Genomic DNA, 72089 nt, shown 5'->3' with positions numbered 1-72089 from the left:
GTAGCCCATTGATTGCAATGGCCACTATCACCGATTGAGGCAAGGTGGAGTGCAACGTGGATGATTGCACCCTGGTGATGAAATCTTCTACCTTTTCGTGCTCTTTCTGTGCCATGTGTAGAAGGCCCATGTCAAAGGCCGAGGATCGTCGGAAACGTTGATGGAAGGCTGCCTTCAACGACTGCATGTCCAGTTGTGTGGTTTCAGGTAGGTCTTGAAACCACACCTTTGCAACCCCGTCCAAGTAGAAGGGCAGAATTCTACAGGATCTGTAGTCAGAGTGTCCATGGAGGATGTTGAAGTTGGCAAAATCTGCCCACCAACTTTCAGCATCCTGCTGTCAATTGTACTTAGGGAGGTGTACTTGAGCCATTGCTGTGGGATGTTGCCGGGAGTTATCAGACGAGCTGGCGAAGGACTGTGATGTGATGTCTGACCTTGTCTCGTACGTTGATAAAGGGGGGTGATGGTGTCGTCAGGCGTGATGTTGTGTCGAACTGTGGAGGGGGGTGTTGCTAGAGGGGACTCAGGTGTGCGGAAGCCTCTCAGTCTCCTCTTGTAGTTTTCAGGGTTGGCTCCAGGCATCGAGGATCGAACGTCTCCACCAATTAAGACAGCTTTTCTTTTTGTGTCCGTTAGGAAGACCTTTAACGTTAGGTGTGCTAAAGGTGCTGTCAGGCCTCGATTTGGGGAATTAGCTATAGGGAGCAAACCTTGAAACCTTGAAACAAGAAAGGAGGCAGAGCTGTGAGATCCAGGGTTTATTCAAGCAAGTGTCTTGCATGACATTCAAAATACATCAGTTCATACATAATAATGACATACAATAATAGAAATAGAAATCAATGATATCCTAATACAGTTTATATCTAAGTCCGGTAATATAAGCAATGTGTGGTACAACAGGGTATGTACGGTAACTGCTTACAGAAACATAATACAAATAATACAACATTTTCTTGAGTAACTACGGTACTGATAAATAACATAACGTGACGGATAAATTAATCATCAACAACAATTGCAAAGAACAAGTGCTGAGTGGAGCGCCCAACAGTTTAATTACAGCATGTAGTGCCTAGTCCATTAACTGTTGTGCGGATTTATGACTATTATGTTATGTCGCGCCTAATGCGTTAACTACGGTACCGATTTATGACAATTACGGTATGTAGTGCCTATGGCGTTAACTACGGTAGGAATTTATGACTATTACGGTATGTTGCGCTTAGTGTATTGACTACGGCAGGAATTTACTGTTATTACGGTATGTCACGCTTAATGCATCAGCTACGGTAACGATTTATGACTTGTGTAAGTAATTTCCGTTATCAACATACATGCCTTGAGCAAACACGGTAAACGGCGCGAAGTGCTCAGATTTGACATATACCATTTAATTTATTGACTGTACGCATTCTAACTGTAATGTTAACATTTATTTTCTCAATACAATAATTTCGGTAGATACGATAAGTGGAACTAGAAAGTGATGTAAATATGTGAGACAGAAGGCCTAGTTTTAGTTAGAGTACTACTACTTTGTCCCATCCTGAATTATATGGGTGACTACGGTAAATGTATTTCGACGGTGATGTTGCTATTGGCAACGTGTAATTTCGACATATACGGAGTTAAGCCATGACATAGAATATATGTAATGCTGTAGTGCTACATTTTTGTGCTTTACAAAACAAGACAGTAACTTAGTTAAATGAATATGTAATAATGTACCAGGATGGCGCTGTTGTTATTGGCTACGCGTATTTCTTAAATTACGGAGCTAAACCAATACGGAACGAAGACTGTAATTGCAAACTACACGGATTCGAATGTATATTTTCTGGTAATATGAAGAGTAGACAATACCATTTTCTACTGATTACGGTAATGTGATTCGCGTATAAACTGTTCTGTACGGTATACAACTGCACGCGGAACGGAACGTTTAATACATCATTATTCAAATTCTTATAGTGTTGGTAAAATATCAAAACACAAGTGTTGGCTGTTATACCTATCATGTGAGCGCGTATCTGAGGTAAATCTACACGACTATCATTTGATCGGCGGACTACAGTAAAATACATAAAACTTCGTCTTTGCTGGAAATGATTGTATAAACTCTCGGAACTGTTTTTGTGACTAAGCTACTAGAATCTAGGCTACTGAACGGGAATCTAACCTGCATCTAACACGCAAATGAATAAAACAAGACAAAGACTAGGAATACACACATATGTGTCGAAACATAGAAAAGAAATATTCGTTTGTACATGAAAAACATAAACTTGTGGAGCCCACGACGCAATGTGCATAAATAAATATCGCTGGATAGTGCCTAATAATTAATCGGTTATCTAGAACTAGCATTTGCAATGAACAAGTGCTTCAATGTTGTAGGAATGTTTCTAACCTAACTCGAACATTTTCTAGATGATAATTACAAAGAAATAACAAGTTAAACATAAACAATAATAAAGTTTAAATGTTTCTTACCTTGAAACAAGAAAGGAGGCAGAGCTGTGAGATCCTGGGTTTATTCAAGCAAGTGTGCCTGAGATGGAAGAACCCAGGATTTTATACCCCACAGCTCTACTCGTTTGTCATTATCAAGTTTCTATAAAGTTGAAGTTTCCATATGCGTTATCTACCCTATGCTGACAAGGTTTACTACACGAGGTAGGTGGTAAGAAGATGATTACCTAACAAGGTTTGATTTTCTTTATGGTGTAGCCACGGTCAGCTTGCGCCAGCTGCTTAACAAAATATCTGTCAGCGCTTGACCATGGCATTTACGACAGGACAAAGAGGATGGCATGATGGTAATCTCGATCTTGTTCAACAAAAGTTGATTTTCGATTACGACTTAGTTGGTGGTAGACATGCTCCTGCTGGGATGGAACTACTTATCTGTGCTAGACCAAGGGATGTACATGAGAAAAAAGGCCGGAGCCGACATCTTTGTTTAATTAGTTTAAGGTTGGCGTGGACGCGTTTGCTAATTGCCTACTACTGCGCTTGACATGCGGGGCTATAAACAAGACACACTATGCACTGCGACTTGCACGTATACGAATTTTCTTTGTTAGGAATAATTTGTGAAAAATATAAAAATGTATGAAGAAATATATGCACTGTAATAGTTGTGATCAATACCTATACTTTATTTTTATCCGTCATGAAATGATACCTTGGCTGTTAAGCAAATTTCCATGTGAAGAGAAAAGCTGTGTGAATTGGTATATGTGACCGCTGTTAGCTTAAACAACGAGGAGAGTTCTATGGATATACAACTTCTTTAATATAAAGTGAGCGACGTTTCGGTGTAGCTACTAACACCGTTATCAAGCAAATGATGTACAATACTAGAGGCAAGGTATCCGCTGTTAGCTTGTTGTATGAGGCGACGAAGGAGTGGCCTAATTTGTGAAAAATATAAAAATGTATGAAGAAATATATGCACTGTAATAATACCCCTATGCGTCGTGGAGCTTTTGTCCTGAAAAGCTTTTACAAAAACAGGAAAGGGTTACAAATACCGAGGTGTACAATGAGAATCAAAGAGGTGCGCATGATAGCGTTTGACAAACGTATACACAATGATCAAAACAAAAAATAGGATGGACATAGGGTTGGTACGTTTAAAAAAATTATGGTACAAGGATTGAAATACAATTATTTGACCTGAAATACAAATACACACTGCAGTAGAAGAAATCAGGGACAATTTAAAAAGATGGACAAGTCAAAAGGAACCTGAAAAAGGTGAAAAGATACATAGTATATAATTGAGACAGATTGAATGATGAGGGAGTTTTTAGCGTTCCCTAACAATTTGCCCTTTAAAAGACCTTTAAAAGACCATGCCAGTTGGTTCCAAAACTTGAAAATACCCATGGTGGACTAGTAAAATATATGCGGTAAACGGTTGCTGAAAGAGTTTGCGTAATTTGCGGGAAGTGAAATAGGAGACCGAGATTGATCTGGGGATGTTGAGTGAACGGTCGGTAAGTTTATTGGTGACATTTAAATCAGGAGTGGAGTGTGAGAGTGGGAAAGAGATATCATGAGAGATGAACCTTTTCTTTGAACATAAGGCGGTTGGATGTGCAAGTAGGAAAGACACGGTGTGAGCGAAAAGAAATAGGCAATAGTGACACACTCAGGACCAGAAGTGAGTTCGAGGAGTAGACAGTTGTTATGTTGAGAATGTTGTGTGTAAAAGTCAAAGATGAGAATTGCTGGCAAAGGGACAGTCGAGACAGGAAGCACAGATATCAGCAGTAACGAAAGGATGGTGACTCCCCATGAGGGACCTAAGACAAAACAAGAAACCAAGGGGCAAGTCAGATGGGATGACCATAATGCAGGAAAGTTGTGGCCGCAACATTTCACAGCGTAGCACTTATAAATCACAAGGTCATATGATTACCTGTAAGGGTTGGCCAGAGCTCATCTACCTTGACCGAAGATGACATGTTGTCAGGAGGAATACCATGGAAGGTCATGACCTGTGATTTTGCAAAATATCTGGGTTTCCGTTTTCGTCTGTGACCTGATCGGGTTCTGTAAGTGTGGTAATCACTTATCATTTCAGGACTAAGGTTAGAGGCTGGTTCCCAGGTACGCTGTGGGTAACCTTCCCATTCAATTAAGTAATGGGTTTCTCCTGATCGCTTTTTGGCTTTGTGAATGCGTTTTACTGCATACAGTTGATCATCTTGTTGGGAAGATGATGGGTGTGTGTTGTCTGGTTAATTATCTGGTTCTTTGCCTGACATGTGCTGTGTTGTGATAGGATTGTCTTGCTGTGAGGATGTTGACGGAGTTGGAGTAGCTGTTTGTGAGCCTTGTCTATGTGCATTGTCAGGCTGAGAGGATGTTGACTGAGTAGGTGTTGCCAGATGCTGGGTGGGTTGTGACACTTGCATACCAGGAGTGGGAGGTGTATAAGGCTTGAGTCTGTTGGCATGTATGAATGATTTATGTTCCTTGTTTGTGCTTGCATTCATGAGTTTGTATGTGTGGTTTAGACCAATGCGAATGATTCTGTAAGGCCCTATCCATTTCTTTGATAGTTTGGGTGAAAGGCCGGTTTTGACTGTGGGATCAGTCATTAGAACCTGATCGCCAACAGAGTAGGAAGGTTCCTTGGCTCTGATATCCTGAAGACCCTTGCTTTTGTCCTGTGCAGCAGACATGTTGTCCTTTGCAAGTGATTTAGCCACACTGAGGTTTGTTAAGAGATCTTGCAGATGACCCTGTGCATCCTTGCCAAGAGTAGATTTGGGCAGCAAGGTAGTGTCAAAAGGGAGATTCATTTCCTTCCCAAACAGAAGGTAGTGTGGCGAATACCCAGTAGATTGACAAGGTACATTGCGCATGGCCATCATTACACATGGAATGAGTTTGGCCCAGTTGGTTTGGTCAGGGTCAGCATATGTTCGGAGAGCCTGTTCTATTACACTATTCCTCCGCTCACACATGCCATTGGTTTGGGGGTGATAGGATGACGTGTAATAGTGTTTGATATCCAAGAGTTCACAGAGGGCATTTACCAACATGGACGTGAACTGCCTACCTCAGTCAGTAAGAAGTGTACGAGGAGCACCAAATCGTGAAAACACCTCATTAAACAGGATTGATGCAACCTCAGTTGCTTCTTGAGTGCGCATTGGGAAACCTTCAGTCCAGCGAGAGAAGGAATCAACGGCAAGGAAAACATATTTGTAGCCTTCTTTAGTCTCAGGTAGTGGACCGAGGATGTCAACATGGACACGAGAGAATGTGTCCTCAATAGACATAGGCACCATTGGTGCTGGCTTGGCATTTGTCCTTCTTTTGGAGCGTTGACAGTCATCACAGGACTTGATATAATTCTCAATATCCTGGTATAGGCCTGGCCAATAATACTTAGTGAGTATTGTTTGACGTGTGGCGTCTCGTCCAAAGTGGCAACCACCAGCTTTGGAATCATGGTAAGCAAAAAGAAGCTCTTTGCGACAGCAAATGGGGACAGCTAGCTGTGTGACCATGGGAGGGCGGTTGTTTTTCTGACCTCTATGCTTGGCATGATAGAAATGGTACAAAATACCGTCACGAATGTCATACTCCTGGGAAAGGCCTGCAAGACCCTTTACTTGAGCATCTGTATAGGTGGAAGGAATTTCACCTTTCTCAATGAAGTCAATGATTGGACGAAGGTCCGATGACTTACGCTGATTTTCTGCCAAGCCTTCATCGTCTAGATCACTGCCTATAGTGAAAACCATAGGACCAGGGGGGGTAGGACCTGATTTGTAGACAAAGTCTACAGATATAGAGGATGACACGTCATCTATGCAGGTGCCTTCTGTAGAAACATTGTGTGAATGAAGTCGTGGATTGTCAGTATTTGAATGTGAAGTAGTTTTGGACTTGGCATGATGAGTGTCCTGTAGAATGGTCTCTTGAGAGGAAAGAGATGATTTGTCTGAACATGTAGACACTAGTTGACTGGAGGGACGAGACAAGAATTGTCGACCCTGTTGATGTTTGTGGAATAAGGCTATCGAGGGTGTAGACCTTACGTTGCCTGGTTGTGAATGAGCATGTGGATGAGAGGGGGCATTTGAGCGTGTAGAGCTCGTGTTGCCCGCGGTAGAATGTGCATATAGGCGCGTGGAGGCAGTAGAGGGTCGTAGGCCTCATATTGCCTGCATTGGAATTGGTAGAATGGTGGGTGGAGGCAGTCGAGGATGAAGACCTCATGTTGCCTGCATTGAAATGGGAAGAATTGCGAGTGGTGGTGGTCGAGGGTGTAGATCTCATGTTGCCTGCATTGAAATTGGTAGAATGACGAATGGAGGCAGTCGAGGGTGTAGACCTCATGTTGCCTGCATTTAAATTGGTAGAATGGCGAGTGGAGGCAGTCGAGGGTGTAGACCTCATGTTGCCTGCATTGAAATGGGAAGAATTGCGATTGGAAGCAGTCGAGGGTGTAGACCTCATTATGCCTGCATTGAAATGGGAAGAATTGCGAGTGGAGGCAGTCGAGGGTGTAGACCTCATGTTGCCTGCATTGAAAGTTGTAGAATTGCGAGTGGAGGCAGTCGAGGGTGTAGGCCTCATGTTGCCTGCATTTAAATTGATAGAATGGCGAGTGGAGGCAGTCAAGGGTGTAAACCTCATGTTGCCTGCATTGGAATTGGTAGAATGGTGAGTGGAGGCAGTCGAGGGTGTAGACCTCATGTTGCCTGCATTGGAATGAGCATAACGTTGAGAAGGGGCAGTCGAGGTTGTAGACCTAGACCTCATGTTGCTCTCGGGGTTTGGAAATGACACTTGCTTGATGGGGTTGCTTGACTGGGGTGTGGTATGTGAAGTTGGAGTGGGTAAGAGTGGGGAGGAAGCAGTGGCAGCTACCTGTGCATATTGGCATGGTGAAGAGATTGGTTTTGTTGAAATGGGTGGGGAAGGTATGTCTTCAGTGTTGGGTTCATGTACCTGTTCTGCATGTGCAATGCGAGATAGGGCATCTGCATTTGTGTTAGATTTGCCTGGTCTGTGTATAATCTCAAAATCATATTCTTGCAGCATCAGGGACCATCTACTAAGCCGACCAGAGTCATGTTTCGTTTTCTTTAGCCAAGTAAGAGCCTTGTGGTCTGTGTAGACAGAGAATGAGCCATTGGCAAGATTCACCCTGAAATTTTTGATACCCTCTAGGACGGCTAGACATTCTAAATGTGTGATTCCCCAATTTTTTTCAGTAGTGTGGAGAGAGCGACCGCCATAACAGATTACTCGTTCTCTGCCCTGTGAATCAAGTTGGCCTAAAATGTACCCTATTGCAGTTTGTGATGCATCAGTTGTGAGTATGAAGGGCTTTGTTTGGTCAGGGTATGCAAGGATAGGTGCAGTTGTAAGAGCATGTTTCAGCTTTTCAAATGCCTGCTGACAATAGTCAGACCATTCAAATGACACACCTTTTTCAGAAGGTTAAACAGTGGGGAGGCTATACCAGAAAAGTTGGCCACAAATTTTGCGATAATATGATGCCAAGCCCAGGAAATGGCGCACACCATGGACATTTTTAGGAGGTGGGATGTGTGTGACCGAATCTGTTTTTGAAGGATCAACATGGATGCCATCTTTGCTGAAGATATGACCTAAATAGGTGACTTGTTTTGTGGCGAATTTACACTTGCTGGGTTTTAGAGTGAGGCCTGCTTCTCTGATCTTTTGAAATACTGCCTTGAGGTGACTCAGATGTTCCGAAAAGGTTTTGGAAAATATTATGATGTCATCAACATATATCAATATGTAACGCCAATTCATTTCTTTTAGTGCCTCTGAAATTGTTTGCTGAAAAGCCATTGGGGCATTTTTGAGACCAAAGGGGAGGCGATTCCATTCAAACACACCATCAGGTGTAATGAATGCTGATTTGTGTTTTGTTTTGGGGTGAAGTGGTATTTGCCAAAAGCCACTAGCACAGTCAAGGACACTAAAAATTTTGGCATGGCTATCGCCTACAGCATCAACGACATCTTCAAAACGTGGTAGAGGAAAAAATATGGGCTTGGTAACTGCATTGAGGCGTCTATAATCTACGGCAAAACGGTAAGAAGAGTCACGTTTTTTAACCATGACAACAGGAGACTGCCACTCAGAAGAACTAGGCTGAATGATATTAGCTTCTAACATTTCTTGTACTTGTCTAGAGCATTCTTTCCTAATGGCTGCATTTTGTCTGTAAAAAGGGAGTCTAATGGGTCTGGCATCACCTGTATCTATTTTGTGATGATGTAAGTGAGTGTGTCCTAAATCTGACAAATATGTGGCAAAAACAGACCTTTGTGATTGTAGAAATGCATGTAAATGTTTTCGTTGTTCCTGTGTGAGATCAGCATCGCTGAGATCAAACTCAATGTCTTGTGAATGTGTTGTGTTAGCACTTGTAGAAGGAGAGTCAGAATCAGACGTGTCAGGGAGGTCAAGGACAGATGTAGGGTCAATCTCTGAGGCAACAGCAATGACAGTTTTAGAAAACAGTGTGACATGGCTGTCACTTGCATTAAGTAATCTCATGCAAACTGATTTGGGATGGTTTGTAATGAGACATTTGGCACCTTGGAGCTGCATGTCATTTAGTGTTGGGACAGGTTCCAAGAGAAAAACCTGACCTTGTTGACAATGAGAAATTTTGATGGGAATATCAGCTTGAGAGTGTGGAGGAATAATAACAGATTTGTATGGCCTTACATAACCTACATTGATTGATGCCAGAGAGACAGACACAAGACCTTCGTGTACGTGTAAGCACTTTGAGGGCAGGTCTATGGTGACTTTGTTGGACTCAAGGAAGTCAATGCCTAAGATGAGTGAGTGATGTAGGTTATGGAAGACATGAAAGGTTTGAGAGAGATAGATGTGACCTATGTTGATGTCAAGAGAGATAGAACCTAGCACCGAGTGTTTTTCACCTCCTACACCAATGATTTCAGTGAGGTGAGGTGGGCCTAAATGAAAGGGTTTAATACCTATCTTGCGTAAGTAACCCATGCTGACACAGCTAACTGAGGCACCTGTGTCAACAAGAGCTAATGTTCTGACTTGTTTCACCTTGACATGAACAGTGTTCTTTGTCAAGGGTGCCACAAGAGATACAAAATCAGACTCTTGCCTGACCCCAGAATGCTGAGAATCAGGCGCGAGTCCCTATTGCGACTGCCTACCTTGAGCAGAGTATGCACGCAGACAAACTTTAGCATGGTGACGTGTTAAACCGCAGTAACTGCATATTGTGTTTCTGTGAGGGCAATTGTGAGGGAACCGAAAAAAACTCACCACATCCACGACATCTGCCTCGAAGGTTCTGTGGTGTTGACAGTCGTCTGTTGCTGGAGCCAGGCTGGTAAGGGAAGGGTTGTGGGTGTTGCTGGGCTGTGCTGTATGGCTGTAGAGGGGGAGCTGAAGCTGGATACTGCTGTGGCGCTGGGTGGTACTGCTGTGGTGGCAGTGGTGGTGGTTGGTACTGCTGTGGAGGTGGTGGTTGGTACTGCTGCTGTGGTTGTGGTGACAGTGGTGGTGGTTGTTGGTATGGGTGTTGTTGCTGTTGGTGGTGGTCCCGGGGCTCTTGCTGCTGTGGGCTGGTTGAAGGGATTGCTGACTGTACAGCGCAGGCCTTATTTGTTGTAATCAGCGTGGCCACCAAGTTCGTTAGTTGTTCAACTTGTTGGACCAAGACGACCTCTGCTGTGCTGGGGGCCTGTGACTGTACGGCCAGCTGTGCCTGGTGACGAACCTCGTCCAGGGTTGCAGGCTCCTTCGTGTACACCCACTGCTTAATCTGTGGGAGTAGCCCATTGATTGCAATGGCCACTATCACCGATTGAGGCAAGGTGGAGTGCAACGTGGATGATTGCACCCTGGTGATGAAATCTTCTACTTTTTCGTGCCCTTTACGTTGATAAAGGGGGTGATGGTGTCGTCAGGCGTGATGTTGTGTCGAAACTGTGGATGTGGTGTTGCTAGAGGGAACTCAGGTGTACGGAAGCCTCTCAGTCTCCTCTTGTAGTTTTCAGGGTTGGCTCCAGGCATCGAGGATCGAACGTCTCCACCAATTAAGACAGCTTTTCTTTTTGTGTCCGTTAGGAAGACCTTTAGCGCTTTGTGTGCTAAAGGTGCTGTCAGGCCTCGATTTGGGGAATTAGCTATAGGGAGCAAACCTTGAAACCTTGAAACAAGAAAGGAGGCAGAGCTGTGAGATCCAGGGTTTTTTCAAGCAAGTGTCCTTGCATGACATTCAAAATACATCAATTCATACATAATAATGACATACAATAATAGAAATAGTAATTAATGATATCCTAATACAGTTTATATCTAAGTCCGGTAATATAAGCACTGTGTGGTACAACAGGGTATGTACGGTAACTGCTTACAGAAACATAATACAAATAATACAACATTTTCTTGAGTAACTACGGTACTGATAAATAACATAACCTGACAGATAAATTAATCATCAACAACAATTGCAAAGAACAAGCACTTAGTCGAGCGCCCAACAGTTTAATTACAGCATGTAATTATTTTGGTGACTACGGTAAATGTATTTCGACGGTGATGTTGCTATTGGCAACGTGTAATTTCGACATATACGGAGTTAAGCCATGACATAAAATATATGTAATGCTGTAGTGCTACATTTTTGTGCTTTACAAAACAAGACAGTAACTTAGTTAAATGAATATGTAATAATGTACCAGGACGGCGCTGTTGTTATTGGCTACGCGTATTTCTTAAATTACGGAGCTAAACCAATACGGAACGAAGACTGTAATTGCAAACTACACGGATTCGAATGTATATTTTCTGGTAATATGAAGAGTAGACAATACCATTTTCTACTGATTACGGTAATGTGATTCGCGTATAAACTGTTCTGTACGGTATACAACTGCACGCGGAACGGAACGTTTAATATATCATTATTCAAATACTTATAGTGTTGGTAAAATATCAAAACACAAATGTTGGCTGTTATACCTATCATGTGAGCGCGTATCTGAGGTAAATCTACACGACTATCATTCGATCGGCGGTCTATCAATAAAATACATACAACCACGTCTTTGCTGGAAATGATTGTATAAACTCTTGGAACTGTTTTTGTGACTAAGCTACTAGAATCTAGGCTACTGAACGGGAATCAAATCTGCATATACAGATCTAACACGCAAATGAATAAAACAAGACAAGGACTGGGAATCTACACATGTGTGTTGAAACATAGAAAAGAAATATTCGTTTGTACATGAAAAACATAAACTTGTGGAGCCCACGACGCACTGTGCATAAATAAATATCCCTGGATAGAACCTAATAATTAATCGGTTATCTAGAACTAGCATTTGCAATGAAAAAGTGCTTCAGTGTTGTAGGAATGTTTCTAACCTAACTCTAACATTTTCTAGATGATAATTACAAAGAAATAACAAGTTAAACAAGAATAAGTTTAAATGTTTCTTACCTTGAAACAAGAAAGGAGCCCGAGCTGTGAGATCCTGGGTTTATTCAAGCAAGTGTGCCTGAGATGGAAGAACCCAGGATTTTATACCCCACAGCTCTACTCGTTTGTCATTATCAAGTTTCTATAAAGTTGAAGTTTCCATATGCTTTATCTACCCTATGCTGAATTTTCTTTGTTAGGAATAATTTGTGAAAAATATAAAAATGTATGAAGAAATATATGCACTGTAATAGTTGTGATCAATACCTATACTTTATTTTTATCCGTCATGAAATGATACCTTGGCTGTTAAACAAATTTCTATGTGAAGAGAAAAGCTTTGTGATTTGGTATATGTGACCGCTGTTAGCTTAAACAACGAGGAGAGTTCTATGGATATGCAACTTCTTTAATATAAAGTGAGCGACGTTTCGGTGTAGCTACTAACACCGTTATCAAGCAAATGATGTACAATACTAGAGGCAAGGTATCCGCTGTTAGCTTGTTGTATGAGGCGACGAAGGAGTGGCCTGACTCACTGCCTTGTTTGATCCATGTCGTTGAATCATATTTACGTAGACCAATGATTATGAGGTGTCGTCTCAGGACGCCGACCTTCCGATTTTCCACTAGTCTCAGGACGCCGACCTTTCGATTTTCCGCTAGTCTCAGGACGCCGACCTTTCGATTTTCCACTAGTCTCGGGACGCCGACCTGCGGTTTCCTTTGAAGGTTAGGTTCTGATTAGGCGTAATTAGGGTTGTGGATAATCTACTTTAGATGTTTTGATAAGGTGAACTCGTCGCACTAGGTAAACATATCGCAGTGGAACGATATGGAACCACCAGAACTCAGATGGGATAAGAACCAACAACCACCTGGAAGGGTGGCATTTACGTCTGAAGAGATACGTCGGCAAGGCTCACCCAAACATCTTCGCGATCGTGCCGCTGTTACAGGTAATTGGCTCCCTCCCTCTGCAAGTCGTCTGCGTTCTGCTGTTTATTTTGTTGACAGTTACATAGACAGATTCTTTAATACAAATGCATAAAATCGGTGATTTACAATGTGATTAGGTTGTCTGACACAACACCCACTTGCACAGTTTGAGATCGATTGGGTCATTGGATCAAGAGATATTTACAAAAAAACCGGGTCCACATGCATTTCATGCCAAACTATAGAAGGTGTGATACTTTATCTGTATAGTCAATTACAGAGACCCCCAAGATCTCCAATAGCCTCTCCCAAACAGATTTTACGGGTCAGTGACTCCATGGCTTACACTGACTCCACGGCTCACACTGACCCATGGAGAAATCACTCATGCGTGGTTAGAAAATCCAGGTATAGTCAGGGCCTAAAACTTAGACGAACCAGGTTGTAACCAACTGGATTACAGGGTCCAGACTCGACTATTTTTAGTCCACTATCACATAGCTGGATTACCGCTGAGTGTGGCGTTAAACACAGCAAAGAAACTATACGTTAGTTTGGGTCTTCGTGCCAAAGGCAGCACCCGTGAAGAGCAGGCACTCGTGAAGAACAACCTCCTCGTGGTGAGTACTGAATAACGCTAATACATATTTCCCCGTGTGGATCAGGGTCAGAATCTGCCCACAGCAACCCGTTGCTAGTCATGCAAGGCGAATTGGGCAATGTGTGTGCCGTGGGCTGCGCCCCTGTGTCGGTGGAAGAAGGGATTCTGGCATAGGAGTGTGGAACCATGTTCCTTTTGTCTTACACACCAGACACAACAACACCACTATCAAGTCGGGGTAAGGTACAAAAGGTAGATTAGACGCTGTTTGCTCAGTGTCCAAACAAAACTGTGGAGTAGCCCATGGCTTTCACAGAAGGGAGGACATTTGCTATATTGTGTCACTAAGAGATTTTCTGTCTGTGAATGATATTGTGTCATCAGCAGGTACTCGAATTCTGGTCCCAAGATTAGCGTTACTCAACTCTTTGTATCCCTTGCTTGATAACGGTGTTATTATCTGTACCGAAACGTGCAGTAAAGACGTTCACTTACCACAGAACTGGGGTTTCCTTAATCTTTACAAGGGACCCTTGAAGAGCGACCTCCTCGTGGTGGGTGCTGGGTAACGCTAATAGCTCTTCACCTCCCGAGTGCACCCGGCGGCATATTTGGTCCACAGCACCCCATTACAGGTCGTAAGACCGAATTGGGCAACCTGTTTGCCGTGGGCTGCGCCCCTGTATCGGTGGAGGACGGGAGTCGGGTGGTTGAGGGCACAGAGAGCCTGGAACCGTGTTCCTTTTCCCTAACTTTACCTAGACGGGTGATACAACTGGCCCAGTTGTATCAATCGGCTGGTCATGCCGTGCCCTGTGCATTGAAAACATTCATTTTGAAATTGTGTACTATTAAAATTATTCTGAATGTCATTTATGAAAATTATTCTGAATGTCATTTATGAAAATTATATACCAAATTCCTGTATCCTATTTCTTGTCATGGGCAGAATCAGCCAGAGATGAAAGTTGGTATGCAAATACTGCTATTTTGTCATATTCCCTGGAGTATAACATCCCTGTATCCCTGGTATCAGCATCTCGGAGATCCGGTGCTACATGACACTCTCCTTCTTGAGACTCCGTGGTGGGAGTCATCATGACACTACAACTGCCTGGTTCAAATCGAAATGAAAAGAAACGACGAAGCAAAAAATGTTGATCAATCAATCAGAAACATGTCTTGAAATGACGATTCCTGGACTAGTTTCCTGGTGATAGAATCTGTGGATTATCTCTCCATAAAGCTTAATCCCTTTAATTGTTTATTCCAAAGCTGTATCTGGGATTTGTTGGGAGGTAAAAACGTTACCCGTCTGTGTAGTGGCTCGCTACTAGTGGAGTGTGCACAGAGACAACAATCGCTCAATCTTTTGTCAATCCGAACATTTGCAAATATTGACGTGACTGCGTCCGTGCACAGAATTTTAAACACTTGTCGAGGCATTATCCATCACAGAATTCGTTGTCTGTCCGACATGTCAGAGGAGTTACAAAAGCAGGGTATTACAGCTGTGAAACGTTTCACCTTTATGAAAGAAGGCGTCATCATAAAAACAAACACTTACCTTTTGACGTATGCCCGCAATCAATCAATGCAGGGTATTCAACTATCGGAGTGGAAAAATATATGCCAATTCCACTCCGCTGCTGCAAATGCCAGAAATTCGGGCATGGTTCCAATTCTTGTCGTGGATCTGTGATCTGTTTTCGCTGTGGTGATAACCACGTAACCACAGATGGCGACAAAGAATTTAAGTGTGCAAACTGCCATGGTCCTAATGGTGTTTCGTTTAAATAATGCCCTGTGTGGCAAAAGGAGTCACAAATAATGAAACTAAAATGTGAAAAACATATCTCCTACCTTGACGCCAAAAGGCTACTAACAACTGAGGCCCCAGCTCGATCAAATATCACATACTCGGCTGCTGTCACGCGCTCTGTGGCAACATCCTCTGTGACATGTCAGACTGACTTGACATGGGTAATGTGTGAAAAACCCATCAATTCATCTTCCCTTGTACAACTGACTTCCCCAGTAATGCAGACTACATCTGGATGTCAGACTGAGAAACAGTCTGAGCTAAAATCACAACCCTCTGACAAACAGCCTGACAGTCAATCAGCAAAAAAGAAAGAAAAGAAATTAAACAGAAAACAGTCCCGTACAATCCCTTCAACGTCAGAGGTTACCCTGTCTACACAAGACAGACAGAGGAATAGCTCCTCCTCACATTCACGAGAACGATCGCCAATTGAGGCACCATGACTCAATTGTCGACTTTAATGCAGTGGAATTGCAGAGGATTGAAAAATAACTTCAGTGGAGAACCACTTGTTGATACAAGATTGTAAACCGACATCATTATGTCTCCAAGTGACGTATCTAATAATACTGATAACTTTAATCTGAGACAGTATACTGATTATCACTCCTTTTCTCCTGGAAGGGTGTGTGTGTGTGTGTGTGTGTGTGGTGTGTGTCTGTGTTATAAAGCAACTGGGGGGTGCTACCATTTTGGTGCGCCATGACATTATTCATTGCCCTGTATGTCGTTATATCAATCTTCAAACCGTAGCAGTGACCTCAACGGACACGACTTGCTTTGGGGAAGTGTCCACACTAATAATAAAGGTACAGTCCATGAGGAATATGGTACTTGTTGGTCCCTGCTTGGCGCTCGGCATTGATGGGTACAACAAGGACTGGTCGGCTCGGAGTATTATGTGAGGTGAGGTGAGGTGAAATTGGGTTTAACGTTGTGCTTGAGAATATTTCGCTCATATGACAACGTGCATGCGTGTGTGCGTGTGTATGTGCGGCTGCTTGTACTAGCCCAGACTTAAGCTGGTTTTATAGTGCTAGCTCACTTAGATACCATGCCGCAGTGAAGCATCGGAGTATTATGCTTCACTGCGGCATGGTATCTCAGTGGGCTAGCACTATAAACCAGCTTCAGTCTGGCCTAGTACAAACAGCCGCACATACACATACACACGCATGCACGTCGTCATATGAGCGAAATATTCTCAAGCACGACGTTAAACCCAATTTCATCTCACCTCACCTTGAGGAATTCATTTCCGGTAATAATTTATACATTTTCAGTAATAATTCAGCCACTCATTTACTTCCAGCTACGGGAACATATTCTTCCCTGGATCTGTCACTCACTGACTCCATTTTGTATAATGAATTTGAAAGGATGGTCCATGATGATCTATGTGGAAGTGATCACTTCCCCACCATTCTCAACACAATCAACCCTGGTGATGATCCACCATTATCATGAAGGAACTTCGCCAAGGCTGATTGGTCAGTATATGAGACTCTGTGTGTTGACCACTTTAAACATGACCTTTTCAGGAACAGTGAAGATCCTTTACAGTCGTTTTCCGATATACCCAATGACATTGCTGACCAAAATATTCCCAAGTCCTCTGCAATTCCACACATTCATAAATAATGAATGTAAATAGGCCATAAGTGTACGAAGAAAGCGGAAAAGTATTTTCGCCGACATCCTTCCGTGCATAATTTCGATAAAGTTAAAATTGTATATGCTAAAGATGGACGCGCATTTAAACAAAGTATGCGTCAGTCTTGGAGAAACTATGTTTCTAAAATGAATTCTCGCACACCTATTTCAAAGGTGTGGAATATGATTAAAGGCAGAGGCTGAAAATCTACTGGTCACCATCTCAAAGACGTGACAATACACTAAATGATAAAGCTGACATTACGAATAAACTCTCGCCAAACATTCTTCTTCGTCAAATTATGTCCCCGAGTTTCAAAAATATCGAAAACAACAGGAGAAGTAAAGAATAAATATTGACTCAGACAATGGCGAAGATTACAACGAAATATGTTAGTTACATGAGCTACACACTGCCCTTGAGCAAGCACATGATACAGCAACAGGGGCTGATAATATACACTACCAGCTTTTGAAGCATTTGCCTGAATCATGTTTAGAAATCCTTTCAGAATTGTTTGATCAAATATGGACTTAAGGGAATTTCCCAACTTTGTGGGATAAAGCTATTGTAGTTCCTATTCCGAAGCCTGTCCGGGATCATACTGATCCATCAAATTACAGACCCATATCTTTAACAAGTTGTGTCTGTAAAACCATGGAACGAATGGTAAATAATAGATTAACATGGTATCTTGAACCAAAACCCTTATAACAAATATTCAATGTGGTTTCAGGAAGAATTACAGTACCATTGATGATGTGGTACGTATAGATTCATTTGTTAAACATGCTCTAGTACATAAACAACGTGCAGTATCGATATTCTTTGATCTCGAGAAAGCATACGATGCCACCTGGAAGCATGGCATTTTCCAGGATTTACATGAGTTTGGTTTGTGGGGTCGATTACCTCTTTTTATATCACATTTTTAATCCGACAGGCACTTTCAAGTCCGAGTGGGTTCAACCCTGTCTGACCATTGCAATCAGGATCAGGGTGTCCCACAAGGTAGTATTTTGCCTGTCAAGTTATTTAGTATCAAGATCAACAGTTTATCCAAGGTTTTAAAGGATTCAATCGATGGATCACTTTTTGTGGATGAGTTTAATATTTCTTGTCGCGGTAAAAATATGCATACTATTGAACAGCAACTGCAATAGTGTTTAAATAAAATTAATTAATGGTGTCTTGAAAACGGCTTCAAATTGTCTAAGTCAAAAACTAATTGTATACACTTCTGTAGAAAATATAAGCTGCATAAGGACCTAGAAGTATTTTTAAATGGCACTTCCATCAAGGTTGTTAAGGAGGCCAAATTATTGGGTCTAATTTTTTACTCACATTTAACGTTCCTGCCCCATATCGAATCCGTTAAAGCTAAATGCCTGAAGGCACTTGATCTATTGAAAGTCGTTTCCAATTCTAAGTGGAGAGGTGATCAAACTACCCTCCTTAAATTATATAGATCCTTGGTGCTATCCAAACTCGATTATGGCTCCATCGTATAGGTGGAGCCTGCGAAAGCAACCTTAAACTTCTTGAATCTGTCCACCACCAGGGTCTAAGGCTTTGTCTTGGAACCTTTAGAACTTCACCTGTTGACAGTCTCTATGTCGAGGCAGATGAGCCTTCTCTAAACCAACGCCTTATAAAATTACCTTTACAGTATATAACTAAACTATATTCCTACGAGTCAAACCCTGCATATAACTGTGTCTTTAATCCCCTCTATGAGGATCTGTATAACAAGAAATCTTCTCTTGTTCCGCCTCTTGGTATATGAGTGAAACCTTTACTTTCTGCTGCTGGCATTGGGCTAGAAAATATGTCTCCTTCCCGTCTTCTTTCTTCTCCTCCTGTTCCTAGTGTGGTGATCTACCTTCACTTGTTGGCGATCTATATCCCGTGTTTTATACTTTATTGTCTTCTTTAATTGGAATTTTTTAGCTTTCCTCGCTAGGTTTATATTCATATCTGTGATTCTCTAATATTTTTACTATCCATCGTTGACAGGTTTTAATCTTCCAAATGTTTTCAACTTTTATTGTATGGATTGTTTTCGCCACGATATGGCTTAGATATTGCCGATGTGACGTTAAATAGTAACTCACTCACTCACTCTTCTCCTCCTTGGCAGTTAGTGAGACCACAGGTTGGCCTAACACTGACAACTTTTAAAAAATCAGAAGCTAACGAATAACAATATAAACAAGAATGTAATCAATTAAAACATAAATATAATACAAACAAATCCTTATTTACAGATGGGTCCAAGGATGGTGGCGCAGCTGCTTTTGTCACTGTCACTGGATTCAAAACAATATCTTCTCGATTACCGGATAACAGCTCTATTTTTACAGCAGAAGCAAACGCCATATTAACGGCTCTTAAATATATTCAAAGACACCCTGAAAAACTTATGTTGTAAACATCCACTTTTAATAGAAATGATTGAATTATATAATGACCTTGCTACTGGCCAATACGACATCATCTTTTGTTGGTTACCCAGCCACGTTGTCATTTCTGGGAACACAATGGCACTCAACAAATATGTGACACCACTTCTGATCCCATACTCCGATTACAAAGCTACCATTAGATCGTTCATCCCCGATCTGATGTAGAAGAAGTGGGATACTCAAGTAGGTATAAATAAATTATATGAAATTAAACCAACTATCGGTTACACTTACTTGGGTTGTCAGTCAGATTTGAAGAGGTCATCATGCCACGATGACGTATTGGTCATACTAAATATACTCATGTTTTATTCATTAAAAGGTGAGGATCCTCCGTTTTGTATCCCCTGTGATGAAAGAATCACGATCAAGCATGTCCTGTGTGACTGTATTGATTTTTACATCACAAGGATCAATATTTCAATGTCAAACGGCCCATGCAGGAAGCAATTGAACTGTAAGTCCCCGTGGTCCCTAGTATGGTGATCTACCTTCAGTTGTTGGCGATCTGTAACCCAATTGTATATTGTGTTGTTTTGAAATGATTTAACATTTTACAATGAACTCAAACTAGTTTTAATCGATTTGTGATATTCTAGTCGTTATACTGTCCTTCGCTGTCAGGTTTTGAAATAAGTCTAAATATGATTATTCTTAGTACATAACGTTTTGCTGTCACAACATGTCTGAAATATTGCCGATGTGACGTTAAATATTAACTCACTCACTAACTCACTCAATGTCAAAACAGTGACGGATACTTTTTTATGTTAATAATCATTTAATTTTTAAAAGAAATAGAATTACTTGATAAAAATTCTGATAAATGGTTTGTAAATAGGTAAATATTATATTATTTGTACTGTAAATTAGTAACTGAGATTGTTTGTGGCTGTACCCTCAGAGGGTGTTGAAGTATTGTAATATTATTGTCCTCCTGAGAGGGTACGTAAGTCCCAAAACTTTCAAATTGTTTAGATATAATTACTAGTTTAAAAGATATATATGTGATAGTCGAGTTGTTTTACTGTCCTTTGTTGGCAGGTGTTGATCATTTATTTTTAATCATTATAAATCTATACCTTGTTGTAGTCACGATATGGCTAAAATATTGCCGATGTGACTTAAAATCTTAACTCACTTACTCACTCATTACATTTTAACTCGCACATAGTCATTGCAATTGCATGCTGTCAATCACTAGATTGTCTTTGCGGGCAAAGGTTGGCAACGTGCTTCCCTCGCTTCGGTTCGAAAAATATCTTTAATATCAAAATACAATATCGCCACCATCAAAGTAGAACCCGTTTTGTTCAAATACGAAACAACTAAAGCTAAAGTTTTGTTTAAGTTTAGTCACTAATAATTAATTATAATAACTACAGTGCGTCAACCTCAATGTAGCATGACTTGACAAGAGCGAGTTTTTTTCACGGACAACAGACAGGCGCGATCGCTCATGGATGTTAAAGCATTGTCATTCTTCTTTTTGCAGTTTCAAAGTTGAAGCAAAACATGTTCGCATCAGATAGCTTCTGTCAGAGACTGCTGAGGTGTTGTAGCATTTCTACATGTAAAGGTGCTTTCTCACCATGCGACTTGTAGTAACAACTTGTAGCATGCAACACAGTTGCAACGTGAGAACTACCGAGTAGTGACGATATAAAATTGTATACAACTAGTCGCAGCCGAGTTGTAAGACATATGATTTGTCCAAATTCCTACTACAAGTCGCAAGCTCTCGACCCATAAAATCGCTTAGATCTGAGTGACGTCTCTTTCGTTTATGTTGACATCATGTCGGAGACTCGACTAAAAAGAATATCGACCTTACTAGAGGAGAAACCGAGCGGTTTATAGGTGTTTACTTGTCACAGGAATGTTGATGAAAAATCCGCCAAGTCGTAATCCAAAAGTTCTTACTACACTTCGTATGCCACAAGTTGTTACTACAAGTCGTATGCTACAAGTTGTTACTACAAGTCGTATGCCACAAGTTTTTACTACAAGTCGTATGCCAAAAGTTGTTACTATAAGTCGTATGCTACAAGGTGTTACTACAAGTCGTATGTCACAAGTTGTTACTATAAGTCGTATGCCACAAGTTGTTACTATAAGTCGTATGCTACACGTTATTACTACAAGTCGTATGCCACAAGTTGTTACTACAATTCGCACCGTGAGGACGCACCAATATATGATATGTCAGTTCCAAAAAGCGACTACAGCTAAGCCTGTATTAATGTGCTACTACACTAAATAAATGTCAATTGCTCCCTGAGCGAGTATCGTAAGTAAACTTCAGTTCTGATGGAGGGATGTGACAGCTGTGATTGGATGATATTGTGCAAGATATTTATGTGTTTTCTTTTAAATGTACATCCATCCAGTAATTAAAACTGACAACATTTTTACATATCTAGTGCTGCCTTTTTTAACACGATGACGTATGCGTGCACAGATGTTTTCAAGGAGGTGACATTTGAGGCAGAACTGGGGTTGGTGTCTTTCGCTTCCTGTAATCGGAAAAGACCCTGGTTAACCTTGTCCAAATTGTTTTTGTTTTTATTGCAGCCCTCAGGCCACACTGCGCATATGTACATGTAATGGCTTGAAACGCGCTGGTTATAATTTAAGAACGTATAACGTTTCTATTGAAGTATATGGGAAAACATTTGGTTCGGTGTAACCTTAAAGATAAAGTAAGGTCAACACAGTGCTACCGTCGCTTTGCGGAACAGACTCGCCTGAATAAATCATCACGTTTAACACGTATCTCTATGTTCTCTGAGACATCAAGTTGTTTACAACGGGATACATAAATTATATATAACTGCCAAGACCGCCTCTCGTTCTCTCGGTATCAGCATAGTTGACAGATAACAAACGGTTCATTTAAATGAGTCACATTCACTAGCGAAGTCTCGTAGCACAGACCGCGTACATGGTCTAGTGGACAGAGCTTATAGCGAAACAACGAAGGCTCGGTGGTTCCATCAACAGTGTAAAGGACCGTTTATAATTTATGGCCAGTCTTTGTGTGTGTGCGTGTGTGCGTGTGCGTGCGTGCGTGCGTGTACGTGTGCGTGTGTGTGTGAGAGTGATGTGATCATTTTACAGAGAAGCATATACGATGTGGCTGAGGGAGGGAGGGAGGGGAGTGGAAGGAGTGAGTGAGGGAGGGAGAATGGTTTGCGCCGCTTTTAGCAAAATCACGGCTGAGGACACCAGAAATGGGCTTCACACATTATTCCCATGTGGGTAGTCGAACCCGGGTCTTCAGCGTGAAGAGCGAAAGCTTCAACCACTGGGCTACCCAACCGTCCCATCTCGCATCATGTGTGGTACTCAGACACGTGCGCTGATCGCACTAGACGACGGAATCGATGGGCGGTCATTTTTTGTGACCTGGTTAACTGATCTGTGACTTTGTTGGGTCACGGTTTATTTACCTGAGGTCGTCGGTATGCAATCACCTCTGTGATATACCATTATTATTTAAGGTCGCGATAGTCCACTTGAATACCCGCTTAAGTCTCGTACTGTTTGCGGAATCTACCAGTATGTCCAAACATGACGGGTGGTAGGGTAGCCTAGTGGCTAAAGTGTTCGCTCATCACGCCGAAGACCAGGGTTCGATTCCCCACATGGGTACAATGTGTGAAGCCAATTCCTGGTGTACCCCGCCGTGATATTGGTGGAATATTGCTACAAGCGGCGTAAAACCATACTCACTCACTGGCTCACTCCAGGCGAGTCCAGTAACCAGCCGCTTGTAATAAGTGAGTGAGTTTAGTTTTACGCCACACTCTGCAATATTATAGCTATATGGCGGTGGTCTGTAAATAATCGAGTCTGGAACAGTCCAGTCAGTCAGTTTATTCAACAATACCAAAAGATAAACGTTTTTGTTCTAAGGGACTTTATTATCAACATTTAAAAAAACCCACTGGCTTTTGAAAAATATCTCTTATTTCCAAAATGTATTTGTATATATATCCCAATTTTGAAATTTAGAACCTCAAATCTAAACCTTCCGATTGAAACTGGCAGATGGCAGAACATAACGAGAGAAGAAATATTATATAAACTATTTAACTGTAATTTAGTTGGTGACGAATTCCATTATCTGTTCAAGTGTACATCACTTAATTCTTTCCGAAAATCATTCATCCCTCCAACATATCACAATTGGGCAAATTTATCAACTCTGAATAAGGTCATGTCGCCTGTCTATTTTAAACTTAGCAAATGTTTATCACTTTTTGTCTCTCACTTGTATATACTGTTACGTAAATAACTCAGCATCATGACGCATGTTTGTGTTTATGTACATATGTACATATTGTATATTGTTTGCTCTTGTATCAATATGACAATAAAGACGTTGAAGAGCTTGAAGAATCTGCGGCGTTACTATTGCAGGCAGGGCTGGGCGGAAGGAAGGAACATAATGCGATACACGAGACATTGAGTAGAGAACGGACTACGAGACCTGAACATCATTGACTGAATGCTGTGAGATAGATGTTACAGCCATATAATGGCTAAATGATAGTCGGAGTGTGTGGGCTTAAGGAAATGCATCCACAATCCAGGCATCTGCAGTAAAGCAGATAATATTATGTTTAAACGAACAACTTGTTTTCCGTCTCGGTATCATGTGTTTATTTTACACTGCTACACAGGAGTAATGTTGTACTGCAAGCCGCGCGTGTTTCTCCAAGGTTGAGGCGGCGAAACCTGATGAGAGAACCAGTCACGCCAACGTCGGCATATCTATCGTAACTCTCTGACACTTCCCGAGGGAGGAAACCGGAACAGCTTAAAGCAGCTTTCCTAAAGAACGTTTGGAAACACAGTCACTGAATGCACGTGATGCTTTAGTAACGGAAGATGGAGGACCAAACAAGGACGTCGTCAAAGGAGTGAACAAGAGGTTTTTATCTGAGTGTCCCATGTGCGTGTGCTCTGGTACTACTGGCAGTGATACTGGCTGTTGCTGTGGGCATAATAGTGTTTATAGCAGGACCTCGTCATGTGGTGTGTCAGTGCCACCTGCCCAATACGTCACTTCCGGTCAGGGGGATATTGGTCGGAGAAGAACTTCAAGGATTTACTAATTCAAGTAAGTACGCCATTGTTAAGATATCATAAACAATTAAATGTTTGATTGATTTGAGGCTTTGGTACTTAAATATTACGCTTTTACGGGACAAGTAGGTTTTTGAAAAATCCACTGATTGAAGTCAGTCAGTCAGTCAGTCAGTAAATGTTCAATAAAACCTGTTGGTTGGCTTGTTGTTTAACGGCGCACTCAGCAATATAACAGTGATATGGCGGCGGTCTGCAAAATCGAGTCTCGACTAAACAATCCAGTGATCAACGGCATGAGCATCAACTGGGGTACGATGACATATGTCCACGAAGTCAGCGAGCCTGACCACCAGATTCTGTTCCTCGTCTCTTACCACAAGCATGGGTTACTGAAAACCAATTCTAATCCTGATCTTTCACGGGTTAATAAACAAGTGAAAACACTGATTACACAACAGTCTCGTTTCCTGTTGACTGGGTCCCGTCCTGTTGCACAACTTATTACAATAACCAGTCCAGTATTTTGGGACCAATTCACTTAACTGGATACATATAATTATTAATGTTAATGAGACTCATGTTTCGGTTTGACGCGTTATGGATATAACGATGTTGATTAAATAAGACACTGAATGTGCAGAGTCAGATAGACAGGCTCTATACAGTGCCAATCACCAAGACTAGACGAGCTCCAACGTCTTTTGTACCTCAAAGTATTGCAGTTTTAAATACATGTCGAATGTGCAGTTATCATTTTATATTCATTTAATTATATTTAAGCACATATTTATCTCTTTTTATGTTTTGGTAATGTCATATTTTATGTTGTTATTGATTGTCAAGCCCTGTGAACCTAACCGAATACCTTTTAAGGTAATAAAGTACTGTCCGTCTGTCTGTCTGTCTGTCTGAATAACTAACAGACGATGTTACGCATGAGACAAATATGTGTGCAGGGAAAGGAATCTTGTACTTGTCTTTCGAGACATAGATAGATGGATGGATGGATGGAGGGAGGGAGGGGTGGAGGGAGGGAGGAAGGGAGAGAGGGAGAGAGAGAGAGAGAGAGAGAGAGAGAGAGAGAGAGAGAGAGAGGCGGTCACATACACAGCCACTCACAAAAAGATATATACACACACAGACACACACACAAACACACACTAAGAGAAAGAGACATACAGACATATCTACACACACATGGCCACCCACAATTACACAAAGACACAGACAGACACACGCGCACACACCCACACACATATGCGCACGCGCACACACAGTTAAATGCATAAATGTCTCTTTAGATGAACAATTCTGTTGAACGGGACGATCAACTCTATTTCACCTCACCGTCATCTACGTTAGCAATGGCGGTTTAAGCACAACCAAAGTCCAAACACTGTGCCTGCCAGGGAATCATGATGTTGTCTCAAAATTCAGGAAAAGCAATTTTCCCACGTAGAGTTATGTAATTATTCCGGCTTGTTAGTAGTGCGTGTTAATCCGCTAAAGAAGAGATAAATGTACTTGTAGCAACAAGTATTATCGAAAAGCTTGATAAATCAGGTGTAGTATTTCTTTAAACCTCCGTCACATCTTCCCAGACTTTACCCTAGCTGTTATATCTGAGATGTCAGCTCCATGTACTTAAAAACATCTAAAAAAAGGACTCTTCATCAGTAACAGGATAAGAATGCCACATGTAGAACTTCCTTTGGTTAACTATTGAAATTAGGTCAATTTTCAACCCTTTCAAGTGATCTTATACGGGCTGTAATTTTGCTGAATCAGCTCAAAACATGTTGCAATTATATGTTTAAGGCAAGGATGACCTAACGACTACAATAACATCAATGATGTCGTTGTCATCTTCATTGGCACAGACGGCATCGACAACCACAAACGCTTCAGATGCTACATCTGCATCAACGACAACAACCACCCAACCACCGCCTGTAAACAAAACCCTCCCAGGTCAAGTGACCCCGTATCACTACAACATACAGCTGTTTATGGACATTTACCAAAATGATACATCATTATTCAAAGTCGACGGCAACGTCTCCATCTTCCTGGACGTCAAAGAACCGACATGGAACGTAACACTTAATGTCAAAGAGCTAACCATTTTTAGAGAGTCTCTTTCACTAAAGCCATTAACAGCCAATCAGTCTGTGCCAAGAATTGTTCAGACAATATGTGATGATGATAAGGAGTTTTATGTACTGCTGTTGAATGAGGAACTGGCTGTAGGTGAGAAATACGAGCTGTCGATTCGTTTTGAGGACCAACTGACGTCATCACCGTATGGATTAAGTTACTATTCTTATGATGACCAGGCTGGACGAACACAGTGAGTATCTGTATGAAGCAGTCCTTCATAATAAATCTATTTTTTATATCATTGTTTAGCGCCACACATAGGAGTACCTGTATAAAGAGGTCCTCCATCATGTATTTATTATTGTTTAGCGCCACACATAGGAGTACCTGTATGAAGCAGTCCTTCATAATGTATTTATAATTGTCTAACGCCACACATAGGAGTACCTGTATGAAGCAGTCCTTCATAATGTATTTATTATTGTCTAGCGCCACACATAGGAGTACCTGTATAAAGAGGTCCTCCATAATGTATTTATTATTGTTTAGCGCCACACATAGGAGTACCTGTAAAAAGAGGTCCTTCATAATGTATTTATTATCGTTTAGCGACACACATAGGAGTATCTGTATAAAGAGGTCCTCCATAATGTATTCATTATTGTTTAGCGCCACACATGGGAGTACCTGTATAAAGAGGTCCTCCATAATGTATTTATTATTGTTTAGCGACACACATAGGAGTACCTGTATAAAGAGGTCCTTCATAATGTATTTATTATTGTTTAGCGCCACACAGAGGAGTACATGTATAAAGAGGTCCTTCATAATGTATTTATTATTGTTTAGAGCCACACATAGGAGTACCTGTATAAAGAGGTCCTCCATAATGTATTTATTATTGTTTAGCGCCACACATGGGAGTACCTGTATAAAGAGGTCCTTCATAATGTATTTATTATTATTTAGCGCCACACATAGGAGTACCTGTATAAAGCGGTCCTCCATAATGTATTTATTATTGTTTAGCGCCACACATGGGAGTACATGTATAAAGAGGTCCTTCATAATGTACTTATTATTGTTTAGCGCCACACATAGGAGTACCTGTATAAAGAGGTCCTCCATAATGTATTTATTATTGTTTAGCGCCACACATGGGAGTACATGTATAAAGAGGTCCTTCATAATGTATTTATTATTGTTTAGCGCAACACATAGGAGTACCTGTATAAAGAGGTCCTCCATAATGTATTTATTATTGTTTAGCGCCACACATAATAGTACCTGTATAAAGAGGTCCTTCATAATGTATTTATTATTATTTAGCGCCACACATAGGAGTACCTGTATAAAGCGGTCCTCCATAATGTATTTATTATTGTTTAGCGCAACACATAGGAGTACCTGTATAAAGAGGTCCTTCATAATGCATTTATTATTATTTAGCGCCACACATAGTAGTACCTGTGTAAAGAGGTCCATCATAATATGCATTTTTATGAATTTTTAATGCTACACACAACATTTACAACGACAGAGCAGTACAGGATCAGACATTATTCAACTTATAAAGTTGAAAAATAACGCGATGAAAAAAACCGCGAGTTCAAACGATTCACTAGTTTCTCCCCAGCGCTTGGGGGAAAAAGTGGTTTCAACAGCTGGGCTGCGCTCATAGCACATGCCCAGTGAAATAGGTTCGCTGCCGGTGAATACTCGGAAAGCTTCTGTGTGAGTTATTTTTCTAATGTTTTGTTGATATCTCACAGGCGCGAGCTTTTTATATGTTATGACAGTAAATTAACTGTTTATATAATTTCATTTGTCTATTTCACCACACGTTCTTCTTACCGAGTCACTTTCTCAGTTCGATACTTAAAAGCAATGTCATTATTTAGCGTTGACAGAATTTCCAACTGTGATATAGATATGTCGTTGTCACAGACAAAACTCAATGACTTGTTTTATTGACACCTGTGTGTCTGCCTGCCTGTCTGCTAATGACAATATTTAATACACAGCTGCTATCACTGACCACATGCAATTTGAACTTAACACCAATCAGGCTATACACCACAAACAAAATGCATTGATTTATGGCCCGAGTTCGGTCTCTGTCACATTATGTAATTACACAGACAGACAGGTGTGATAGTTAAACATTTGACATGTTATAATGTCTGTTGATTGCAAAATGTTATACACAAAAAATGAGCATGTATTTACAAAACCCAACATCTCTACATATACACACACAATAAGCCGTGAGGGCATACGCAAATGAACCTCGTTTCTTGGGAAGTAAACCGAAGTACACAATATTGCACTTTTGATTTGCGATTGTACGCTTATAATTTTGTTTATATGTTGTTCATAACCAGCAATGCATATTATATGTCACGAATAAGTGATAATTGTGTTTTAATTATGTTTGATTTTTTGGTTGCATGTGACCTTTAAACATACCCGAAAAAAATGTAAGTGAAAAATTAAAATTTCCATGTGCATAGTCTTTAACACTTATGACAACTGTGTTACTAATTATGACCTATTATTCTAACCCCAACACCCTGGTATGTCCATTCACGTGACACTGTACATGGAATGTAATTATGACATATCATTTCTAACCCTAACACCCTGGTATGTCCATCCACGTGACACTACATGGAATGTAATTATGACATATCATTTCTAGCCCCAACACCCTGGTATGTCCATCCACGTGACACTAAATGGAATGTAATTATGACATATCATTTCTAACCCCAACACCCTGGTATGTCCATCCACGTGACACTGTACATGGAATGTAATTATGACATATCATTTCTAACCCCAACACCCTGGTATGTCCATCCACTTGACACTGTACATGGAATGTAATTATGACATATCATTTCTAACCCCAGCACCCTGGTATGTCCATCCACGTGACACTACATGGAATGTAATTATGACATATCATTTCTAACCCCAACACCCTGGTATGTCCATCCACGTGACACTAAATGGAATGTAATTATGACATATCATTTCTAACCCCAACACCCTGGTATGTCCATTCACGTGACACTGTACATGGAATGAAATTATGACATATCATTTCTAACCCCAACACCCTGGTATGTCCATCCACGTGACACTACATGGAATGTAATTATGACATATCATTTCTAACCCCAACACCCTGGTATGTCCATTCCCGTGACACTGTACAGGGGATGCAAAATCGTGGAATACTTTTTGCCAATAAATGATAACAAAAAGCTGTAACAAAAGTGTTCGTAAAGTGGTCAGCCTACAGTATTCAGCTCCTCATCCACAAGGTTAAGGTTCCATGCATAACCGGCCATTCTCTAAGGTTAATTACTGGCTAGATTATAATTCTGATGCGTCTGTTATTTCATCTGTATTCACATCACTGTAAATACCCAATTTTAACTAAACTCCGGGAATATATAAACGTGTATCGACTCCCGCAAATATAGCACGGGTCTGTAATCAGTTGTAACAGTAAGCAGATCTGGGGCAGGAGTACGAGAGAGAGAGAAAGAGAGAGAGAGAGAGAGAGAGAGAGAGAGAGAGAGAGAGAGAGAGAGAGAGAGAGAGAGAGAGAGAGAGAGAGAGAGAGAGAGAGAGAGAGAGAGAGAGAGAGAGAGAGAGAGAGAGAGAGAGAGAGAGAGAGAGAGAGAGAGAGAGAGAGATATCAATGTACCCCGCTGTCAATCGCAACTCATTTGGTACTTCGCGGTAGTAATTCTTTATCTCGAATAACATTGAAACACGTATGATGTACGAAAATTACCGATGTTTTGCGAATGCAAATCGACGGAAGAGAGATAACTCTAAATCTGTTTTTCTTGTCAGCAAAATCTAGCGATGGATACAAAAAGATTTGTACCCGTGCTTCAAACAGTTCAAAATTAACATTAAGGTGTTCGGTAAGACAAATACTTCGGACTCAGGGAACATAAACAAACATCGAGGGTACATCAACCCATCCCCCCCTCCTGACCAGTGAACAACTTATAATGTGCATATCAGAATTTTTTTCCATCACTGAGTACCGCACTGAAACGTCTGAAGACAATTTGAATGAGTAAATGAGTGACTATGGTTTTACGCCTCTTTTAGCAACATTCCAGCAATAACACTCCAAAGGACACCAAGATGGGTTTCACACAATGGAGATAAAGTTATCATAAACAGAGCGTGAGGGTTTCGACCATTTGGAGTGAGTGAGTTTAGTTTTACGACGCCATCTGCAATATTCCAGCTTTATGGCGGCGGTCTGTAACTAATAGCCAGGACCAGACAATCCAGTGATCAACAGCATATGTCTGTGCAATTGGGATACGATGACATGTGTCAAAGACATGGTCTACCGTTAGTTGGTTCCCTCAGCTTCTGTGTAGCATACAGCAACCGTTTGATGTGGGGTTTGATTTATTTGTTGTTTAACGCCACAATCAGCAATATTCCAGCTATATGACGACGATCTGTAAATCATCATATCTGAACCAGAAAATCTAGTGATCAATAGCATAAGCATCAATATACTCAATTACGATACCAATGTGTCAACCACGTCAACGAGCCTGACCACCCAATCCCGGTATTCGCCCCTTTCGACAAGCATGGCTTATTTAGGATCAGTTCAAACCCGGCAATTCAACTCATGGGAAGCAGCTCCGTTAAAGAAAATTGAGGCTCCTCCGTACATTATGTTGCTCGAGGTGAATGTATGTATTTGGTATAATAGCAGATAGATAAATAAAAACAGAATGCCTTTTTCTCCAACATGTTTCGTTCTTTACTCATCAGGAAGATTTCACATTTAACATGAATCTCTGATTATTTTTGTTTCTCAGGGTGTAAACGTTATTATCACAAATTAACAATATACCGTATTCAGCTTCTAAATAATTAAAATAGTTAATATAAGTGCAGTTGATTTCACCGTAGTGAAATTTCCCGTAATAATCCATCACGTTAATCAATATTTAATGAGCGTGTTAAAACAGTATTTTCTCAAAGCTAAAGCCTTGCAGATTATCTCCCAATCGACAAACACCCAATTTACAGACAGTCGATTGACAGACACTAAACTAGAAGGTTCATTAGGATAACACCTACGGGTGTAATGGAACAGTCCACTGTCTAGTGAGTACTGACTGACTGACTGACTGAGTTTGGTTTTACGCCGCTTTTAGCAATATTCCAGCAACATCACGGCGGGGGACACCAGAAATGGGCTTCACACAATGTACCCATGTGGGGAATCGAACCCGGGTCTTCGGCGTGACGAGCCAACGCTTTAAGCAGTAGGCTACCCCACCGCCCCGTCTAGTGAGTAGAGTATGGTGAGCCTGAAACAGGTTCCTTACTGAGAAGTTGGATTGGGTGTAAATAGATCTTTTTGTGATTCAATGATAATCTGTCTTCTCTTCTCAACTTTGTTTTTACTTTCAGTTACTATCAATTTATCTTATTTAATATGAAATTGGTATGTGTTTGTGACAGGTTTATTACTTGTATTACTGCACTTTTAATCTTTAGAGTATTTTAAACCTGTTTTTTGAAAACGGGGATTAATAGATTAACTCATTTTATAAATAGACTAATTTGACTTTGTCTTGAACAACTTAATTGCAAGCTGGTTTCACGCACACTCTGTTCCCAACTTGATGGGAGCAGTTGTTGTTACAATCAGTTATACCATTGGTACATATGTTATATTTGGGACTACACTTTCGCAGTTAAGTAACGATTCTAGTACTTTTGTTTAGATGAGACCTAGAGGGCTTCGAACCCTAATTCTATCCACGTATTGGTGAATCATGCTATGTTTATGCGACTTTCGTCGTTTGAGGTGGCGGTGGGGTAGCCTAGTGGTTAAATTCCATTACCTACATGGGTAAAATGGGTGGAACCCGTTTCTAGTGTGGAACACCGGCCATGCTATTGAGGCAAAACTGCTAATAACGGCGTAACACCATACTCACTCGTCGTCTCGTAGTTCTATCTTTATGTGTAAATTCGTCATATGATTGTGTATTTGCTCTCCAGTATCACGTGATTGTGACACAGTATTTAGAGATTGAAATAAAACCGTGTGTTATTGTTCTACACTAATGCTTAATTCCTGAGAAGGTACGTAAGTCCCAATACTTACAAGTAAATTTAATCTTACCAGGATTTTAAGCGTAGAATTTATGTGATTTTTAATTATGGCTAAGTTTGACTACATTGTCCCCGGTATGGTGATCTACCTTCAGTTGTTGGCGATCTATAGCCCGTGTTTTATATTGAATTGTCTTCTTTAATTAAAATGTTTTAGTTTTACATGCTAGTTTTATGTTCACATCTGTGATACTCTAATAGTTTTACTGTCCATCTATTAATAGTTTCATCTTTATTGTATAAATTGTTTTCGTCTGGATATGGCTGAGATATTGCCGATGTGACGTTAAATATTACCTCTCTCACTCACTCATGCTTAATTGTGTTATAGCTACCTAGCCATAAGCCATTTCCAGCCATCTGGAGCACGCCAAGCTTTTCCCTGTTTCGATGAACCTCGCTATAAGGCCACCTTCAACATAACGCTGGTGAGGGGAGTGGGCAACTATACCTCATGGTCCAACACTGACATCATCCGGCAGGAACCAAGGTGTGTTGCTAATGTATCAAAATATAAATTAGTCGTAAGCACGTCATGGCAATGCAAGACTGCGTTGTCGTGGAGACGCCAATATTGCGTGACAAGGCGTGAGGTCATCCTTTCTTTGACAGCTTGTTCATGGGAATACCCCTTTTGGTCATGTGGACAATACACCCGACTTTGGTGGCTGGTTTGAATCCCATTGCGGGACTCGGAAGCTTTTACGCTCCACTTACAGCTGAGCACGTTCAAGCGGCAGGTGGGGTAGCCTAGGAGTTAAAACGTTCACTCATCGCGCCGAAGACCCGGGTTCGATTCCCAACAATGCCTCAATGTGTTAAGCCCATTTCTGGAGTTCCCCGTCGTGATATTGCAGTAATATTGCTAAAAGCGGCTTACAATTAAACTCACTCACTCATATTAAGTTTGAGAAAAATACTTCTCTGTTCCCCGGACCACGCGGCTTCCCTGGGATGATACCTCTACCCTGTCACGGGACTCTCATACATATCGCCCTACACGTGACAGTTGCGGTGGGGTAGCCTAATGGTGAAAGCGTTCGCTTGTCACGCCGGAGAACCATGTTCAATTCCCTACATGGGTACAATGTGGAAACAATTTCTGGTGTGCCCCGCTATGGTATTCCTGAAATATTGCTAAAAGCGGCGTAAAACCATACTCATTCACTACATGTGACAGACCTAAAATGAAGGAATAGCATTATGCAAGTCTCTATTTTGGCACACTTACAAGCAAACATAATCATGCGTCAGGGTCGACAAGTATGTCGCTGACGTTTACGAGAGGACACCCAACATGTCAACCTACATCCTCGCCTTCGCTGTCGTCAACTACGACTACATGGAAAACGTCACGTCCACGGGGGTCATGGTAAGACGACGTCCTTTAAATTTAAATTTAGGAGTATTTTTGTTCTTTTAAATTTTGGCTAATTTTTCCAATAGTCTCCAGCGGCTGCAGAGATGGTGTAAATCCAGCTTTGACCCATGCAGGAAGCAAATGCACTGTAAGTCCCCATGGTCCCTAGTATGGTGATCTATCTTCAGTTGCTGGCGGTCTATAGAGCGATTTTATATTGTGTTGTTTTGAAATAATTTATCATGTTACACTGAACTCAACTAGTTTTAATCAATTTGTGACAATCAAGTTGTCATACCGTCCTTCGCTGACAGGTTTTTAAATAAGTAGAAATATGTTTATTCTTAGTACATAACTTTTTGTCGTCACGATATGGCTTACAAATTGCCGAAGTGACGTTAAATTTTAACTCACTCACTCATGGTAAGACGCGGTTGAGCAGGCGTTATTTAGATATAATAGCAGCCCATGAATAAAGGCCTAACTTAGTTTATTTTACGAGTAAATGTATCAATTATTTCATCACAATAGTTCACGTACGATATGATAATAATAAATAATGATACCCATCGACGATATTTCCGATTATGGATCTTTCTAGCCAGCCCTACTAACATTACAAAACCGCTATCAACACAAATGTCTTGCAGCTTTGATGTAGTGAGTTCTATTCACCTTATGACCGTCCCTGGTATGTTAGAAACAGCTGCAGGCAAACATTGTTGTGTTTATATTTGATATGCCTTGTTTCGAACTAGGCCATTTGTAACCTCATATTCCACATCAGTCATCATTTTGCGGTTGTGATGATGTTCTGATATCTCAATGTAATTTCGAAGTCCTCATTCATCTTCCACATCGATGTGCTTGGATTTGTATTTCGTGCAAAATTTGTCGCATCCCGCATGTGTCGAGTGCATCGCGTATATATATATATATATATATATATATATATGTGTGTGTGTATATATATATACGTGTGTGTATGTATGTGTGTATATATATTATATATGCGCGTGTGTATGTGTATATATATATGTATGTGTATGTATGTGTATGTATGTGTATATATATGTGTGTATGTGTGTGTGTGTGTGTGTATATATATATATATATATATATAGGCTGGCTCAAAAGATATTCATTTTACAATAATCGATCTCTATGATCCAGCCCTAGATTAAAGTAAAGCAACGGTTTTGTGTGGAGAGTAATTTGAGATATTTATTTTGTATTGCAGTATCGCACTATATTTAAACCTGACACCATTGCTGAAGTAACGATGTCCCACGAGCAAGGAATACGTATCTTCGATTGGTTTAACCAGAACCTGCACCCGCCATATCCACTGTCGAAACTAGGTAACTGAACTGAGCTGTGTGGAATGGGGTTTAGAGCCGTGTTTCATAGTTACAGAAGTACAGTGTACATGCACGTGTGTGTGTAAGTTTGTAGAGAGTGAAACGGATTGAAAATGGGGGTAGAAAGAGACAGCGAGAGATAGAGATAGAGAAGTACTTACACCCATTAAGTGACAGTTCAAACTCGCAAGGAGAATATATGAGGGAAAGAAAAATATACTCATATTTGTATGTGTGGTTTTGGGAGAGAGAGAAAGAGAGAGAGATGAAGACTCGTGGAGGCGAAAAGAGAGAGAAGGAGTGAGAGATAGACAGATAATGAGAGGTTGAAACAGAGAAAGAAATTAGAAAGAGAAAGAAAGAGAGGAAGTAAGAAAGCGAGGAAGGGAGAAAGAAAGAAATAGACGAAGAAAGAAGATCTAGGAAGAAATGGAGAGAAAGAGGAGACGAAAAAGACAGATGAGACAAAAAAGAGAAATCGAGGAGAAAGAGAAGAAAGAGAGGGAGGACGACAGAGAGAGAGACAGAAAGAGAATAAAAAGGAGAAAGAAAATGAAAGAGAGCAAGAAAGAGAGGGAGAGATGAAGAACTCACTAAGAGAAAAGAGTCTGAGAGAGGAAGAGAGATAGAGAGATAGCAAGAGAGATATAAAGAAAAAGAGAGGGAGAGGAGAGAGAGAAAGTGGGAGAGAACAGGGGTAGATAAATGAGTAATTATTATCAAAGACGGTAACGGTGTTAAGCTGTCGCAAAACCGTCTTAATTCAAAGGTATAGAAAATATAGGGTTCAACAAGTTCGATCGTGCTGGCCAGTGATTGTCAACGTACCCCGATTGTATCTAGAGGACGTTGTTCGCAACAACAACCACGTGTTTCTCAAATCCTAAATGATTGTTTACCGACAGCTGCCATATATTTGGCATGTAGCCGAGTTCGATTTATAGCAATGGACTTTATTAATCAGTAGACGTTTAACGTTATGAGCTTAGGTGCCGAAAAGCGTAGCGAAAGCAGGATTCGAACCGACACACAGTGCCTAATGGTAGTTTGCAGACACGGACTTTGTCAAGTACCTGGACTGAGTGAAACCTGGAAACATAATTTCAGTCTGACTTACAATTTTAAAGATCAGTTAGACGTCTCAGTAAACCTCAGCAACCTTATTTGAAACCTCAGGATGACCAATCAGAATCACTTTCAGATAACATCCTCATCAGAGACCGCCTCGGTGCAGCCATGGAGAACTGGGGATTGGTCATATATAAAGACATACTGTTCAACCCCGCAGTCAACACGATGAAGGCCAAACTGGGAAACATGCTTCTACTTGTACATGAAGTGTGTCACCAGGTAACAGTTGACTTCTTATAGAGTTTGAAGGTATGCCAACTTTCAGTGACTAAACTTTACAAGTGATGATAAAGAGTTTGGAATAAACGTATTACATTGTTGCAGAGAGACATGGGAGTACCCTGTTCTTTATTATTTGTAAATTATAAGATAATTCCTCAAAGCTGATGTTCCTGTTTTTTTCAGTGGTTTGGAAATTTGGTCACGCCGAAAACATGGCGATGGTTGTGGCTGAGCGAGGGCTTTGCAGTGTTCTTTGAGTACCACGTGATACACAGTCTTCATCCGTCATGGAGACAGGTTGGGCGCACATCATTAAACCAAGATCGTAGTTGTATGTCATACTAATCTCGTGAACGGTATAGCTTTCAAGTCAGGTGTGATGATATGTTTTACATTTGAGCTGTAAGACCTGCTTGGAGGTAATACATTTGAATGTTATAAGGGGAGGCGGGGTAGCCTAGTGGTTAAAGCGTTCGCTCGTCACGTAGAAGACGCGGGTTAAATTCCCCACATGGGTACAATGTGTGGAGCCCATTTTTGGTGTCCATAGCGTTGATATTGAGCCTGGAATATTTTGAAAAGCGATGTAAAACTAAACTTACTCACTGTTACATTTGAATTGTATAGGTTTTATCATCGAATTGTATTAAAACTACTCTTCATATGACTGGCTAAACCTGCTGCCTCTCATATATTGTTCATTTTGTAACCCACTGACATGTTCTCTCGCTACTGCCATCGAATTTATTGATTCGCAAATAGTGAACTGAGCCGTATAATGTACTCGTATCTATTCTTTCTGATATTGCATGCATTTTGAGTGAGTGAGTTTAGTTTTACACCACTGTTAGCATTATTCCAGCAAATATTACTGCGGGGGAACCAGAAAAACGGCTTTACACTTTGTACCCATGTGAGGAATCGAGCCCGGGTCTTCGCCTGACGAGCGAACGTTTTAACCACCAGGCTACCCCACCGCCCCTTTTGTAAACTGATAGCTTATAAGTTAAGTATTCATCGGGGTATGATATTGAACAATATTTCATTTGATAACGATGTTTTGAAAGAAAGAACAGTAGCTTTGATAGAATGGGACTCCATGATATTGATATCTCTTGATACACAAACATCACCCCAACCAACGATGTCTACTTGGTGACGTTTCCATTCGTACAATGGTCCAAATTTTGTAGGTGGCACTAAATTTACCATAGCAACATTCATGTGCCGCATGTGGCCATGCTTACAATGGGTCTTGTCAAGATTACAGTGGAGTCTGGCACACCATTTTGCAATGGACTCACACATAACTGGTCGTCATAGCTACTGCAGGTTGTCATGGTTACAATAGTCCTAGCTACAACACTACAACGAACTGCATGTTTGGTTAGAATAGCTTCATACTTGTTTTTCAGGATGAAATGTTTGTGGTAGACCAACTCCACCCTCTGTTTATCCTCGACACAAACAAACGCTGGCCACTTGTGAAAGATGTTCCAAGGTTCGACCACATCCTCTACTACAAGGTAATAGTGTTGGGAATTGGTTAAAATCTCATAATTGATGATTGGTTTATTACAACCAATCACTCATCGAAAATAATTGGATTGCGCCATTTATCAAATTTTCCTGTTATGTTTGTTAATGGACAAACGTTTTGGGGATTTTTTTCAAATTATACAAAATACATTTGCAAATTTCACATCTATAAAGGGTGAATAGTATGTTAGGAACATAAATTGCTAGAGTCATTGAGATAAATTCAATCATGACTTGGAACGAACTTTTAGTGCTTATTAATCGTAAATTTTCTGACAGATGAAAACCAACCTTGGGAATATTATTGTTAATGCAAACATGTGTTCCCAAAACAGTTTGTGTTAGATTATGAGAAACACGATCGATTGCTTGATCGTTTAGTCACTGCGACCAATCTTCCATTATTTCAATTAATCGGACCACCACTACAAGGTAATATGAAAAGCCCAAAGTTTTCCTCTCTATTCTGTCTTAAACAACAAGTGAACGAATCCTAATGAATATGTCTATATTTGTTTGTTTGTTGGTCATCGTCAGGATGAGAAAGCCACAATAACTCGGTGCGCCTAGTGGCTGCAAGAGTTGTATACTCCCCAGGGAGTTGAGATTGATAATACGATGTGCCGTTGAGATTGACATCCAATGATCGAGGGGAAAATACCAGCGCCTTGAGCATGCACTAGTTGCCTGGATATGTGCGCTATATAAATATCCTATAATAATAATAATAATAAATAATAACGCCACAGTCAGCAGTGGTGTAGCTATATGACAGCGGTCTGTAAATTATCGAGTCTGGACCAGACAATCCAGTGATTAACAGCATGAGCATCGATCTACGCATTTGGGATACGATGACATATATCAACTAAGTGGAAAAACACGTTCTGGTACCATTCGGTTTGGCAGTTACAGCGCCGATCTCCTGCTATCGACAGCGACACAGGTTAAAGTAATATCTGTCAGTGGTACCTGCATACATGGGCCGATGCATAAAAATAGCTGGTTTGCTATCAGAAAAGACATAACATACAAACATGTAGTTAATCTGGACAGTGAGATAGCGTTGCTTTAGTTCGCGTCATGGGATATACAAATATATGGTTAATGGTGACAATGAACTGGTTTACTGTATGCATAGCGCTATACACAAAGATGGTTTGTGTTGACAGGGAGCCTGCGTTGTGCGAATGTTGCGGACGATCTTCGGAGAGGAGCTGTTCCTGAGGGCAATTAATGCAAGTACAAACAAATAAAAAATATATAAATGCATGTGATGAACGTTAGATTTCAATTCAATTTTTGCTCATACATCCAGCATATTATTGCATTTTCCCTTTTGTTTACGAAAGGTTATGAATCAGAACCATTTTCCAGAGAAAACTAATAATACTCATTCAGAACTAGTAGACATATTCATCAACAACAACCTATGATATTCATTCATAACATATAAACATATTCATATGTAACATGTTTACCAATAATACTCATTCATAACTAGTAGACAGATTCATCAAACACAACCTATAATATTCATTCATAACAAATAATCGTATTCATCAAGCACAACTAATAATATTCATTAATGACAAATAAACATATTTAAAAAGCACAACCAATAATAATCATTCGTAACTAGTAGACATATTCATGAAGCACAACTAATAATACTCATTCATAACAAATAATCGTATTCATCAAGCACAACTAATAATACTCATTCATAACTAGTAGACATATTCATCAAGCACAAATAAAAATATTCATTCATAACAAATGAACATACTCATCAAGCACAACTAATACTATTTATTCATAACAAGCCAACAGATTCATTACAGCACCCGTGAAAATTACACCGGATGTATCAAGAATGTGTACGCAATATGTAGTCAGAATTTGTGTGAGATTAGTACGTTATCACACATGTCCCGTAAGTGTTTTCATTCTGATATATCGCTCACACAAGGAGTATCCCCTCACACCTCTCACCAATTAGTTCTCGCTGTGGAAAACTGAGATTGCTGTGCCAGCATAATATTAACTTTCGCTATGTACACTGATGTTTTAATTGCACGCACCTGAGCTCTCCGCGTTAAATTCAAATCTGAACTGCAAATACAGCAGTTGGAAGGGGAAGGTGACATACTGGCAGGTCTAATCCGTGAACATGTTCAGGCAGAATATACAGCAACAATCTTAAGGGCTCACATGGTTTTTTTTATGAGACGCTGCAGAAGCGTAGAAAGTCAACAAATGTAACCGACGTTGTATGTATGTATGTATCTATGTATGTATGTGTCTGTCTGTCTGTCTGTCTGTCTGTCTGTCTGTCTGTATGTATGTATGTATGTATGTATGTATGTATGTATGTATGTATGTATGTATGTATGTATGTATGTATGTATGTATGTATGTATGTATGTATGTATGCGTCTGTCTGTCTGTCCGTCTATCTGTCTGTCTGTCTGTCTGTCTGTGCGCGTGTGCGTGGTTATGTATGTATGTATGTCTGTCTGTCTGTCTGTATGTATGTATATTTGTAGGTGTATGTGCGCGTGTGCGTGTGTAAATATATATCGCGGCGTTATCCAGCCCCTTAACAGGCGGGCGATGTGCATGCATCATATATCACATGACATGTGTGTTTGTGTGTTCTATGTATGCATGTATCACATATGTGTCGGTGTGTTTTCAGGCGTATCTAGTCAAGCATCAGTACGGATCCGTTGAAACTTCTGACCTGTGGACAGTCTTCAACGAGGTAGTATATACAACTATTTCTCACGTAATAAACATTCGCACATTTGAAAACATGCAAATGTACCCTAAAACCACATATATTTATTTATGGTATTGTTTTAGATTCTTTTATACCCCGTTGGCATCGAGGCATACCATCTATTATCACTATCGTATGCCTCAGCTGTATGCCTGTGTTTCAGCCTTCAAACCTGGTATAAATACATGACTGTCGTGTATTCAGATTGAAATGTCAGGTGGTCAGATAATGGTCCAAATACGTGATGCTGTAATTTAAAACAGGATTAAATACTTGTTATCGAGTGGTCAAATAAAGATTCTAATTTATGTTAGTAAATTAAATCGCTCATATACATTCTTAATTAAAAACGATCAAATACCTGATTTTTATGTAATGAATTTATGCTTCAGATTCTTGGGAGGTAATTAGATAATGGACCATGTACAAGTTTGTAGTGTAATAACTGTTTATATACCTTGTTGTCAGGTAAATATAAATGATTAAAATACATATCATATGATGAAAAACATATATGTTGTCATGTTATGTAATAACGAATCAAGTACCTCTTGCTTGATTATTAAACAAGTCAAGTGCATGTCAAGCAATCATTGAATAACTGATATTATTAACTACGAGGGCAAATATATCGGAGTTCATATTTTTCATACGATGCCCTAGAGCAAAATGTCACTTGACGAGGAAGTGTTCCATGTCAAGCGTCGATTTCGAAGAGAAATACTTCTTTTATTCATGAAATTTTAATATCCTTTACTATGTTCATTCACAGATTGGCATTTCGGAGATAACGTCACCTTGAGATTCGCTTGCAATATTATTGTTATTAAACAAGGTTGTTCAATTGAGTATTTTTTTGAATAAAATACATAAAACAATTAAAATCCATTATATTTATACTTATTGTTACATCGATTGATTTATCTGCAGACGAGAAGGTAAACAAACAATATGGCTGCCCGATCGTTTTACCGCTGTCAGTCAAAGTCAATGATGTTGTCAAGATCGATGGCAGATTAGTTGGAAGAGTAGAAAGTGTAATCCAACCGCTTGGGACATTTCATGTGTATATACTAACATTTCGGCACTCGTGTTGTCAAATACGTGTTGTCAGGTCATTGCTAATAGTTCAAATACATGTCCGATAATTGTTAATAGTTCAAATACATGTTGTCAGGTAACTTTTAATAGTTCAAATACATGTTGTCAGGTAATTGTTAATAGTTCAAATACCTGTTGTTTGGTAATTGTTAATAGTTCAAATACATGTTGTCAGGTAATTGTTAATAGTTCAAATACGTGTTGTGAAGTAATTGTTAATAGTTCAAATACATGTTGTCAGGTAATTGTTAATAGTTCAAATACATGTTGTTAGGTAATAGATAATAGTTCTTATACATGTCATGTAATAGATAATAGTTCAAATACATGTTGTCAGGTAATTGTTAATAGTTGAAATACATGTCAGATAATTATTTATAGTTGACAATACATGTTGTCAGGTAACTGTTAATAGTTCAAATACATGTTGTCAGGTAATTGCTAATAGTTCAAATACGTGTTGTCAAGTAATTGTTAATAGTTCAAATACATGGGTAACTGTTAATAGTTCAAATACATGTTGTCAGGTAATTGTTAATAGTTCAAATACATGTTGTCAGGTAATTGTTAATAGTTCAAATACATGTTGTCAGGTAATTGTTAATAGTTCAAATACATGTTGTCAGGTAACTGTTAATAGTTCAAATACATGTTGTCAGGTAACTGTTAATAGTTCAAATACATGTTGTCAGGTAATTGTTAATAGTTGAAATACCTGTTGTTTGGTAATTGTTATTAGTTCAAATACATGTTGTCAGGTAATTGTTAATAGTTGAAATACGTGTTGTCAAGTAATTGTTAATAGTTCAAATACATGTTGTCAGGTAATTGTTATTAGTTCAAATACATGTTGTCAGGTAATTGTTAATAGTTGAAATACATGTTGTCAGGTAACTGTTAATAGTTCAAATACATGTTGTCAGGTAATTGTTAATAGTTCAAATACGTGTGTCAGGTAATTGTTATTAGTTCAAATACATGTTGTCAGGTAATTGTTAATAGTTCAACTACGTGTTGTCAAGTAATTGTTAATAGTTCAAATACATGGGTAACTGTTAATAGTTCAAATACATGTTGTCAGGTAACTGTTAATAGTTCAAATACATGTTGTCAGGTAATTGTTAATAGTTCAAATACGTGTTGTCAGGTAATTGTTAATAGTTCAAATACATGTTGTCAGGTAATTGTTAATAGTTCAAATACATGTTGTCAAGTAATTGTTAATAGTTCAAATACATGTTGTCAGGTAATTGTTAATAGTTCAAATACATGTTGTTAGGTAATAGATAATAGTTCTAATACATGTCAGGTAATAGATAATAGTTCAAATACATGTTGTCAGGTAATTGTTAATAGTTGAAATACATGTCAGATAATTGTTTATAGTTCAAATACATGTTGTCAGGTAACTGTTAATAGTTCAAATACATGTTGTCAAGTAATTGTTAATAGTTCAAATACATGTTGTCAGGTAATTGTTAGTCGTTCAAATACATGTTGTCAGGTGATTGTTAATAGTTCAAATACATGTTGTCATGTAATTGTTAATAGTTCAAATACATTTTGTCAGGTAATTGTTTGTTGTTCAAATACATGTTCTAAGGTTATTGATTCATAGTTGAAATACATGTTGATTAAAGGTCAAAATGCGTTTTGTCCTACAGTTCCGGATGTCTTGTAATTGATTTACAGTTTACATGTGTATTGTGCCATGGTTTTACTGTATATATAAATGGCTTCAACATTCTGTTTCGGTCCAGTAGTACTGAACAGGGTTGGTGGGGTAGTCTGTTGGTTGAAGGGCTCGCATGTCACGGCAAAGACCCGGGTACGAATCCCCATATTGGAACAATGTGTGAAGTCTATCTCTGGTGTACCTCGCCGTGATATTGCGGAATATTGCTCAAAACGGCGTAAAACCATTTTCAATACTTGACACTAAACACATCCGCCGCGAATGGCTGTAAATTTTGGCCTGAACTTTAACTTTAAGTGGTATGAATAAAATAAGCTTTCAGATACCATTGTTTTTGCCCTGCACCAGTGGGCATCGATCATTCTGATAGAGAAAGTCGACATGATGGCCGCAAGCTTGTTTGAATAAACAATTAAACATTGATAAATGTGTTATTAGTTCATACTGTACTTCTAAAAAAATGTAAAAAAAGAATCCCTACCTACCTACCCTAAATTTTAAAGAGGTGAAATCGGAACAGCAACATTTTTTTAATTTGGCCTTATTGATGCGGACTTAAGCAATACTTACTCACTCACTGACTAATCACGTCCTCTGTGCTTCTATTACAGGAAGCTGCAAAAGAGAACATAACTGTAAACGTTGGAGATTTAATGGAACCGTGGCTACTTCAAATGCATTATCCAGTTGTCATGGTTACGGTCCTAAGGTCAGGGGCCCTTGAAGTCAGTCAGCAGCTATTCCAAAGCAACATGGGTGCGAACGTCAGTGACGATGGAGCGAAATACGGGTATGTTACTGCTGCCAGGTCTGACTACAAACAGAAAAGGAACACTTCAATGTATTCGTATGCACATTATAACGAAAAATCAACGAACCAGATTTGAAGTTGGTATTGAATTTGCCTGTAAAATCAAACGTGTGATATAATTGTGCTTAAATACGCATCAAATAGGAATCGACCCTTACGACCTCAGAGATTCAAAGGAGAGTCATTTTAATGTACAACGCGTATATCAATCTCCTGGATGCCATGAGCAACGGGGACAAAATGGCGGCCGAGTATCACGCTTTTGGCTGTGGTCTGATTGGTCTGATTGGTTTAAGGTTTGCCGAGGGAATGGGGAATATATCTAAATAGAACTGAGTAGAATTTTATATAAATTTATGATGTGGATAATTACATACATTCATATTTATTTCAGATATAAATGGGATATTCCACTTACTTATGCTACTGGGTCTGACACTTCGTCCTTCAGTAAAAACTACACGTATAACGACATATCATGGCTCTACAGGACACAGAACTCAAGTAAGAATGATCCCTTAAACATAATAATATAATAGTACTGGTACTGTACATAGATTCAGGACCGATGGGGTATCCCAGTAGGTAAAGCGTTCGCTTGTCACACAGAAGACCCGAGTTTGATTCCCCACATGGGTACAATGTGTGAAGCCCATTTCTGGTGTCCCTCATCGTGATATTGATAGAATATTGCGAAAAGCGGCGTAAAACCTCAACTCACCCACTCACAAAGATTCAAGTTAAACATCTTAAACTGATATTTGAACATGTTCAACTTGTCACTCTTTTCTGCAAGAAAGGAAATCAAAAGCGACAAGACAACAATATTTCTTTACCACCAATTTACAGATCAATGTATTCTTCTTGACTTGCTGTAACTTTTGCTTTATTCAGCTCTGGTTGAAGACGTCAACATCACAGACCCATCAACGTCCGGAGACTGGGTTCTAGTTAACCTCCACCAGACCGGGTACTACAGGGTAAATTATGACGAGGTTAACTGGTTAGCCCTGATCAGACAGCTGGACACCGATCATACAGTAAGTGCATTCTGTGTAGCCTCTGAAAGGTATGTGCATTCGCGTAGACTCTCCAGCTGGTTAATTAGCCCTAGTTGGAAACAGATCACTTACTCACTCGGAAACAGATCACTCACTCACTCACTCACTCACTCAAAACACACTCACTCACTCTCTCGCGTACACACTCACTCAAAACACACTCATTCACTCTTACACACTCACTCACTCTTACACACTCACTCACTCACTCTTACACTCACTCACTCACTCACTCACTCTTACACACTCACTCACTCACTCTCTCGCGTACACACTCACTCACTCTTACACACTCACTCACTCACTCTTACACACTCACTCACTCACTCACTCTCACACACTCACTCACTCACTCACTCACTCAAAGCATATCTCTACAGATGTATTTGCTTGCAGGTCATCCCGCCAGTCAACAGAGCTCAGATAATCGATGATGCGTTGAGTCTGGCTAGGTAAGCATTTCATTGATAAATGATGTTTCAGTCAAACGAACCCCCTCTGTAATCCCAGTTATGGATGGCCAACAATGCTGGCCGTCAGCCAAATGTATAAGGTGGTCTAGCTCCTGGTCTGTCATATTACGGCCATTGTGGATCGTCCATTACAATATCCATCACTGGATTGGCTGGTCTTCGATTATTCACAGGTCACTGTCATATAGCTTATATATTGCAGAGAGCCAAGTCTAACAGAAAGTAGATATAGCGTTTAGAAGGCATGACTAAATGTATTCTCCACAAAACCAAGTCCCACAGGTTTTTAACTGGTCGAACCTTAATGTCTAAAAGGGTTGGTCTGCTAAACGAGTCCATAGCCTTCCGAACTCTCGGCTTCCTGAGGAATGACAGTGACTACATCTCCTGGACTCCGGCTGTCCGGGCCTTGGACGAGATTGAGGGGAGACTGATGAACACTCGCTTATATGGGGCTTTCAAGGTTAGTGCGGTTCTGATTGCACAACTATTTCATTGTTTTAGTCGATTTGTATGAAGGGGGATGGGGTAGCCTAGTGGTTAAAGCGTTCGCAGAAGACTCGGGTTCGATTCCCCATGGGTACAATGTGTGAAGCACATTTCTGGTGCCCCCGCCGTGATATTGCTGGAATATTGGAAAACTGATCAAACTCACTCACTAACTATATGATTGTGAGAGATGGATTTGACGTCGCTTTAAATAGTTATATTACGGCATGGAAGGTTAACGTCAGAGGAAGGACTAAATCGTGCAGATCTCAGACGTCTTTCACTTTGGTATAACCCACAGTGTGTACTGTGCACACTCAAACCCGTGAAGATCCAGGTTAGAATTGATCTTCGGTTACCCATGCTTGTCTTAAGAGGCGACTAACGGTATCGGGTGGTCAGGCTCAGTGACTTGGTTGTCACATGTCATCGTATCCCAGTTACGTTGATCGATGCTCATGATATTGATCACTGGATTGTCTGGTCAGGACGCGATTATTTACGATTATTTACAGACCGCCGCCATATAACTGCAATATTGCTGAGTGCTGCGTTAAAAATCAAACAAACACACACACAGTGCACACTCTTTAGACAACTGGGGCAGAAGTGTTGCAGTTCTTATCTTCAGTTTCCTTGGTAGAAGAGTTCAACAAGGGTTTCCCACTTCATACTGTAACAATTCTATAGACATAATACTGACGCAGTTACTTCATGTCAAACACATCTGAATATGTTGCTTATGGATCTAAGTGATAGTGAGTGAGTTGAGTTTTAAATCACACTCATTCCAGCTATATGGTGGCGGTCTGTAAATAATCGAATCTGGACCAGACAATCCAGTCATCATCAACATGAGCATCGATCTACGCAATTGGGATGCGATGACATGTGTCAACCAAGTCAGCGAGCCTGACCACCCGATCCCGTTAGTCGCCTTTTAGGACAAGCATGGGTTACTACAGATCAATATTCTAGCCCGGACCTTCACGGGTGTATCTTAGGATGAAAGTGAGCTGGATTTAACGCCAAATGAAACAGTGCTGTGATATTGCTGCATTGAATTTCATGTAAGAGGAATACCCTGAGTGAGTGAGTATGGTGTTACGCCACTTTTAGGAATATTATAATAATTATAATCATAATAATAATAATAATAATAGGCCATTTATATAGCGCCTTTCCACGTCACAGGGATATGCTCAAAGCGCTTCCTGAGCTCAAGTTAAAACTATATACAGCTGGCAGGTACGGATGATTGGAAGTCACTTGTAGCGGAGAAATAGATGAGTCTTTAGTCGTGTTTTGAATGTACTTAGGGAAGGAGATGATTTTAACTCGATAGGGAGAAAGTTCAACAGAGAAGCTGCTGCATATGAAAAGGTTCTTGAGCCAAATGATTTTAGATTGTAGCTCGGGACAGCAAGTAACAGTTGTTGTGATGAGCGCAGAGTTCTTTCTGGAGAGTAATGTGTCAGAAGGTCTTGAAGGTAGGAAGGTCCTGAGTTGTAGAAAGACTTATAGGTGAGACAGAGAATCTTGAAATCAATCCTTTCACGAATAGTGTAGAGAGTTTAGAATGGGAGAGATGTGACAGCGAGGACTGGTGAGAGTAATGATGCGTGCAGCTTTGTTCTGGATTTTCTGAAGACGATGGAGTTGAGACGAAAAGATGCGGATGCTGCCGATGTTCTTCAGATGGTAGTGGCAGGTCTTTACTAGATGATGGGCTTTACTGATATTCCAGCAATATCACGACGGGGGAAACCAGAAATGGGATTTACACATTGTACCCATCTCGGGAATCGGACCCGGGTCTACGGCGTGACGAGCGAACACTTTAACCACTAGGCTACCCCACCGTCTCTCCTTACCTGCTGATATCTCGGTAAGAAATCCATGCACCACGTGATTTCATTCTGTTAACTTCATAAAAATGGGGGCAGTGGGGTAGCCTAGTAGTAAAAGTATTCGTCCCACCGAAAACCTGGTTCGATTCTCCACAGGGGTACAATGTGTAAAACCCATTTTTGGTGATACAATGCTGGAATTTTGCTAAAAGCTATACCTAGACTCACTCACTCAAATGGTTTGTAAATACATCGGGGCTGAGGGGTTAAAGCGTTCGCCCTCGCGCTGAAGTCTCGGGTTCGATTCCCCACATGGGTACAAAGTGTGAATCCCATTTCTGGTGTCCCCCGCCGTGATATTGCTGGAATATGGCTAAAATCGGCGTAAAACTAAACTCGCTCAATCTCTCACTTTGTAAATACCTCAGGTTTATTGTGAGGCACATATTTACATATATTGTTATGCTCAGGCTTTCGTCTTGGACCTCGTAACCAATGCTTACAAGATCTACGGCTTGGAGGGTGACATCGACGACACACCTCTTGTTGTGTGAGTTGTTTCTGGTTCCAGTTTCCATTGTAGCTGGCTATGATATAGATCATAGATATCGATAGTCGTTTTCTAACTATCGATTGATTATCGAAAAATAAATTAAATTGGAGGCGGAACTTTGAACACAAAGGCCAACAAAGTCTGAAAGAACTTAGTACATTTTTTAGATCACTAGGGAGTATTGACATGTTACTAACACATCTACGTCCTAACATAATTTAGAATTAGCCCAAGAATAAAGAACTTATTATATGTTGTGTGAGAAAATTAAAACTTTTTTTATTACAAAGGTTAATGTACGATATTATCGATAAAACAATTTTCATATCGATAATCAATAGTATTTTTCCTATCGACTATATTTCCGATTATCGATATTCTAAGCTAGCCCTATTTTTCATGGGTATTGAGTATCAGGATTGAAAGTGAAATATACCTTTCAGCTTGTACATCGGTCATGTTTCGTAAAATGCAAAATCAAGCTTATCCTGATGGAGTAGAGTCAAACGCATCTCACTTAACACTGTCTTGTAAAAGGCTTGTAGTTGGTTCGAATTCCTTGTTAATGATGCAAGGTCTCAAAGTATCGATGTTCATGGGTATCGCCGTAGTGGTGTATGTTAAATGTTGTAGAGTGTCCCTCAACACTTAGTTTACAGGTTGTGATATAACTTCAAATAGTAAAACTGATCGGACACAGACACATTTAATAAAGTCGCTTCTTTCTGTGTGACACCACATGATCAAAAAGGATCCGTAATTTATTTCAAGCTCACCTAAAACACTCCCCCTTGTCAGTTTATGTAAATATTTATGATAAAAAAGGATCCGTAGTTTATTTCAAACTCACCTAAAACACTCCCGCTTGTCAGTTTATGTTAAATATTTATGATAAAAAAAGGATCCGTAGTTTGTTTCAAGCTCACCTAAAACACTCCCGCTTGTCAGTTTATGTTAAATATTTATGATCAAAAAGGATCCGTAGTTTGTTTCAAACTCACCTAAAACACTCCCCCTGGTCAGTTTATGTTAAATATTTATGATCAAAAGGATCCGTAGTTTATTTCAAGCTCACCTAAAACACTCCCGCTTGTCAGTTTATGTTAAATATTTATGATCAAAAGTGATCCGTAGTTTATTTCAAGCTCACCTAAAACACTCCCCTTTGTCAGTTTATGTGGCAAAGCGACAACTTTGTGATACCTACGGGTTGGTGCTCACAAATCAATGATATTAGTCAGTCTCGATATGACCTCTTGATCTGTGCATTCCATCATTGTCTGCAGCCGTCTACATGAATTAGGAGAGGTTAATGACTGTACAACCAATGTTCATTTGACTGAACCAACAAACACATTTCAAACATGTCACTTATGGTACGTGTTTCCAACAGCTACCAGCGAGCCAGGATCGCTCATCTGGCGTGTCGCTATGGTGTCAGGAGTTGTTTAGCAGATGCCTCGCGCCTGTTCAACCACTGGGCCCGTGACCAGGACAAATACAGGTAGTGTTTTTCCAAGGTATTTTAGCCCTTTTTATTTTGCGCCCTGCCTTTTTATTTGCCCACTGTCTTGCATTTTGCACACTGTCTTTTATATTTTGTACCCTGCTTTTTATTTCGAGCACTGCCTTTTTTGCTCCCTGTGCTTTATTTTGAGCACAGCCTTTGTTTATCTTTGGCCCTGACTTTTTTTATTTTGCGCCCTGTCGTTTTCATTTTGCACCCTGCCTTATTTATTTTGGGCCCTGCCTTTTTTATTTTGCACTCTGCCTTTTATATTTTGCGCCCTGCCTTTTTCCATTTTGTGCCCTGTCGTTTTCATTTTGCACCCTGCCTTATTTATTTTGGTCCCTGCCTTTTTTATTTTGCACTCTGCCTTTTATATTTTGCGCCCTGCCTTTTTTTATTTTGGGCCCTGCCTTTTATTTTCTCACTACCCTTTTTATTTTGCGCCCTATCCATCTTTTTGTCCGTACCTTGCCCTTTCGACATTTGCCATTTTGTCCGCAAAACAATAGAGCTGATTCCATTTTCAACTGGAACGTTTAGATAACAATTACACGCCAGTGTTTAAACAAGGTCGATGGTGTACTGGCGTGTTATTTCACAATATATAATTATACTTCTAGGCCGTCCCCGGATATCATGGACGTCGTCACCTGCTACGGGGTATGGGAGGGGGGATTAGAGGCGTGGCGGACTGTGTACGACGTGTACAGCACCACCACCGACTACCGATATGCTCATCGACTGATAAAGTCTCTAACCTGTCCCAAAGATCCCTGGCTCATCAGAAGGTACGCTCAGTACATCAGTGCGACGTCGTGTCTAGTATGGTGATCTACCTTCAGTTGTTGGCAATGTATGGCCCGCCTTTATATTGTGTTGTCCTCTATAGTTAATATTTCAGATATATTACTGGTTTTACGTTTCTATCTGTGATGATCTAGTTACTTTACTGTCCTTCGTCGACAGGTTCAATTCCATTTATCATCAATTTATAACTTTTTAAATCACGATGTTGCTGATATATAAACTCACTCACTCACTCAGTATGACGTCCTTAGTACAGACACGGCATAACATCATTATTTCCAACTGTGGCCATTAAGTGCATACCATCTTTAAAGCATAAGCACATTCCAATCTCCCTGAATTTTAAATGCAAAATATTTCTTTCATTTTAATCACTGGGTAAACTTGCTACAATCGTCAGTAACTGGGGAAAAGGTGTAAATCCGGCTCGGGGCCATGTAGGTAGTGGAGCTACCGTAAGTCCCCATGGCCCCTAGCATGGTGACCTTGCCTTTCTTGCTGGTGATCAATAGCCCAAATTTTACTTTCGCATCGTGATCCAATATTCGGATATTGTATTTTTTCTACGACTAGTAATTTATGGTTATTATGCTGTCCTTCGATGGCGGTTTTTATATATAGTAAGAGTACAACATGTTCCAGTCACGATTTTGAAGAAATATTTAAGTTTTAACAATAGGGATAGGGATACCTTACCATACAGTTCCGATATAGGTAGTATGATCTAGGTAATTGTACTACCTTCAAATGTAGGATTCTTTGCTTTATATGGCATTATGGAAAAGTCAAACTTAGCTGTACAAACGGACATCGTATTAATCATAGTTTATTGAACCTGTCATTTATTATTCTGAGAGGGTTATATACAGTTATAGGGTCATCGACGTATCGAATGTTCGATCAGTCATTTAACCCTTAATCCTTGTCTCACGAAATAGTTTCTGTTTCTGAGGAAAGTCAAGATCCGTATTCCTTTGCACTGACGTCTTATATTCAAGAGATCTTCAATTGACTGTAGTTTCCAAAGTGATCGTTTCTCACAGTAGTAATTTCTTTTACCTTTTGGGACTTATGATAGATTATATGGAACAGTGTCCAACATCTATCACCAGGTGTATTTCATGTGATACTCACTATCAAACTACGTCAAAGGCACCTGTGAAGATCCGGGTTAGAATTGATCTGCAGTAACCCATGCTTGTCAAAAGAGGCGACTAACAGGATCGGGTGGTCAGGCTCGTTGACTTGTTTGACACATGTCATCGTATCCCATTTGCGTAGATCGATGCTCATGCTGTTGATCAATGGATTGTTGAGACTCGATTATTTACAGACCGCCGCCATATAGCTGGAATTGCTGAGTGCGGCGTAAAACTCAACTCCCTCACTCACATCGAAGGCCACGTCGTATTCAGATATTCAAAGTGGTTTCTTAAAACAGGGTCCTGGACATTTCAACTGATTCTAAAAAGATAAAGAAATTCCATCAACCAGCCGTGTTCCGCAACTTGGCCAAATCCCGACACTCCTTGCACATCGTATGGAATTTTGTCAAGGAAAACATCAACACGTGAGTTGCTTTGATTTGTATGCGATTGTTCATCAATTGGATCGGGAGGGGGTGTGGTGGTTTGTGCGGTGATGAGGTGGGATAGAGTTGTGGTGTTCGTCGAGATGGAGTGGATGCCGTTGCAGTTAACATTGCAGAGTTTACTCTATTGGTGAACCACAAAATGTAATCAGGTTTTTACGAACACACCACAAAACATGTCCTCCCACTGAGGCCAAGGTCCTCGCTTTTACAAATATTGGAAGCTGTAAACATACAGACATGTCCAAAGTCTAAAAATACAGTTCGCCTTGATTCATCCTGATAAACATCTTTGTGTAATCAATACAAGTTTTCAGCCTCTACCAATTTGATAATTACATTTTGTATATCTTTATAGTGTATGGTAACTATGTATGTAGACTTTTCGTATGATAGTTACATTTATTTAAATTACAGTTTATTACATTTAATACACGTTTTCACCCTCTACCAAACATCACATTATTCTCCCTTGTGAGCCCGAGGTCCTAGTTTATACACATACTATAAACAGTACTTAATTAGGGACTCGCATTATCAAAAAAGATCCCTCCAGCGTGAATGTGATACAACTAGAGCGTTGATCTATTTCATAAATATGTAACTGTGTGATGTCACAACTGTTTCAACTGCGAGTGGATTATACTTTTTAGATGTTCTCTTTCCAAACACCAGTTATTGTAATCAAAACATTTGAAACGAAACCACTTTGTTTAACGCTAATGCACACTGTGTCAACACATAGTCTGGAATAATGCCGATGTGACGTAAAGCCTGACCAACCAACTCAACTCCGACCACCGGTAGTCGCCTCTTTCGTCAAAATAATAGGATGACTTCACATTGATAGTTGTGACTCAGGAGGTACAGACAGATACATATGCCTCCAACATGGAAGGTTTTCGGGAGAATATTTTGGCTGAATTTTGTTGAGAGGCTTGCCTTATTGCGCTTTTAAAACTAGCTGATTCAGCACATAATGCTCGTGTTCCAGGCTCAGGAAGTCAATAGCAAGAGACGTCATAATGATCGCCGCCCAGACACTGACCGGAAGTACTTTCATATCAGAGGTAAGAACGTAGAAACACGATGTTTATCTGCTACTTAGGCCTAGCAGGACTGAGTAGACTGTGAACGTTTCTTTGTGTAAAGATGCCATCTTTACAACACCTCGGAAATGTACAGATATGCTAAAATGATTCATTGGTGTCTGTGTGGTCTCGTGTCGCCATTTGGGAAGGAAACTAGCTCCAAGTGTTTCAGGATACCGTGGTATGTGCGTGTAGATACCTGTGACACAGTGCACGGGGATACCCCGTGCAAGGCTGCTAGTGCAGTAAAATAGGAATCCTCACCATGAAATCTGATGGCAATTGAAACTTTTGCATTTTATAGTTATTTATGACATGATGTGGTAGCTGTCATCATCCATTTTGTCGGGCACCCTAGTTCACACTAAATTCACACCTAGTTCACACTTAGTTCACACTTAGTTCGCACTTAGTCTTGGCAGTGCTGATGCTTCTTTAAATACGCCAAACAAAAGATATGCCGCCATCCGGATTCAATTCAGATAGGTCTAGCTGCGAATAGCTGCAAACTTGCTGATACGGCTTAAGTAACATTCACTTACTGATATAAGTAAGTTTCATACCTTTTACCCCAACTTTAGGAGAGGTGTTCACCAATATAGCCTTGTGGATCGCTAAGATCTTTGTCAGAAAGTTACAAGGAGTTTTAGGATGTATCTATCACTACAAGCGCTCTGTGGACCCGGGCCTCTTTCAATTCTGAATATTATATAGTCGATAACTAAATATATCACCCAAACGTGTTACGAAAATCGGAATTATATATATTATATAGCATTTTTTACATTATTGTTTAGTCTGAGCTCATCACACACATTTCTGTATTCACATTCTGGAGAGTGTGAAGCTCATATTTCTTGATACTCTTGACATTGCTAAAATCAGTCTAAATTCATGCTGATTTGATCATTCAGTATTCAAAATACATCTGTCCACTTTGTGTGCAGACTCTTTCAATGTCGTCACAACCCCCAGTGTACAGTACACAACCCTGTGAACTTAAAAGAACCCACGAATCCGTTGGTAGATGACCAGATGGTGGCCACATGAATACGTGCAAACACCTAGTTGCGGGTACAGCAACGTGCAGTGAACTTGGACAAAGTATTGTGACTATGTGTCCCAGTCCACCAAGCTGTGGGTACCTCGTAAGGATGGGAGAGCCGTAATAACTTGGTGCGCCTAGTGGCTGCTAGATTTGTATGATCCCCAGGGTTGAGTTGAGGTTGATAATGTGTACCGTTGAGACTGACATCCAATGATCGAGAGCCAGCGCCTTTCGCATGTACTAGTTGCGTGGATATGTGCGCTATATAAATATCCTATAATCTGGGCATCTTTTGCAGCTGGAACTGCTGGCAAACAGTACAAGCTCTATCAGTCCGTCGGTACTCAGGTCAGCCTTGTCTTTGTTCAACAGTAGGAAGTTGTGGATGGAGGACCACGGCCCCATGTTGATGCAGTGGTTTATAGACATGGGGTATGGCAATTACATTTTGTAGACCTTCACTGGGTATGGTAACTATGTATGTAACCATTCACGTGTATTTGCAGTGCATATATAATGTACCCGTGAAGATTCGGGTTAGAAGCAACCCATGCTTGTCGTAAGGGACGAGTATGCTAATTTCTGTAAGTTTGTGCTAGGGGTTAGCAAATATACTTCTAGTAATGCTGTTTTGGCGGAGTGTGGTAGACATCAATTGTATGTAGATTATCAATTAATGTGTTAAATATTGGTGCAAACTTTTGAGGATGGACAATAGTAGGTATCCCAGGCAGAGTTATCTTTTAATGAAACAACTCGATGAATCTGGCAAGACAACATGGGCAAGTGGTGTAAGGCAATTACTTTTCAGTTTCGGATTTGGTGATGTGTGGCTGTTTTAGGATATTGGTAATGTGGATATGTATTTAATGCTATTTAAGCAACGCATATGTGAATGTAATATACAGGTAATTTTTAATAACATAAGTACATCTGATAGGTTAAAATATTATTTCCAGTTAAAATCGTGTTTTGATACAGAATATTATATCATGAATATTAGAAACTGGGAGTTGAGGAGATATTTATGTTTGCTCAGATTAGACGAGTTAACTATTCAAACAACTATTGGTCGTAGGCAGGGTATAGATAAATGTTTGTGCTTCTGTAAGAATTGTAATGATAATGTAGTTGAAGATGTTATACACTTTTTGTTTGAGTGCCCAATGTATAATTTGATAAGGAGAAAATATATATCATATACATCATCTAGATTTTCTGATAACCCTACTACTTATTCTTATAAGTTACTAGTATGCAGTAAAGATCATGAAATTATTCTAAATGTAGCAAAATATGTTAAACATTGTTTGCCTCTCCGCAATGTATAATCATTGTCACTTTCACTATATCATCATATATTATTGTTCAACGATGTACAAAAAACGAATAAACGATATATAGTAGCGGACTTGGATGGTCAGATTCGCTGACTTGGTCGACATGTCATTGTATCCAAATTGGGCAAATCGATGCTCATGATGTTGATCACTAGATTGTCTGGTCCTGACTCGATTATTGACAGCTGGAATGTCGCTGAGTGCGGAGTTAAACAACAAACAAACAATCTAGTAAACCATACATATGGCATAAAACATTTTTTCGCTCTGTGCAATAAGGAAGATTATTATCCAGAAAGTCGTATGCTTCATTATTGGCTCACCAACGTCTAGTATGCTTATCAAAACAATTAGTGCATATGGTTACTGGTAAATATGTCCTTTGGATCTTCGTAAATTGTGTTATTATTGAATGCAGAATTTCATAGGACATAGCAAACATATGCTGTAGAATATAATAGGTTATGATAATTATGAAATGCTGAATTTGTTTAGGGTATGGTAATCATGTTTTGCAAAATTTCACTGTACATGAAATGTATGTGTCATTGTCTTGTAGACTGCCACCTATACACATAGTAAAAGCATAAACATCGGTTTCGGCATATGTCCATATCTATTTTTATATCTTAACTGGCATTATTTGTTTTTTTTGTGACGGTCCACATGTGTTTTTATTTTAAAAGGACACAAGCTAATACGATAATACTATCTTCTATCATATGATATAATTTCCTGAACTTCCTTATCTCATGTATGATTCAGTTTCTCTACCTCCTTATCTCATATATGATTCAGTTTCTCTACCTCCTTATCTCATATATGATTCAGTTTCTCTACCTTCTTATCTCATATATGATTCAGTTTCTCTACCTCCTTATCTCATGTATGCTTTCTCTATGATCTCCGTTTTCTACCTCCTTATCTCATGTATGATTCAGTTTTTCTACCTCCTAATCTCATATGATATAACTATTTTTTTCTACCTCTTTATCTCATATGATATGACTCAGTTTATCTACCGCCTTATGTCATATGATATGACTCACTCCCTCTACCTTCGTGTAACATAATGACATGAGTCAGCTCCTCTACTTCCTTGTGTCATAAGACATAGCGCGGTGGTGTGTGGTCCTGGGCATGGAATTCAGGTCACAATTCAGTTGTAGTTGAGCGCGAGGAGTCCTTCGATGGGTCACGGTGTTTGGCAACGTGACTCCTGAGAGTTTCTAGGACTTCAGTCCCACAACGAAGCACATGTGATACATGTAGTCTTACTTTAGGTAAATGTATTTGTTCAAAATTGTCTCTGTTCACCCAGCAGAAAATGGGTACCCGGTGGGTTAAGTCAAGTGACTATTAACCTTCTAGCACCTCACATGCAGCTTGGGTTATCCGGGGTAATAGTGTTAGCGCTTTGAGCATGCACAAGTGTGTGGAAACAGGTGCTTTATAAATGGCCATTATTATTAAGAGGAAATTTAGCTTTTTAAGCTCAAACCTATTTGATAGCCCCTCGTATTATATCGTACACCCAAGACCTCCGTGTAGTACCTGGAATTGCACCCAAACAAATGCTATATCTCAGGTGCTTCTATTTTCTTCTATGCTCTCAAATTACATGATACAACTCAATACCTGTGTTGCTGTTGTAACACATGCTATTGTTCAACTCCTTTGTTCCTGTCATACCTCATGCGGCCGCCATGTACCTTTCAGAAGGTGTACGTTCTATGATAACATCTTCTACCTATTGAGACCTGTGCTATAACGGATACGAGGGCCCTGATCAATTTTGTAGACTGACTGACTGAGTTTGGTGTTACGCCGCTGTTAGCAATATTCCAGCAATATCACGGCGGGGGACACCAGAAATGGGCTTCACTCATGTGGGGATTCGAACCCGGGTCTTCGCCGTGCCGAGCCAACGCTTTAACCACTAGACTACCCCACCGCCCCAAATTTTGTAGAAGTAATTAGGGTATTTGTACTGTTTTAGTTCAATATCATGTTATATGAAAGGACATAAACGTATTGCCATTTTAAAATTCTTTCTAACACTTCATGTCTATTTCATAATAGCAAAACACTAACTGTGGCTATACAGGCAGATATTTTCGACAAGATCGTCTGTGTAATTTATATTTATAACGGTATAGATACAGCAGTACCTTCACAATCTGCATGTATTCAGCACAGTGAAGTACAATGTTTACCCATGCAATAGTTTGTTTTCGAGATGTTTTGATTACGATGCTAACTAACGAGTGTTGAGGCCACGTGACCCAGGTGAATCCGAGAAAGTGCAGGTCGGTGGTGATGGTGTAGTGAAAAATATGTATCATGTAATACCGATTCTACCATGACTTCAGTAAATACTGAATTGCGATTGGTTAATCAAAGTCATTCAGAGTTGTATAATTACGCCATATGCCTCTGATTTCCAACACAGTATGTATTTGAATAAAGTCTTAACACGGTAATGGTAGAATGGAGATAAACATATTGAGTTGGAAAATCATAGGTATATAACGAAATTATAATAGCTCTTAATATGATTTAAAACCGAAAGTATTTATCAAACGGTTTATTTAATCATGTATTAGCTTACAACAACAAATCGATCCTTAAATGCATTGTGTGAGTGTGTGTGATATATTTTTCATAGTACGTGCATCCTCACCGCCCCCTCTCCGTGTACGTGTTTGGAGATTCACGTACATGCGTTTGTTGAGTATTTTGTACGACATTTAGTGTCAAACTAACCCCATGTGAAAGGTTTGATAATATGGATGAATGTTTGTTGTACCAGCATGTACACCATAATGTTGGGTTCTAAATGGATGATTAAAATACATGTATATAGATAACGATCAAAGTGTCATGTTGTCATTTCTGGAGCTTTCTTCAGGACATTTCCACAACAGAAATTCGAGGTAGAAAAGAAAAGAATAAATATTCTTTTGGCGTCGGGGACGGCAATATTCCAGCTGTATTTCAGCTATGTAACAACAGCCAGGACATATACGAGCAGGATGCAGTATAGTAGGAGCTGGCAGCACGATACTACGACACTGATGCTTTCGCCCAGATCTGACAAACAGTGTTGGGAGATATTCTGACAGAGTCCTATCTGCGAAAAGGTGTCTTGTGTGTATTTTCTAGGTGTCTTAAATACGAAATACTGTGAAATCAAATTTGTCGACATTGATCATGACAAGAAAGTCATTAAACAAATTTACAGCTAAACTAGGTCTGGGGTGAAATTAACGACGGTATGAATTCTAGTCAGGAGCGGCTGGGTAGCCTAATGATAAAGCGTTTACTCGTCATGCCAAAGTCCAAGGTTCGATTCACAACATGGATACAATGTGTACCTTATCCATTTCCGGTGTCCTCCTGGTCGACATATGCCATCGGTTCCCAATTGCGCAGATCGATGTTCACGCTGTTGATCACTGGATGGTCTGACCCAGACTCGATTATTTACAGACCGCCGCCATATAGCTGGAATATTGCTGGGTGCGGCGTAAAACTAAACTCACTCACTCACTGTGGTGTCCGACGAAGTGTACGGCTATTGCTAAAACGGCGTCCAACTCGCTCACTCACTCACGCCAATAAGCTCTAATGAATGGATCGTGAACACACGTTTGCATCTAAAAGCTGGCACAGAAGATTCAAGTGATGGTGTTTACGAGTGTACTGGCACACAAACTATTTGACAAGAAAGCAGAGCAAATCAGGACAAAACCCAACAGTATCTTATGGACTGCAGCCTGTAAATGATAGCGAGAAGACCAGAAACTGCGCATGTGATTCTCCATCTCTGCAAACCTTGAAATAGTGCCTTACAATAAATATTGAAAACACTGACGTATCACAGACTGAATGTAAATACGCAAGACCGTAACTGATTGACGCGAATGTTCTAATGGAATGAATAAATGTTTACCTGTTTCCATCACTGAGGATTTCCCCATTTTCAAGGGAGCGTTTTGAATAGGGGAAGTAACTCTTCCTGGAATCTTTCACCGCGGTGGAGGACTCGCCAGGTGTTTGCTGTCGAATATATACGTGTTTGCAATGCTGTCGGGTCTTTAATATATCGTATCGTTCGTGTTTGCAATGCGTTATCATTTGGGAAAGAAATATAATATTATTTTACTTCCTTATTATACGCTTCCAGTCTATCTGTTGTCTACTCCTAATTGTGATATTCTAGTTGTTTTACTGTCCTTCGTGGACAGGTTTTTATAATATACATATATTCCATTTCAATGTCAAATATGTTTTCGTCACGATATGGCTGCAATATTGCCGATGTGACGTTAAATATTAACTCACTCACTCACTACTCCTAATTGTGATATCCTAGTTGCTTTACTGTCGTTCGCCGACAGGTTTTTATAATATACATATATTCCATTTCAATGTCAAATATGTTTTCGTCACGATATGGCTGCAATATTGCCGATGTGACGTTAAATAATAACTCACTCACTCACTCTATTGTCTACTCAAATCCGTGAATTTCGAGTTAGAATTGTAATTCAGCAATCCATGCTTATCCTAAGAGACGACAGACGGGATCGGTTGGTTGATGCATGTCATGGTATCCCATTAAGAGACGACAGACGGGATCGGTTGGTTGATGCACGTCATGGTATCCCATTAAAAGACGACAGACGGGATCGGTTGGTTGATGCATGTCATGGTATCCCATTTAGGGAGATCGAAGCTCGTGATGCCAATATGTGGATTGTATGGTCCATACATGCCTAATATTATTTATAAAACATACATGGTTCTGTTGTCTTTGCTAATTTACATAATGCAGTATCTTATGATGTTGGGGGCAATGTCGGAGCCTCGTGGTGAAAGCGTTCACTCGTCACGCCGAAGACCCGGGGTTCGATTCCTAACACGGGGATAATGTGTGAAGCCCATTTCTTGTGTCCTCCGCCGTGATATTGCTGGAATGTTGCTAAAAGCGGCTTAAAACTAAACTGACTCACTCAAATACACATGAACATGTCTGATGGGTATTCAAACAAAGACTTTCAAAAGTGGGTGTATTTTGTAGGTTATCTTTCCCAATGGCGAAATGAATGCATGTATGATAGAGCAATGTAACATTTATTTAAGTGAGTGAGTTTAATTTTACGTCTCACTCAGAAATATTCCAGCTATATGGCGGCGGTCTGTAAATAATCGAGTCTGGACCAGACAATCCAGTGGTCAACAGCATGAGCATCGATCTTCGCTATTGGGAACCGATGACATGTGTCAACCAAGTCAGCGAGCCTGACCACTCGATCCCGTTAGTCGTCTCTTATCACATGCATGAGAAATGAATATCAATATTCTAACCTTCACGGGTATTTATTAGAACAATATAATTATGTATATGCCTGAATGGCAAACGACATGATAAAATTGGAGATAGACACAGACGACTCAACCCACTCATCTCACACAACTTGTAGTTGTTCACAAGCGGTGTATCAGCTGGCGCTGCTCGGCGTGCAGCTTTCCGTCCAGTACGGTCGTGGTTCGAATCCTGGTTAGCGCTGATTGTGTGTATGTTTGTCAGCACTGCACCGGGACGGTGGGGGAGCCAAGTGGTTAAAGCGTTCACTCGTCACGCCGAGGACCCGGGTTCGTATCCCCACATGGGTACAATGTGTGAAGCCCATTTCTGGTGTCCCCCGCAGTGATATTGCTGGAATATTGCTATAGCGGCGTAAAACTAAACTCACTCACTCACCCAGCGCTGCAACCTAGTTTTAGCTGAGACCGGTATCATGTTCTCCAACACCATGTCGTACCTCTTGGAAACAGTACTGTTCGCAGCGGCTGATAATTGAGCTTGTTCACTCGCTATATCAGTTCACACATCTACAAGCTAGTCCTCCACTAATGTCAGTACTGTTCGGATGAAGGGAAGATAAGCTACTCAGAGACCGGAAATACTTCATCAACCCCGCCTGCTGAGGACAACGTGACTGTGCGGGCGTACGAATTGTAGCTTGTTTGGGTGTTTCGCTGTTTAACGCCTCGATCAGCAATATTCCAGCTATATGGTGGCAGTCTGTAAATAATCGAGTCTGGATCAGACAATCCAGTGATCAACAGCATGGGAATTAATGTACACAACTGGGATACGATGACATGTGTCAACCAAGTCAGTGAGCCTGACCACCCGTTGGTCACCTCTCACGAAAAGCATGCGTTACTGAAGATCAATTCTAAAGCGGTCACCGCCTGTAGGCGTACACATAGTACTCTGCTCAGGGCAAGCAGTACTGGTTTGTTTGTTGTCTGTTAGCTGTTTGTCTAATGCCATTCCCAGCAATACCCCAACTGCATGATCGAGTATAGACCAGACAACCCTACGGGGCATATCATGATCATCGATTTGGAAACGAGGACTTGCATAAACCAAGTCAGGGAGTTTGAGCCCGTGGTGCCGTTCCACTAACCGATCTTAGCCCTATGCCAATCGTAAACCCCTAAAATCCCAATCTTAGCGTGACGTTACGATCGGCATACCGTTCCACTAACCGATCTTAGCCCTACGCTAATCGTAAACCCCTAAAATCCCAATCTTAGCGTGACGTTACGATCGGCATACCGTTCCACTAACCAATCTTAGCCCTACGCCAATCGTAAACCCCTAATATCCCAATCTTAGCGTGACGTTACGATCGGCATACCGTTCCACTAACCAATCTTACCTAAGTCAATCGTAAAGTTAAGATTCAAAGTCTAAGTTGCTCATGACCAACTTAGGATAGCTAAAATCAATCGTAGAGAAACCAAAATGCTGGTTTTCCTATTCTATGTGTAAAATAAGAGCATTTCACCGTGAGCGTCCCCTAAAATCCCCCATGAAATGAATTTGTATATTTCTGTGATGTAAAGAAACACTGCACTGAAGCCTTACAAATGTCAGGCCAGTCTGACCACTGTCGTCATGGGAACACAACCGAGCGAGTCGGTGTAACACATTTGTACAACAATATTGCAACGTCATGGGACAGCTGTGAAGTGAACAATGTTCTGAAGCAAAAAGATACAAATATGTTTGATTTCACTGCGCATATTTGGTGGGGGATTCTAAAGGCAGGCCGCGTGTTATTCAAGACCACTGACAGATTCTACATACACGACTTGTTTATTCTGATTGACAAGGGTCAGGCACATATTAAAAGCTCTGACACTACTGACATTTTTAAAGTTCAGACTTAAAACCTGTTCTCAGTATATTACTTATAATCTCGGCAGTAAATACTCTCGTGTAAATTATCTGTACATAACGCTTTGCGCATGCCCCAGGATGTGGAATAGGCGCACTATAAATATACATTTATTATTATTATATAATGCCTGATACCCAGCGTTCACACACACTTGCACCTGAAACCAAGGTGCTCACTACCCTAATATTTTGCTCTGGGTTTTTTCTCCACGTTTACACTTGGTTGGAAAAATACCCATGAAGGCCCGGATTAGAATATTGAACTTCAATAACCCATGCTTGTCGTAAGAGGCCACTAACGGGATCGGGTGGTCAGACTTGCTGACTTGGTTGACACATGTCTTCGGTTCCCAACTGCGCAGATCGATGCTCATGCAATATAATCACAAGGTTGTCTCGTCCAGACTTGATTATTTATAGGTAAGATACATTAGTCCAGTCAATTTATGAGAATACCCACCACAAATTGCAACAGAAATGATTTCAACTGTTTTAAGACCCTGAAGCATTCCTTTATAACATATAAAAAGTCTAGGAAAATCTCAGTGGTGGAACAAGGTCAAATTCGACCCTCAAGGTTATAGGGGTCATCTTCACTTTCGAAATCTTAGATATAAATGCAAACGTTTTTGTAATCTACTTAATTGTGTCATGTTATATATCAAATTAAAGCTCAGATTACAGGCTTTTCAGATATACATTTATATATTCAGAAATAAGGATAAGTCTCATCATATTGCTCTTTTTTAAAAAAAAAACATTCCGAAAAATATGAAAATCGTATCTGGAAATCCACATGTATATGTATGTTACGATTATGCCAAAATATTCATTTTTCAATTGTTTGACAATTTTTAACGTGAAGAAATATTGTGATGAATATGAATCAACCAATAGTCATTCCAAATAATAATGAAATAGAATGAACGATCAATGTTGTATATCAACACATTTTCATCAAGTACAAGGATAGGATCCTTTTGCCATCTCTTTTCCATCCCCATTCTGTCACAAAGTGGCTGAAAAACAATGTCACATCAAATGACAATGATAATTTCCAGTGAGCCTTCATCCAGTGTTTTTAAGAACGTCGTCCTAGTCCATAAGGCTTGGAGGAATTCACGCACGGATAAGCGTTTTTGGATGCATTGGAAACATCATGTCTGGATCGGTTCTGTTTGAACTTCTGGTATATGCCAGTAGCACAGTTAGTGACATACTAACAAGGAAAGTTGTTGCCAGAGCTATTCGAGCTCACTTTCTTGTAGACACAGCTCTCAATGGTCTGTTGGTATCAAGAACTTTTAATGTGAGCCTTCCTAGCTTCCGTAAACCTTCTGATGAAGCCGACCTTGCCACTCCCCTTCACTGATGATGAGGATCTCAACATGCGACAGTGCTGTAAAATGAGCTGGTGAGTGAATCCTTGACTGTTGGGGAAGTATCTTCTTCAAACACATTAGAAAGCATTCACCGTCGTGTTAACCAAGAAAAAGATGCGCTTAGCAATATGAGGACAGCAAAACTTTGGATCCAGTACATGAACATGGTGAATATCTTACGGAATTTCATTAAAGCTGAAAGATAAGGAAATTGGAAGATGCACCTAAAGTCTATTGCTGAGATGTTGCCATTATTTGCAGCAGCTGGTCATAACTTGTACACCAAAGCAGTTCAATTGTACCTTCAGATGATGACCTGTAACATATGTTATATTTGGAATTACACTTTCTTTGTAAAGTACAGATTCTAGTACTTTTGTTGGGTTAAGTCCCATCCGGGAATCGAACCCACACCATCAGAGTCAAGCACCTAATCGCCAGCACACAAAGTCAGACGCCTAGACCCCTCAGCCACCGCAGCTTCCACAAACATGGAAGTCGGACAACTGGTAGTCTGGACTGCGGACTTTGTGTACCCCTCTGATAAGTGTTAATTGGCACAGCTCCCACGACCGAAAGCTATGAAATACACAATGTCATTTAGAAAGTGGTCAAATGTAACATATGTTATATTTGGGATTACACTTTCCTTTGTGGAAGCCGCTGTGGCTGAGCGGTCTAGGCGTCTGACTTTGTGTGCTGGCGGTTAGGTGCCTGACTCTGAGGGTGTGGGTTCGAATCCCGGATGGGACTCAACCCAACAAAAGTACTAGAATCTGTACTTTACAAAGAAAGTGTAATCCCAAATATAACAAATGTTACATTGGGGCACATTCTAAATGGCATTGTGTAGTTCATAGATGATGACCTCCCTGCAAGACACATCCCAAGACCCTTGAACTCTTCAACTCAGGTCATCATGTTATCCGCCGCTCCAATTGTTATTGGGGAGGATTTCCAACAGATCTTGTTGATTGAACAGGTGCTCATGCGGAACATGAAAACAAATGGAGGACTTACAAAGGGGGCAGGCATGTCTGAAACGCAGAAGCTTGTGTCAATGTCATCATGCATTGAAGTCAGCAATGCCATGAGTGATCTTACAAGTAGTGGAAACAGAAACTCTGAACTACACATGGACATGTCTAATGCAAGACAGGAGAGACAAGAATGATGCCATGAAACTTCTCCATTTCCTTCATGACAGAGGCCCTTTCAAACAAGGTCCTGACCTCAGAAACACTGCAAATGGAGTTTTCGCAAGTGAAACTGTGAATGCAGATGATGCATGTTGAGTTTGGTAACTCTTTTGTGGACTCTATGACACCATAAGATGAAGAAATTTGTACATTGATCCAGTTTTATTGTTTCAAAGGTTTCTGATTGCCGATAGCCAGTCAACAACCTCCAATTTTTGCTAAAGTTGAACTTTGCAGTTATCCACCTGCACTGTTTGATTCTCCCTCTTTCCTGAAGGAAGCAAGCAAACCTGCCATGGCTTCATTCATATAAAAAATTGGATGATGGTGTTTCCCGTGGTCCAGCTTCTGATGCTGTGTATGTATCTCGATGGCGGGGCTTTGCTGCATACTCTACCTTGGCCACGTACTGCACATATGTCAAAAGACACTATGACAGAGATACTGTTGTGTTGAATGGATACTCAAGTTCATGGGCAAAGTATACAGCACAAATGAGACGGACTGGTGGACTTAAATTTGGTTAAATTTGATGAGAGTATGATCTTACAATCAAAGAAAGAGTCATTCCAGGCCAATGTTCAGAACAAACAACGGTTCATCATGATGATGTGTTCCTATCTAGAAGCTGACTGATGTCACACAGTTCAAGCCACTGGTGATGCTGATGTTGTGATATTTCAAACAGCAGTTTCACTGGCATGCCAGTCATAATCAGTTCTCATAGGGGACGACATGGATCTGCTGGTGACACAAATCTGGACTTGCAGTCAACACCCAAGAAAAGTTCTTTAAAAAGAATTCCATTTTGGAACATCAATGACACCAAGAAGAAGCATGAAGCATTGTTGTTCATACATCCTGTCTTAGGCTGTGGTACGACATCAAGAATCCATAGAATATGAACAGCAAAACAAATCATTCAAGCTGGAGGGAAGGCCATGGGTTGTCTCTTGTATGGAGAAACAGGTGAAAGTGTGAACTTACTCACAGACGTTTTTGTGACAAAATAGCTTCAAGCCAGATGCATGTTTATCCTAAGAATCGTCCACCAACCTCAACAGCATTCAAGTGTCAGTCGCCGGGCTTACTTTCAGATTCAAGAGTTGAAAGGAAATTACCATCCGCTTGTTTGACAGATTAAGGATGGAAAAGAGATTGCAAAAGGATCCTAACCTTGCAGATCTTCCCCCAGCTCCACAGGAACTGTTGACAATTATCATATGCAACTGTAAAACAAATATTTGCAATTCTCAAAGATGCACATGTAAGAGACTTGTGCAGTTTGTGCCGTGGCTGTGCATGTCTGAGTGCTCAAATGGCTTGACCTCAGTGATGAATGATGCAATCAGAGAACTGTTGTAAAATAATTTGGAAAAGGACGTTGCCATTCTGTAAAACAAGATTAGCTAATGAATGCAGGTAATTCATAATGAAATACCATTTATGAAGTTGAGTACTCTTTTACATAAGTTTCAATCGACAAAATGACTTGTTTTTCATCATTGTACTTGATGAAAATGTGTTGATATAAAACGCTTATCCGTGCGTGAATTCCTCCAAGCCTTATGGACTAGGACGACGTTCTTAAAAACACTGGATGAAGGCTCACTGGAAATTATCATTGTCATTTGATGTGACATTGTTTTTCAGCCACTTTGTGACAGAATGGGGATGGAAAAGAGATGGCAAAAGGATCCTATCCTTGTACTTGATGAAAATGTGTTGATATACAACATTGATCGTTCATTCTATTTCATAATTATTTGGAATGACTATTGGTTGATACATATTCATCATAATATTTCTTCATATTAAAAATTGTGACACAATTGAAAAATGAATTTTTTGGCATAATCGTAACATACATATACATGTGGATGTCCTGATACGATTTTCATATTTTTAGGAATTATTTTTTAAACAATACAACAATAGGATAAGATTAATATTTATTAAACCATATATTTCTGAAAAGCCTGTAATCTGAGCTTTAATTTGATATATAACATGACACAATAGACCGATCCAGTCCCGGCCGATAAGCCCCACCCACTTCGTTTTTGACGTTAGGGGGGACAACCACTGACAAATCACAATGGCGTCACCGCCGGCGAAACGTTGCGTGATTGCGAACGTTGTTGATGAATTCTGCTTGTGATACTTTGGTATCCGTCGTTTGTGAATGTTATTTAAAGAGGCAAGTTATACGTATGTGATTTTTTATATATTTTTAGCTGGCAGATAACAACTGGCGAGTGAAAATGAGTTATATGCCTGATGAAAAAGCGTCTCGACTAGCTGCTGAGACTGTAGGAAGCGTAATTTCTTTCGAATCAATTAATCTATCTGGCAATTCACCTCCGGCACAGATATTAGCAGGGGAAGGATAACTGAATTTTGTTGTTTGGGTTTATAATTTTATAAAACTCGTGAACACAACCACATGTTCATGTTGCAGATCTTTCGGTATCTATAAATCGATTTTCAACACTGCGCGTGGCGCTGTTCAAATTTAGTTCAATAATCTGAAAACATAGGTTTCTATCTTTTAATGAATTAAGAGAATGGTAAATAAAAAGCAGAAAATATTTCCCGTCTACTACTTCATGCACCTTATTTGTCTGTACAATTAATGTAAACAAATCAATCACAGCATAACCTATTTGATCTAATTTGGAAATCTGGAAAAGGTTATTGGGCTTGTAAACAATATGTTTCCATGGAGATATCTGGACATACCCAGAAGCAAATATTCATCAGCTGATCTGCAGCAACTCTCAGTAAAGTTTCTCTCTTCAAAATCTGTACACCATGATAAAATGACACTGAATATAAGGAAATCATTTTTGTAATCATCATTTCCATTCAATTTTTCTGTATTTTTTTTATTCTACTTTGTTGTGGAATCCTAATTTACATACAAACTTCCATAATACTGGACTTCATGAACTGCCAGCGTTTATGTACAGGTATGTCACAGCACCAGAACACAAAGAAGATCCAAGATACAGTCTGCACCTGTACACTAGCTGACCACTCTTCCAGAAATAGGAAACATGTGATGCAAAATTTTGGAACAGAGAATCCACAGTTATCCGAACAATTAACTAGCACTGAAATAGAATGGTACACAAAATACAAATGAAGATCTATTGTTTTTTCATCAGAGATGTTTAACTGTTAACTACTAGTGTAAATAAGGTGCAAAGAATATATCCTATGTTCAAAGCATTCTGTCAATACAATTACATATTGACATTATTGCTTCTTAATTAAACAATGATAATCTTTGTTTTATTAGATCCGAGATTATATCCCTAGAGGACATAACACTGATTTTGATCTATTTCCTCTTCTGAGATACTTACTGGTGTCATAATAATTATAGTAAAGTTAATTCAAAATTTGGTAAAAGTCATAACAAAGGTTTAGGAAAACAGACATAAAAATGTCCTGAAGCGTTCACCTCCTACAAACCAGTGTGCAATTTAATATGAAGCTCATTTTGCAAATAATCATCAACAAACCTTGAACAATTTGTCCAAATCCACCATCTTAATAACCACTAGCTTTGGCTCAGTCTTCAAATAGTAGTAACCTCCTAAAAAACTGATGATTTATCAGAAGAATTACATCAAATATGGGTTAAATATATGTTTCGATCTTTATTCCGTTACATGAAAAGTCACCTGAGATTTTTGTAAGTTATTCTGTTCTAGGACTGGATAATGCCTGACCAGGGTTTGATCAAAACGTAGCCTTTGCTTTTTCAAATTTTCTGGATGTTGAAATAACTTTAATGAGTTATGATACTAGCAATCACTTTCAGAATGATCTTATTAGTAAATGTAGTATTTAAAAAAAACATCTAAAAGCAGGAGCCAAGTTAATACTAAGTGATTGTCCATCCATGATATGTATGGTGTTTGTTTGCCTAGTTCTGCCTTAAAATCTAAAAAAATCTGATATGTCAATCAATTAAATAATTATTTATTATTGATTATTGATTAGATTATTATTAATTTTATTACCCTTCCACGTTTACAAAAAAGCAAGATTCTTAAAACATACCTTGCTATCATTTCCAGTGAATTAATCAAAATTACAGTTGTAATATTACTCCTAAAATGTACCATTATATGTGAATAATTTATGTTGCAACAAAACTTCAAATACTGCAGTAATGTACTCATAATTAAGATATACACTTTATTTCACTCCGTCCAATACTCCATAAAGTCACATAGTTTTCGTATTCAATCAACATGGAATATAATTCAGTTCAAAGTCCCATGCAACTCTATACAAAAAATCTGAAATATTTAAAGCTTGGTTTTATAGGTACTCATATGAACTAATTTTGATACTTGGATATTGCATGATAGGCAACTGCTGACACTGACAATATTTCCGTTTGAATAAAAAATATTACTCCTCGAATATTTTGCTCTGTTAACAAGATACTGTAGGCCTTCAGATTGTGCTTATGAAACTTAAAACATCCTAAAATGTGTGACAAATTGAAGAATATCTTAGAGCGAAGGGGGACAATATCCGCCACATTGTTCTTTCATGTAACAAGTTTTGCTATTTCGGTTGACCCTAACCGAAATAAAGATTTGTTTACATTGTGTCACGGCTTTCTCGCCTGTCTCATTTGAGCTTTATGGCGTATCAACCCAATGCCTAGTAGTGACTAAAAACGTTAAGCAAAAACAATTTTGTAGTTACAAGAATTGTCCGTGTTTATAACACTTGCAAAGTCATAAACTGCTATTTGTTGTCATCAGTTGGTAATGATTTTGCACATGTGCAAAAGTGTGGAAATCCGTGCAAATTCTCATCAGCAGGCAGACGTAGGTTTCCTGAACGATGGTGCAGACATTTAACGGATCGTTAGGCCTATTGCGTTTCTTGATCCGCCTCCATTTTTGTTGTCTTGACCGCAATGGTTTTGTTAAGGTGCACATCAAATCGCAGCAATATGTAATAAATATAGCGAGTGTAAATGGCATAATTCGAAGCACATCGCTTCGGATGCATCGTTTGACCCCGGAAATAAGTCTGACAAATCCACACTGCGCGCCCGGCCTGCTGATTGGCCAAAATTGACGCATGCGCCAGTTTTGATTGACAGACTGGATCGGTCTATTAAGTAGATCACAAAAACGTTTGCATTTATATCTAAGATTTCGAAAGTGAAGATGACCCCTATGACCTTGAGGGTCGAATTTGACCTTGTTCCACCACTGAGATTTTCCTAGACTTTTTATATGTTATAAAGGAATGCTTCGGGGTCTTAAAACAGTTGAAATCATTTCTGTTGCAATTTGTGGTGGGTTAGGTCAAAATCTAACCAGGATGACTGGACTACATAGCGTTCACTAACATGAACGCTCATGTTAGTGAACACTATGCATCTTAATTAGCTAGATTATTTACAGACCACCGCGATATAGCTGGACTATTGCTGAGTGCGGCGTAAATCTAAACTCACTCACTCACTCAGTTGGTTCTTAAACTACTTCCATCATTTGCTAGACTATGCAAA

The 72089-nt window shown here is 39.9% G+C and overlaps 1 protein-coding gene across 1 annotated transcript; it reads left to right on the top strand.

Annotated features, from left to right (window-relative positions):
• Positions 1-26416: 26416 nt before the first annotated feature.
• Positions 26417-56494, top strand: LOC124257846 (thyrotropin-releasing hormone-degrading ectoenzyme-like). Its single transcript, XM_046691991.1, has 20 exons — positions 26417-26932; positions 33203-33361; positions 34126-34243; positions 35472-35592; positions 36794-36942; positions 37129-37242; positions 38361-38471; positions 39657-39722; positions 41186-41251; positions 44678-44856; positions 45272-45381; positions 45772-45917; positions 46335-46390; positions 46727-46874; positions 49221-49300; positions 50697-50807; positions 51434-51601; positions 53062-53190; positions 54206-54281; positions 55649-56494. Exons 1-20 carry the CDS (start codon positions 26433-26435, stop codon positions 55802-55804), a joined length of 2763 nt encoding a protein of 920 aa, XP_046547947.1. The 5' UTR covers positions 26417-26432; the 3' UTR covers positions 55805-56494.
• Positions 56495-72089: the final 15595 nt, after the last annotated feature.

The sequence above is a fragment of the Haliotis rubra genome, unplaced genomic scaffold (assembly GCF_003918875.1).
Source record: "Haliotis rubra isolate DU_JTF1 unplaced genomic scaffold, ASM391887v1 Scf676, whole genome shotgun sequence".
Taxonomy (NCBI): Eukaryota; Metazoa; Mollusca; class Gastropoda; order Lepetellida; family Haliotidae; genus Haliotis; species Haliotis rubra.
The sequence above is the reverse complement of the archived record's forward strand: the minus strand, read 5'-3'. Positions and strand labels throughout refer to the sequence as shown.

Bases quoted from the DNA above. Each gene is read 5' to 3' on its own strand.
- LOC124257846 (XM_046691991.1), top strand. From the start codon at position 26,433: ATGATGTCGTTGTCATCTTCATTGGCACAGACGGCATCGACAACCACA. The intron at 33,362-34,125 runs GTGTGTTGCTAA...ATCATGCGTCAG, and splicing joins ATCATCCGGCAGGAACCAAG to GGTCGACAAGTATGTCGCTG. The intron at 39,723-41,185 runs GCAAGTACAAAC...GTGTGTTTTCAG, and splicing joins TGTTCCTGAGGGCAATTAAT to GCGTATCTAGTCAAGCATCA.